This window comes from Mercenaria mercenaria, unplaced genomic scaffold (assembly GCF_021730395.1).
Source record: "Mercenaria mercenaria strain notata unplaced genomic scaffold, MADL_Memer_1 contig_4835, whole genome shotgun sequence".
NCBI lineage: Eukaryota > Metazoa > Mollusca > Bivalvia > Venerida > Veneridae > Mercenaria > Mercenaria mercenaria.
Genome location: NW_026463095.1, coordinates 1 through 63,331, shown reverse-complemented (window position 1 = coordinate 63,331; position 63,331 = coordinate 1). Strand labels below are relative to the sequence as shown.

General features: G+C 36.0%; 1 protein-coding gene across 1 annotated transcript; it reads right to left on the bottom strand.

Annotated features, from left to right (window-relative positions):
• Positions 1 to 7,245: 7,245 nt before the first annotated feature.
• LOC128554211 (kinesin-like protein KIF28P) lies at positions 7,246 to 50,599 on the bottom strand (the record flags this gene model as incomplete). Its single annotated transcript, XM_053535458.1, has 5 exons — positions 7,246 to 7,372; positions 25,461 to 25,589; positions 38,197 to 38,364; positions 42,327 to 42,596; positions 50,306 to 50,599. Coding segments are annotated over 5 exons (975 nt in total), but the record flags the coding sequence as incomplete, so codon positions are not given.
• Positions 50,600 to 63,331: the final 12,732 nt, after the last annotated feature.

Sequence of the window (63,331 nt, the reverse complement as noted above, 5' to 3'; positions counted from 1 at the left end):
TGATTACAATCAGGGGAGGTAATCAGATATAAATAACTCTGGAACCTACGATTGCATCTGACAGATTCGTCATGGAATCGAAGATTTAATGTTGTTGAAGATATTTTGGAAGTTTGTATCAAATCAAACCATAAATGAAGTATCTATATGGCTACAAAAGCCAAAATAGCAAACTTTGGACCTTTAAGGGGCCATAACTCTGGAACCCATGACGGAATTTGGCCAGTTCAAGAAAGGAACTAAGATCTTGTGGTGATACAAGTTGTGTGCAAGTTTGGTTAAAATCAAATCATAAATGAAGCTGCTATTGTGCAGACAAGGTCAAAATAGCTAATTCTGGCCCTTTCAGGGGCCATAACTCTGGAACTCATAATGGGATCTGGCCTGTTCAAGAAAGGAACCGAGATCTTATGGTGATACATGCTGTGTGTAAGTTTGGTTAAAATAAAATCATAAATGAAACCTCTTATCGTGCAGACAAGAAATTGTTGATGGACACATGGACTGACGACGGGTGATCACAAAAGCTCACCTTGTCACTATGTGACAGGTGAGCTAATAGAACATAAATGCATTCATCAGATTTACAGTAAGACTCTTCCTTTGGTGTATTTATGTCTTTATAAAAATGCAAAAATCACCTATCCTCTAAAAACCTAATTCTTACAGAAACAACTGTTCAAAAATTCAGATCTTGGTTGTCTCTTTCCCTCAGCTATTTTTTAAAGCCACAAGACAGTCCTGTGACTTAAATTTTGAATAAACTTTAGATTTTTCACTCTGCTGTAAGCTATACACCTTTTATCTTTGAAAACATTAATTTATTTTAACTGAATATGGTTTTGCTGCTCTTTGTCAAACCTTGTTGTAAATAAAGATCATGTTTCTAAAAGGTTTTCACTAAAAGTATCAAAGTTAGAACTGTAAGAAAGGGTTAGATATTTTTGTGTCCTCACTGTTTTGATAATGAATGACTGCTATTAAAATATATGTAAAGTAATAAAAACAAGAGGGCCATGATGGCCCTATATCGCTCACCTGAGTTTAATTGCTTTCTTGAAAAAAATTCTTTGCTAAAACTAAACAAATAACCCCATGGGGTGGGGTCAATTTGATCCCGGAAGTCATGATTTGAACAAATTTTGTAGAAGTCTACTAGGCAATGCTACATGTCAAATATCTAAGATCTAAGCCTTCTGGTTTATTTTTAGAAAATTTTTGAAGATTTTCCTATGTAAAATAAAGTGACCCCTGGGGTGGGGTCAGTTTTAACCCCGGGGGTCATGATTTGAACAAATTTTGTAGAGATCCACTAGGCAATGCTACATATGAAATATCTAAGCTCTAGGCCTTCTGGTTTATTTTGAAGATTTTTCTATGTACAATCAAGTAATCCCAGGGGGCGGGGTCAATTTGACCCCGGGGGTCATGATTTGAACAAATTTTGTAGAAATCTACTTGGCAATGCTACATGTCAAATATCTAAGATCTAGGCCTTCTGGTTTATTTTTAGAAAAATTTTGAAGATTTTCCTATGTAAAATCAAGTGACCCCTGGGGTGGGGTCAATTTTGACCCCGGGGGTCATGATTTGAACAAATTTTGTAGAGGTCCACTAGGCAATGCTACATGTCAAATATCTAAGCTCTAAGCCTTCTGGTTTATTTTTAGAAATTTTTTGAAGATTTTCCTATGTGAAATCAAGTGACCCCTGGGGCGAGGTCAATTTTGACCCCGGCGTCATGATTTGAACAATTTTAGTAGAGGTCCACTAGGCAATGCTACATGTCAAATATCTAAGCTCTAGGGCTTCTGATTTTTGAGAAGAAGATTTTTTAAGATTTTCCTATGTAAAATCAAGTGACCCCCGGGGCGGGGTCAATTTTGACCCTGGGGTCATGATTTGAACAAATTTGGTAGAGGTCCATTAGGCAATGCTTCACACCAAATATCTAAGCTCTCGGGCTTCTGGTTTTTGAGAAGAAGATTTTTAAAGTTTTTCCTTTTAGTTGCCATGGCAACCAGAATTCTGTATGGAATTCAATTCTTTGAATAATTTTTAAAGAAGACCATCCAAGGAACAACCCTGTGAAGTTTCATCAAAATTGGCCTGTTGGTTTAGGAGGAGATGTTGTTTAAAGGGAAGTGTGGACGGACGGACGGACGCCGGACGGTGAGCGATCACTAGTAAAAAGGTCACTGAAAGGCTCCAAAATAGTGAATTTTTGGTTATTAATAAGAAAGTCAGCCAATCAAAAGACGTCATTTCTCATGAGCCTGAACAAGCATGGATATCTTGACGGTCAGTCAGCAATAATACAAATATTAACATAATTATTTAGCCCACAAAACGGGAATAAAATAAAGAGAGACATGCTATAGTTTATAACAATACTATTCATTTGTATTATTTATCTATAGTATTAATGAAATACATGTTAGACTGCTTAAGGGCATCAAAACTAATGACTCTGGGATAATGGTGACCTTGACCTTGACAGCAGCAGAAGCCCCAAATGCAATCCCAACAGTCAACTCCACCTAAGCTACCAACATACCAAGTTTCACCAATATATCTCATTCCTAATGAAAAATATTGAATGAAAACCATTTTTTTTTCTATTTTAGTAACTGTGACTGATTCTAATTACGTTACCCAACCTTTGTACAGATAAATGCTACCTACACCAACAGATATATAAAGTTAAAGTATTTAGCAAAAAACTTTTTTTTTCCATTTTTAATCACACTGACCATGATCTCAAACCTAGTTGCCAAAAATGTGATCTCAATTGTCACCTTCAATCTATTTAGCTACTTACAAATGAAGTTGCACAAATATATCTGATTCCTACTAAAGTTATTGAGCAGAAACCATTTTTGTATTTTTAGTGAACTTGACATTGATCCATGTGACCCCAAATATACTCCATAAAAGCTAACTACAAACCAACTTTAATGATAACAGATCTATCAATACTGAAGATAATGAGCAGAAATGATCTGTCTGACACCACCAGCTCAAACAGCATACCCTATTGTAACAACTAAGGCTTTTATTTTAAAAACCTGGCCAAAAAAATAAAACAGCCTACATATTCTCTTTACTGCCTAATGAAAGTCCTGCACGTTTGCCATGACTGCTACCAAGTACTTAACTTGTAATACTTACAACAAGGAAAAAAAACATAAAGAAAAACATATCAAATTATAAATTTTATGTATACAGTAAACCTCACTTATAAGGAACTCGGATATAAGGAACACTCGGTTATAAGGAACAGTTTTCAATTCCCCGATCTAATTCCTTCTTTATTTAATGTAAAAATCCTCGGTTATAGGGAACTCGGTTATAAGGAACACGTGGTTATAAGGAAAACTTTTTCCAGTCCCAAAGTACGAAATGCAATGGAAAACTCCTCGGTTATAGCGAACAGACATAAAGAATAAAAATTACTGAATACCGGAAATAAACATGAGAATCGCTGATGACGTCAGAGTAACGTCGGCACTATCACGCGCTTTCATGCGCATGAAAATCGCTTTCATGCACATGAATAAACACAAATTATTTCATTTCTATGATCTTTAGTTTGTTAATTTACGGATACGATAAAAAGAAAATATATAATGTCATCAAATTACCAAATACTAAACGATAGTAGACTATATTTACTCAAGATTATGTTCGACAGCTACATGTATTTGGTATTTCATGTTAACAATAGTGAACGAAAATCCTAAATAAATGTGCTAATTACACGTGATAAACAATGGCAATCAGTCCACCTTACCAAATTTTCAATGAAAAATTATAGCAGGTGCTAAAATGGACAATAGCAAAAGTACAGGTATAATTTACACTTTAATCTGTATGTATGGCGCCGTTGTCTAGTCGTTATACACTGTATGTCATAAACACACTACTTTTTAAATTTTAATGGGTAGCCTAATTTAACATTTTTGTAATGAAAAATTGAACATTTATTTTATATTAGTATTGATGACTATTCATATAACATGCAGTCAAGCAAGGTAAGGGGAGTAACTGCAGCATCATGTAGCACTCTCTAAAATGAAGTTAGAAATGACCGACAAATTATAAATATAAATTACGGTCATTCTTACCGACGAAAATTTTGGCTTGGTTAAGGTTTAACGCCGCGTTTCAACACTATTTCAGTCACATACATGCAGGCAGTTTACCTTACCATCTCTCCAGGAAAGGACCGGTACTAGAAAAGCAACTTCCTCACATAAAGATTCAAGATCGGCCCGGAGTGTGAACACATACCCCTTATGAAACGTCAGTCAAATAGTGTTCGCTATACAAATTGTGTTCGTTATACGAACCTCGGTTACAACGAACTAGTTCGCTATACGGATATAAGGAACCTCGGTTATAAGGAACAATTTCTAGAGGTCCCTAGCTGTTCTTTATAAGCAAGGTTTACTGTAGTAGTATTATTTTCTAAAATGCACCACATTCTGATAAAACTTGGGTCCAAAACAGTCATTTCTGTATCCAAATAGGTATATAAGAAATAAACTGAGAATAATACATGTATTTGTATTTGACATTTCTTGGTAAAACTGACAATAATGCTTGTATTTAACACAAGTTAAACATAAATTTTGTCAGTTTTACAGTGGTCTTCCGCAATTACACAAGGTAAATGTTTTGCAAACAAGAGCTGCCTGATGACAGCGCGCTCGACTTTTCTCAGTCATTGACTCTGAATTAGAGCTTTGCCAGTAAAAACCTCATAAAACTTTAACCAAAAAAATCTGTTAAACTGGGGCATAACTCTGTCAAAACCCAAACAGAGTTATGGGGATTATTTCTCCTGGTGTAGACTTTGACAGGAAATAACTATTTAAAGTTTCGAGTCAAAAGCTTTGATAGTAAAAGAGATATTTGACTTTATTAAAAACTTTAACAAAAAAATTTTAAGTTAAAAAGGGGCATTCAAACCAGAGTTATGGGGATTGTTTCTCCTGGTGTAGACTTCGATAGTAAATAACTTTAGTTTGTTTGTTTGTTTGTTTTGGGTTTAACGCCATTTTTCAACAGTATTTCAGTCATGTAACAGTGGGCAGTTAACCTAACCGGTGTTCCTGAGGATTCTGTACCAGTACAAACCTGTTCTCCACAAGTAACTGCCAACTTCCCCACATGAATCAGAGGTGGAGGACTAATGATGTCAGACACAATGTTGTTTATCAAACAGCCACGGAGAACATACGCCCAGCCCGAGGATCGAACTCATGACCCCGCAGTCCATAGACCAAAGCTCTACCTACTGAGCTAAGCGTGCAGGCTAGTTTAAGTTTCAAGTCAAAAGCTTTGATAGTAACAGAGATATTTGACTTTATCAAAAACTTCAACCAGCACCTACGGGGATGCCGACTCTGGAGCGAGTGCAATAGCTCTACTTTTTCTTTGAAAAGTTGAGCTAAAAGTGCTTTTCTTCTGTTGTTGTGAAATCTAGAGACAGAAACTAGAGGTGTTTTAGAAACTAAATGAGAGACAAACTGACACAGTACAAACCAGTGTTCTCCGAAGCTGATATAAGCTGTGTCTATTCTACAAAACTGGGACAGGTGCGCTTAGCAAAAACATAGCACTGTTGCAAATCAAGGAGAGAACTACTTGACAAAGTGACGAACAACAGGCAAACACAAAAAGCATAGAGGGTTCAAGGACAACCAACCACATGACTGCTTACATCAGTAAACGAATGTGAGCGTAACAATGGTATATCTTTATGATGGTGATGTCGCACTTTATCATACTGAATCACTCCGCCATTTTGTTCTGCTTCAATATGAAGATCACCCTCATCCTCACCAAATACATATAGACTTATCAGGTCTTCTTCTACCTCTCCATTCTTTGTGGCCATTTTTCCATTTTTCTCGTTTTCCTTCTGTAAACAATAAGTTGTCCAAACCAAAAATATTTGCACCAATGATATTCTTAAGACTAAATGTGTTACAGCTTGTGCTGTACACTAGCTGTGTTAGTTCTGCTTGTGCTGTACACCAGCTGTGTTAGTTCTGCTACTTATGAGATGAATAGCCATCTTGACAGTTTTATACCTGTCAGTCATTCCTATGAAAATCCATCAAAGTCATACTTGATTATTAATTAGTATACTGGTCATTGGGAAATAATTCCTTTCAACTTTTGGTACCTACAGAGTTAATAATTGTAAACATGAAAGTAGTAAAATAAAGCAGGCAAGTTTTCATCAATTCTATAGCCAGTCTATATACTCCATACATGTATATGAAGTGCTAGGTATGAGAGCTAACACTTCTACCCCTAACAACATATTAAAAGCTTCTTAACATAAATATTTCACATCCATTATATTGAATCTGCATCTCACCTAAATGGACTTTAATATGCATCAAACTATCATAAAATAGGCATGCACTTTATGTTGCATAGTTGAAGAAAGCGAAAGAAAGTTACAAGAAGTTCTACCCTAATATTTGACACTTTACTTTAGCCAACTATGAGAAACATTTCTACATATTTCTTTGTATCATAGTTTCTAGAAAAAAAAACACCATTCTAAATGTCGCAGCCATTTTCAAATATGCAAGGTAAAGGATTCTGGGTAAAACATTTTATATTGCATATTGTATCCAGGAAGAAGGTTATATGTTAATGATAGAATTATGTAATACAGTAACACCTGCTTTAGCGGTCACCTCTATTATGCTGCCAACCTGCATTAAGCAGCCACCTGTTGTAAGCAGCCACTTTTCCCCATAACCTTGGCTGGCTGCTTAAGACAGGATTTAATGTATATAGTGATTAACAATGGAAGATAAAATATTTAAGACAAAAGTACAAGAGAGCCTGAAAACAGAAGTCTTTGTGGTATACTGAGGTTTCCTGGCTTACAGATTATCAGCATCATGTGGTATTTTTCATATGATGTGGCTGCCACCATTTTGCATGCTTAATACAGCAACCACCTATTTGTTATGGCTTTTATCCCTTTCATCCTTTCATAACTTACAGTATAAAACAGTCCAAGACACCCAGCAAGTGAATACACTATAGGGACGGAAGGGATAGTGATAGTTGATAGTTCAGAAATAAATCTTTGTTATTGTACAACAAGTAAATTATTTATTTAACACAGATTGTGATGTATAATTTATGTTAAAAATGTAATATTACTGTTTTCATGAAAATTGAAACCTTTTGAAGTTTGATTAATTTGTTAAAACAATGACTTCTAAACTATCATTTCACAGCCATATAACAAAACATAAGATGTACATAATGTGAGATGTCTTACTCCATTTTCTTGGTTCTTGCGTTCTTGTAGATATTTCTCTGCTTTCAAAATCTATTGATGATAATAAAAGAGGAGGAGCAATTAGATAAAGAACATTGTCTGGTTAATTGCTAAATATGGTACAGAAAACATACAAACATTAACTTATGTAATGTATAATTATGTAATATCTAAACTGCAGAAAAATGAAAATAATTATTTTGATTCCCCAAAATGTTATGAGATAAAGATAAGTTCGAAACTAGCTTCTCATTTTATCCTTCAGACTGTGTTGGAATAATTGTTTTCACAAAACTGCAGAATCACAAACTTTGATAGGTATTCCAGGAATGATGTAGTAGCCAAGTATTTTAAGTCAGCAAGTTCAAAGTGTTGTTTATAATACAGAATGACAGTGTCCCTTTTGAGGACTGTTCATACTTTGTTCCAACATAATATGTACTTGACTATGAAGTCTTATTTAAGCTGTTGATCAAAATACTTGGCTGAAATCCTGTATCAGCTAAAAGCAGTATTATTAAACCTCTGTGATGTACAAACACATTTTTTCAGACTGTATACTATTTAATTATATGTTTTAATAAAATTGTGCTGCTTGTCATCAGAAGAGGTTGCCAGGACTTATATATCTAAGGGAATAAAACAATAGAAAACTGGGGTATTAACTAACACCATATATATATTTGTCCCTAGATATTACATACCAGTTTACGGCCCTGAAAATCATACACAATAGTTATATATCAGAGTAAAAACGACAGAGTATCCAAGAACAGTCAAATCAATTATGTGCTTTAAAATCTTTTATTGTTTTTCAACAATTTGGAGAGATGGGCAGATGAAAGACAGGCCTTTTCTTCAGTATCAGTTCTAAATTAAATGTTAATTTTAATTTTCAAATCACTTAACAAAAGTACTTGTAAGAATTCAACTGAAAAAGTTTCATTCTGTAAATATTCCTACTGAATGAGTTTTAACTTTGTATATCTTTATGTTGAATACATTCCTTTTATTAAAAATAACTATGAGAGAATTAAGTATGTGTTATGATGTAAAATACATCAGTCTATCAGTCTAACATTTAGCATAAAAACAAACACCTCCTGCCAAACATTTAAAGAACATGCTATATTTTTAATTAATAAATTGGTCCAGTATATATATCACCATTAATCTTAAATCAACTGTGCAGGACCAGGAGTATGGCTTCTATCAAGAACATGATATAGCACCCCTCCCCACCCCATCTGCCATAAAGGTAAGCTAAAATCTAAATATTAAAATGTTTATGATACAGAAGAAGTCTGTTGCCTGTTTCTATGCAAAGAAATAGCTGCAATATTTTCAAGCATAGCGTAGCTGCAAGAGAAAATGTAAAATCTGCTTTTTATTTGGTTTAACATTATTTTGTCCTAGCAACAGCATGTTTATGTTTAAAAAAGACCATTATTTGTATTAACTTATAGGGAAAGTGTGGTGTAATCAAATTATGATAAATATGTATTGAACTCATGTTCTTAATTAATCTTGGCCTTCATTCAAGTCTTTTTCTACACTTTTCTTCAGAATTTGACATAAATAAAAATTTCAAGCGACTTTTGTTTTTGTCTTCATTTACAACAGTTAGGGATTCATCTGAGGTAATTCTCTACAGCTCAATGTTAAACAGAAGTCTGATGACTACTGACTGTATATCCCAGCTATTAAAGCACTTTATTGAGGCATCCCCAGGGCAAATTTACTGGCTGAATATCAGAGATACTCAACACTTGATTGCTGCTTGCCTAGGGCAAATTTACTGGCTGAATATCAGAGATATTCAGCACTTGATTGCTGCATGCCTAGGGCAAATTTACTGGCTGAATATATTCAGCTCTTTATTGCTGCATGCCTAGGGCAAATTTACTGGCTGAATATCAGAGATATTAATATTCAGCACTTGATTGCTGCATGCCTAGGACAAATTTACTGGCTGAATATCAGAGATATTCAGCTCTTTATTGCTGCATACCTTGGGCAAATTTACTGGCTGAATATTAGAGATTAATTCAGCTCTTTATTGCTGCATGCCTAGAGATATTTAGCACTTGATTGCTGCATGCCTAGGACAAATTTACTGGCTGAATATCAGAGATATTCAGCTCTTTATTGCTGCGTACCTTGGGCAAATTTACTGGCTGAATATTAGAGATTAATTCAGCTCTTTATTGCTGCATGCCTAGAGATATTCAACACTTGATTGCTGCATGCCTAGGGCAGATTTACTTATGTCAGCTGTGTCAAATAAGGTAGTTCTATGAAAGTCTAGATTTCTTTAAAAGGACAAATGTCATACTTGTACTCTTATGTTGTACCTCATTTTCAGCAAAAGTATTACCTTCATTTTCTATTGTCATAACTTTAGCAAAATATACTGCCAACACGTCTAGAGTAGCTCTGTAAGAATGTACATGTTTTTAATATAAAAGGACAGAACTAATTAATTAATTTATGAAATTTACAGATCATAATCAGTGTGACCTTGGACATTTACTTGCACGCCCCAAAATCATTAGAGTTCAGCTGCCATTCTATGAAACAAGAGGGCCCTGAACCCCTTTATCGCTCATCTGACCTAGTTCTTAACCCAGATATCCTAGTATCTGATTTGGCATAGATTTCACAGAGACAAACATCCGGACCATGTTTTATGTAAATCAGGTAGATCATTAACCAAGTTGTTCAATGATTTGACCTACTGGCATAGTTATTGACCTCAGGTACCCAAATTTTAAACATGACCTAGATTTCATACAGACAAATGTTCAGACGATTTATTATGATGAATTGGAAAAGTGTCTCTAAAGTTCCATAATTAGAAGTATTGACCTATTTTTTCCCAAGTGACCCAGTTACAAGTTTATCCTAGATTTAAAATGCACAAACATTTCTATCAAGTCTCATAAAGATCAGGATCAAGTCCCATAAAGATCAGGTAGATCTTTTGGGTGTTAACAATGTCTTTCTATGATCTCATCACATGACCTAGTTTTTGACCTAGTCTAGCTGGACCAACATTGCATAAAGACAAACATTCTGACAAAAGTTTTATGAAAATCAAGTAGAAATCAAGTAGAAAATATGGCCCCTTGAGTGTTAACTAGGTTGTTTTATGATTCAACCTAGTGACCTAGTTTCTGACCTCATGTAATTCAGTTTTGAACTTGACTTAGATTTCAAAAAGACAAACATTCTTGAGTTTTATGAAGATCAAGTAGGAAATGTTGCCTCTAGAGTGTGAACAATGTTTTCCTATGGTTTGACCTAATGACCTAGTTAAGACCTTGGGTAACCAAGTTTTAAATCTGACCTAGATTTCATAGAAAATACATTCTGACAATGATTTATGAAGATCTAGTTTAAAATGTGGCCTCTAGAGTGTAAACAAGGTCTTTCCATGTTTTGACCAAGTGACCTAGTTTCTAACCTCATGTAAGCTAGATATGAAACTCAATCTAGATATCATATAGGCAAATATTATGACAAAGGTTTGAAAAAGAAATCTGGAGTGTAAACAAGATTTTTTTCCTTTGATTCGACCTTGTGACCTAGCTTTTTACCTCAGGTAACCCAGTTTTGAACATTACTTATATCTTAGAGAAAAACATTCTGACAAAGTTTCCAGAAGACTAAACAGAAAATGTGGCCTCTGAAGTGTTCACAAGTTATTTCTATGATTTAACCTAGTGTTCTAGTTTTTGGCCTCTGGTAATCAAGTTTTAAACTTTTCCTAGATTTCCTGGAAGCAAAGATTTTGACAAAGTTTCATAAAGGTTAGGTAAAAAATGTAGCCTTTAGAGTGTTAACAAGGTTTTCTATTAACTGACTTAGCTGCCTAGTTTTTGGCCCCTGATGACCCAGTCACAACCTCTTCCAAGATTTTACTGAGGGAAATATTCTGATCAAGTTTCATTAAGCTTGGGCTAAAATTGTTACCTCTAGAGTGTTAACTGTTTTTTTTCTTTTGTGCACTGACACAATTATAGGTCATAATGTCAACTTTCCAGTTTTGATGGTGGAGGAAGACCCCAGGTGACCCTCTGTGCGCTATTTCATCATGAGCGGGCACTAGGGTAGAACCACCAACCTTCCATAAGCCAGCTGGATGGCTTCCTCACATGAAAAATTCAACGCCCCAGAATGAGGCTCTAACCCACATCAGTGAGGGGCAAGGGATTTGAAGTCAGCGACCTTAACCACTCGGCCACAGGGTAATCACAATGGCTCACTTTATGCACTTTGTGCTTAGGTGAGGTAGAAAGAAAACTTTAGTCAAGAGGTTTTCAGATACTGAATGAACTAAATGAATATATAACTGTCATGTACAAAGCAATATTCTAGTCAGGTGTATTACCTGTAATAACTCCTTATAGCTAGATAAGCTTATCAAGTCTCCCAGCAGTTGTAAGAGTTAGGAAAGTTACAAAAGAAGTGAAGTGGGTGAAAATGATCCAAGCACCTTGGGGATATAAAACTGTGATGCTCACAGACAGAGTGCCAAGCACCTAGGGGATCTAGAACTGTGATGCTCACAGACAGAGTGCCAAGCACCTAGGGGATCTAGAACTGTGATGCTCACAGACACAGTAAAAGGTTTTAAGATGATTCTGTTCAGCTAAGTAATATACTCTGATAAGCACTGACACCTCATACATTTTGTATATACAACTGTAGCGAACAAGAATATACAGAGCTCTCAAAGGAAATGAAGACCTATTTATTCAATTATACCTAGCAACATAGACTTTAAAACCAACAAGCCAAGCATAAGAGAGACTTGCAGAAGCTCCATGGTTTGCTGGGACAGACTTATACCTGTTTGACTTTTTCACATAAGCATGATCAACTGAAATATTTATTTTATCCCTTTAGCAATGGAAGAATTTAAAACAAAAGGGTTATGATGGCATCTATCCCTCAACTGGTCTAGTTTTTGACCCCAGATGATCCAATTTCAAACCTGACCTAGATTCATTTAGACAATTCATGTAAATGAGGTAGAAAATGGGTCCTTTTGAGTGTTAAACCCCTGCTCCACGGCTATTCAAATTCTATTGTGTGTGCAACCCATGATTACAATAGGTAACAGTTAACAGCCACGTGCCATACTTCAGCACGCAAAACTGCGAGTATTTTATATAGAATTTTATACAAAATAGACTCTATTTTGACAGGCGTCACTGTTCAAAGTTGGGATTTTCATGCTTTTTCTATGCACTGACTTAGAAATCTAGCTTCCAGTTTCAAACTTAATCTAGATTTCCCTTCACATTTACATTCTGATCAGGCTCTTGTAGATCAAGTAGAACATTTTGCTTTTGGAATATTAACAAGATTTATCTCTTACTGGACCTTGTGACCTACTTTAATAAAATATTACCAAGTTCTGAACTTGACCTAGATGTAATTAAGAAAAACATTCTGACCATAACCAATTTTCTTTTGCTATGACTTGACACTGTGACCTACGTCCTAACACCAAGTAAGTCAGTTTCAATCTTTACCTAGATTTCATACAGACAATTATTCTGACCAGGTTTCATGAATACAAATAGAACTATAATGTGTCTGTAGGACACAGGGTGTGGCCCCCATTGGTTTATTTATTCATTTGGGTTTTATGCAAATTTTGGTTCCACATCTCATTTACAATAATACATCGAAATAAAAACATGAGGTATGGAATCAAAATTTGCATACCTGCTGGAATCACAGAGTTACAGCAAAACCAAGTGTTAAGACCCTATTAGTCACCTCTTATGATCATGCAAGGGTAAGGCAGTGGTTCCAATTCTTTTCATACACAGATCGTCCCAGAACCACATGAGGTGCCCCCCACTGGTACATTTAACAATAATTCAAATGTTTGCAGTCTTAAGCGGGTATCGCCTCAACAAACATTATAGGATTAATTTTGGAAAAGGATTAATTATTCTAGGCCATATGCTTTTTGAGCTATGAGCATTACAAACAAAAAATCCACTATTTTGGCTATTTTAAGGGCCATAACTCTGTAATAAGCACTAAGATTCTCAAAAAAATGCCAAGTGTGCAAGGTCACATTAAGATAAAGACTCAAGCAAGATTTCATGAATTTACATCAAATACTTTTTGAGCTAGGCACATAATTAGGTGAAAATGTGCATTTTTGACTATTTCAGGGGCCATAACTCTAAAAATAGGGGACAGACCCAGATGAAAAATAAGAGGTGCGCTACTTTATATCATGATAAAGACTCATGCAAGTTTTCATCCATTTATATCATATACTTTTTGAGCTAGGTGCGTCACAAGGTGAAAATATGCATTATTGACTATTTCATGGGCAGAAGCAGACAAAAATAGGAGGTGAGCTAGTTCATATCATGACAAGAGTGCCGCCAAGCGGGGCAATATACACCCAAAGGCTTACATCATAGGATTGGAGCAAAATTTTAAGAACTTGACTGTTGTAGCCCCAAAGGATTGGAACAACAAAAGGAAAACTTCAAAAAACAAATCTAAGTCCACCAAAAAAAAAAAATCAAAGTCTACAAAAAAATCCTTATCAGGTATAGGTATGTAAAAATACACCTTAAAATTAGAGGTACCATCCATCTTGTACCACAGAAAAGTGGTCTCGGTTTTTCCCTACGGCCAATAATAAAAAAGTTTCAAAATAAGCTATCTATAGTAACATAAAAGGGAAGTAATTCAAAAAAAAAAATTATTGTAAGTACAAAAAAGAGATCTGCCAAATAAAAACAAGACCACTGCAATGCAGAGCAATATACACAAAGGAAAGTCATATATGACCTTTGACCCTTAAGTGTGACCTTGACCATGAAGCGAGTCATCCGGAACATGCGCTCTGCATATCGTTACAATGTGGTGAACATTTCTGCCAAGTTTCTTTGAAATCCTTCCAGCAGTTCAAGAGTTACAGAGCGGACACGAAACAAACTGATATGACTTTTGACCCCTAAGTGTGACCTTGACCTTGAAGCAAGTCATCCGGAACATGCGCTCTGCACGTCGTCTTGGTGTGGTGAACATTTGTGTCAAATTTCTTTGAAATCCTTCAAGGGGTTCAAGAGTTACAGAGCGGACACGAAACAAACTGATATGACCTTTGACTCCTAAGTGTGACCTTGACCTTGAAGTGAGACATCCAAAACATGCGGTCTGCACATCGTCTCGGTGTGGTGAACATTTGTGTAAAGTTTCCTTGAAATCCTTCAAGGGGTTCAAGAGTTACAGAGCGGACACGAAATTGCTAACGGACAGACGGACGGACAGACAGACACCAGCGTCATAACATAATACATCCCTTCGGGCGTATAATAAAGGCTCATGCAAGGTTTAATCAATTTATATGTAATACTTTTTGAGTTAGTCCGTCACAAGGTGAAAATGTGCATTTTTGACTATTTCAGAGGCCATAACTCTGAAATAGGGGGCAGACCCAGATGAAAAATAGGAGGTACACAAGTTCACATCATGATAAAAACTCATGCAAGGTTTAATAAATCTACATTAAATGCTTTTTGAGCTAGGTGCCTCACAAGGTGAAAATGTGCATTTTTGACTATTTCAGGGGCCATAACTCTAGAAATAGGGGGCAAACTCAGATGAAAAATAGGAGGTGCCCAATTTCATATCATGATTTAGACCCATGCAAGGTTTCATGAATCTATATCAAATACTTTTTAGCTAGGCGTGTCACAAGGCTAAAATGTACATTTTTTACTATTTCAGGGGCCATAACTCTGGAAATAGTGGGCGGAGCCAGACGAAAAATAGGAGGTTCGCAAGTTCATATCACGATAAAGACTCATGCAAGGTTTCATTAATTTATATCAAATACTTTTTGAGCTAAGCAAGTCTTTAACTTCGGATGGATGCACGGACGGATGCACGCACGCATGCACGGACAAGACAAAATCTATTTGCCCCCACCACTCATGGGGGGATGGGGGGTGCACAAAAATGTGGACTCATGGGTGTAAGAGGTGCTTTTTCTTATAACTGACTTAGTTTACCCCCAGATGACCAAGTATCAACACTGCCCAAGATTTTATTTTGGAAAACATAATCAGCAAGTTTTATTAATATAGGTATCACACAGTATTATGGCCTTTTGAAATGTAAAACAAGAGGACCATGATGGTCCTGAATCGCTCACCTATCCCCACATGACCCAGTGTTGAACTGAGTATGACGTCGTTATTTCTATTATTTGACATAGTGACCTAGTTTTTGAGCACATGTGACCTAGATATCATCAAGATAAAAAATTCTGACCAATTTTCATGGAGATCCATTGAAAAATATGACCTCTAGAGAGGTCACAAGGTTTTTCTATTATTTGACCTAATGACCTAGTTTTTGAAGGCATGTGACCCACTTTTAAACTTGACCTAGATATCATCAAGGTGAACATTCTCACCAATTTTCATGAAGATCTCTTGAAAAAAATGGCCTCTAGAGAGGTCATAAGGTTTTTCTATTTTTCGACCTACTGACCTAGTTTTTGACCACACATGACCCAGTTAAGAACTTGACCTAGATATCATCAAGCTGAACATTCTCACCAATTTTCATGAAGATCCATTGAGAATTATGGCCTCTAGAGACATCACAAGGTTTTTCTATTTTTAGACCTACTGACCTAGTTTTTGACCGCACGTGACCCAGTTTCGAACTTGACCTAGATATCATCAAGATGAACATTCTGACCAATTTTCATAAAGATCCCATGAAAAATATGGCCTCTAGAGAGGTCACAAGGTTTTTCTATTTTTAGATCTACTGACCTAGTTATTGACTGCACGTGACCCAGTTTCGAACTTGACCTAGATATCATCAAGGTGAACATTCTGACCAATTTTCATAAAGATCCCATGAAAAATATGGCCTCTAGACAGGTCACAAAGTTTTTCTATTTTCAGACCTACTGACCTAGTTTTTGACCGCACGTGACCCAGTTTCAAAATTATCCTAGATATCATCAAGGTGAACATTCTGACCAATTTTCATGAAGATCCATTGAGAAATATGGCCTCTAGAGAGGTCACAAGGTTTTTCTATTTTTAGACCTACTGACCTAGTTTTTGACCCCACGTGACCCAGTTTCGAACTTGCCCTAGATATCATCAAGGTAAACATTCTGACCAATTTTCATGAAGATCCATTGAGAAATATGGCCTCTAGAGAGGTCACAAGGTTTATCTATTTTTAGACCTACTGACCTAGTTTTTGAACCCACGTGACCCAGTTTCGAACTTGACCTAGATATCATCAAGATGAACATTCTGACCAATCTTCATGAAGATCTCATGAAAAATATGGCCTCTAGAGAGGTCAAAAGGTTTTTCTATTTTTAGATCTACTGACCTAGTTTTTGACCGCACGTGACCCAGTTTCAAACTTGACCTAGATATCATCAAGATGAACATTCTGACCAACTTTCATAAAGATCCCACGAAAAATGTGACCTCTAGAGTGGTCACAAGCAAAAGTTTATGCACGCACGCACGGACGACGGACGCCACGCGATCACAAAAGCTCACCTTGTCACTTTGTGACAGGTGAGCTAAAAACAAAAGGATAACATAAGATTAAGTCAATATACAACGTTTCAGGTATAGAACAGTAATTCCTTGTTGTGGAGCTGTGATTTGCTCCAAGTCATACCTTTTTTGTCGTGGGTTCGATTCCCGGACCTGTATGATTTATATTTAAAAACTGTATCTAATTTCTAATTTTTCAATAGCGTTCAATGATAAGGACTCAAGCTAGATGATTTATGCCTCGGTCACAAAACGGTACGATGCCTGTATGGTTTTAAAAAATCATACAAGTCCACCAATTTTAGAATCCTTACGGTCTCTGTACAACCCTAGCATCTAGTCACAGTACATACAGGCCTCGAACGATCTTGAGAGGATGCAATTGTAGGATATCCATACAGACATCACAGACAACTCCTGCGGAGATCACAAGGAGCCAGGCTGTATCTCATACAGTGCTTCTGGGTTTGTACAGTTCTTGCACGACACTCGTATGGTGTCCAAAGGTAATGTGTTTTGAAACCACATTGAATCACCAAGGAAGATGTACGGAGACAGTACGGCAATTGTAACGCCCTGTGAGCCCTGTGTGTGTCTCCGCAGTGTCCATAATATCGTACGGATATCATACATTGACCATGTGAGTTCCCTGCAATAGTCGTGCGAGCATCGGCAAGCCTTGCAGTTTTCCAAATCCACACGGACATAGTGCGATGCTCGTACAAACTCTTCTGGGACCTGAGTTGTTCCCGTACAGGGCTCTTGCGAGCTGCTCCCGACTTCGAAAATCTCTACGAGCTCAAAGAGAACTTGAAAGCTCAATGAAACATTTTCATTTTCACCGAGTTCCCAGTCCTCTATGGGTTCAAAAAATCCGTACGATGCCTGTACGAGTCAATGATGTCCGTACCAGTTTGCCAAAATTTGACTGAAAACCTACTTGTAAGGAGCTTGTAGCGATTTTGTGATCAGGGTATTAGTTCCCACTTTTTCAGTAACTGAAATATGTTAATATTATTTACATGTATTTATTATATGTTTAAATACACATCACCTTAAGTAAGATGTAATGTTTTTGAAGCTCTCCTGTGATATTTTAAAGAACAATGGTTTAGTTTTACAAATTTTATGACAATCTTATACTTCACTTTCATTTCAGTATTGATTTATTTAAATATACTGCCAATTTTATATGAAAATAAGAGACATGAATTAGAAACCAAGAAAATTAAACTTACAAAAAGTATGTAATACAAAATACAATAAATAGATTTTGGATGGATGAAAGATTTGAACCATCGAAAGTATCACTACAAAATGATCACCTCCCCTGCACCAACAAGCAAACTATTGATCTAACTTTGCATAAATTTTGTTTTAAATGAGAAGCTATTGATTATTTTTTTACATTGTGCTACAAATAATAAGAGCACTGCCTTGTGGCTGCAGACACTCATCTGATTTTTTTGTCTCTGTATAATAGAAATATTGTCCTGCCCGTGTGTTTTTACGATATTTTTGAAGCCCAAATGGGGCCATAATTCTTGCAAAAAGCAGGATGGAGTTATGTTTCTTGCCGAGTCAGCTTTTGATGGTGAACAAGTGTTGCAAGTTTTAAAGCAATTTTAAGCTTTGATAGTTTATGAGAAAAGCTGACCTAAACGCAAAACTTGACCAAGAAACCTGATATTTTCTAAGTCCAAAAGGGGTCATATTTCTTGCAAAAAGCAGGATGGAGTTATGTTTCTTGCTGTACAGAGTCAGCTATTGATGGTGAACAAGTGTTGCATGTTTTAAAGCAATAGCTTTGATAGTTTAGGAGAATAGCTGACCTAAACATTTTAGGAGTCAGCTATTGATGGTAAACAAGCTGATAGTTTAGGAGAAAAGCTGATCTAAACATAAGACTTAACCAGGAAACGCCGACGCTGACACAGACACAGACGCCAATCAAGTGAGGACAATAACTCATCATATTTTTTCAAAAAATCTGATGAGCTAAAAATGCCATAATACTGTGCGGTACTTATATTTGGTTAAAACTGTGACCTGTGGAGAGTAAACAGTAAATCTGTTAGTAAGGAACATTATACGCAACAGACAATGATAGACAAAGCGTAATCACAGAACCTCACACCGAGCACAGAGCTTGTTATATTATACAATAAAGATCACAATACTTTCTTAGTATTAAACTGGCAGTAGAAATATATTAGTAAATAAGAGGTGGTGATAAAACACATATGCTCCCATGCTGGCCTGTCAGAGGCAACTTAGTAACTAATTTTGTATTCCGTCACCTTGATTACTGACCTACTGACCCCTTAAACAATACAGGCCATCTACTGACCACAGAAAATAACCCTATGACAGCTGCTGTATATATCAAGTATCAAGACAACTACAGTCAAACTTCATTTACTTGAACTCGTCCGATCTGACAGAATTTGAGTTATCGGTAATTCGAGCCGACGAAAAATGTACATTACACATGGATTTTGCCCTGACATGACCTGACCATGAGTTCGAGTTAAGTGTGGTGTTTGAATTATCTGAGTATGAGCCAACGAAGTTTGACTGTATATATCAAAGCTTTTTAAAGTTATTGATCAGAAATTGTTTTAAGTCTAAAGGGCATGATCTATATCTTGTCATGCCCTATATCTTCTGGCCCTAACTACTTTAGGAATCATCTGAAGTTTGACAATTGAATATCAAAGCTGTTTAAAGTTCTTGATCCTTATAACCATTTTGGTCTCAAAAGTTGTGACTATGGCCTTTGGCCTTCCAAACAGTAGAGGTCATCTACTGACTAATAGCAATCATCCTATGAAGTTTCAAAGTCCTAGACCAAAGCATTCTGCAGTTATTGATTAGGACTAAAGGTCACTGTGACCTTTAACTTTCTGACCCCCAAAGCAATGTGGTCATCTACATACAACAGACAATCATCCTATTGTTTGGCCCAAGCACTCTCTACCAACCAACAATGGGCAATAAAATTTACCCTTTTCAAAGCAGGGGTCATAATAAAGATCCTCATGTATATACCCAAAGATTTATCTCTTGCAATAGACTATTACCTTCACCTTTCAAAACTTTGAAAAAATGGTACCACTATTAAAATAAAATTACAGTTCCTAACAATGGATTAGATATTTTGTGAGAGAGTAATCCTATAGACGGTTCCTAACACAACCTTACATTTTTGTCCTGAATTTGCTTCTGTGTTTGTAGAACCTGAAACCAGTTGATAATCAGTTATATATCTAGGTTAAACAATGTAAGGCAAGTAGAGATGAGAAAATTTAGCAATTTATTTAAAACTTGTCACTGATGCCCCCACTTCTTGTCACTGCAGGGTCATATATGTCTTATTGACAATGCAAGACTAAGTAATTGTTGTAAACGTTGTGACAAACAAACTAACTAACGAACGGACGGACAGTTGAAAACTAATATGCCTCCTTTTGGGGGCATAAAAACAGAACCTGATAGATTAGAGGAGTTACAGAGACAAAAAGACGAAATAGATAGACAGTTAAGGGAAGAAACATTAGAAAGAGATAGAAAGATATTGAAGGAAAAGACGGAAAGGGAAGAGAAAATACGACAAGTATTAAAGAACTATAAAGAAAAGACAGAACAGGAGAAGAAGAGAGAGAGACAGAAACAAGAAGAAAGAGAAATTATGGCTCCTATTGAAAGACTCAAAATAAGAGAGAAAGATATAGATAGAAAGAAAAAGGAAAGAGAAGAATTACAGAACAAGAGGGTCATGATGACCCTGGATCGCTCACCAGAGTAATATGAGCTACATGTTTCAAATGTCAAACTGATGATTTTTAGAGATTTTTTGGAAGATTTTCTGATGTACAATCAAGTAACCCCTGGGGCGGGGCCAATTTTACACCGGGGGTCATGATTTGAACAAATCTCTAGAAGTCTACTAGGCAATGTAACATATCAAATATCTAAGATCAAGGCCTTCTGGTTTATTTTTAGCAAATTTATGAAGATTCCCTATGTACAATCAAGTAACCCCTGGGGCTGGGTCAATTTGACCCTGGTAGTGGGGGGGGGGGGGGGGGGGGGGGGGGGGGGGGGGGGGGGTCAAGATTTGAACAACTTTTGTAGAGGTCCACTAGGCAATGCTACATGTCAAATATCTAAGCTCTAGGCCTTCTGGTTTATATTTAGAAAATTTTGAAGATTTTTCTATGTACAATCAAGTAACCCAATGGGGCGGGGCCAATTTTAACCCGGGGGTCATGATTTGAACAAATTTTGTAGAAGTCTACTAGGCAATGCTACACGTCAAATATCTAAGATCTAGGCCTTCTGGTTTATTTTTAGTAAATTTTTGAAGATTTTCCTATGTAAAATCAAGTGACCCCTGGGGCGGGGTCATGATTTGAATAAATTTTGTAGAGGTCCACTAGGCAATGCTACATGTCAAATATCTAAGCTCTAGGCCTTCTGGTTTATTTTTAGAAAATTTTGAAGATTTTTCTATGTACAATCAAGTAACCCAATGGGGCTGGGTCAATTTGACCCCAGGAATCATGATTTGAACAATTTTGTAGAGGTCCACTAGGCAATGCAACACGTGAAATATCTAAGCTCTAGGCCTTCTGGTTTATTTTTAGAAATTTTTTGAAGATTTTCCTATGTACAATCAAGTAACCCAATGGGGCGGGGGTCAAACTGACCACGGGGGGTCTTGATTTGAACAAATTTTGTAGAGGTCCATTAGGCAATGCAACACTTAAAATATCTAAGCTCTAGGCCTACTGGTTTATTTTAAGAAAGTTTTTGAAGATTTTCCTATGTAAAATCAAGTGACCCCTGGGGCTGGGTCAATTTTGACCCCTGGGGTCATGATCTGAACAAATTTTGTAGAGGTCCATTAGGCAATGCTACATGTGAAATATCTAAGCTCTAGGCCTTCTAGTTTATTTTTAGAAACATTTTGAAGATTTTCCTATGTAAAATCAAGTGGCCCCTGGAGCGGGGTCAGTTTTGACCCCAGGGTCATGATTTGAACAACTTCAGTAGAGGTCCACTAGGCAATGCTACATGTCAAGTATCTAAGCTCTAGGCCTTCTGGTTTTTGAGAAGAAGATTTTTTTAAGATTTTCCTATGTAAAATCAAGTGACCCCTGGGGTGGGGTCAATTTTGACCCCGGGTTCATGATTTGAAGAAACTTGGTAGAGGTCCACTAGGCAATGCTTCACACCAAATATCTAAGCTCTAGGGCTTCTGGTTTTTGAGAAGAAGATTTTTAAAGTTTTTTCTTTCTGTTGCCATGGCAACCAGAGTTCTGCATGGAATTCAATTTTTTGAACAATTTTTGTAGAGCTTCAACCAAGGAACATTCCTGTGAAGTTTGGATGAAATTGGCCTAACGGTTTATGAGGAGATGTCGTTTAAAGCAAAAGTTTACGGACGCCGGACGGTGACTGATTCTAATAGCTCACCCTGAGCCTTTGGCTCTGGTGAGCTAAAAAGAATTGTGAAGAATTAGAAGACCAGTGGACGAAAGAAAGATTGAGAGCACTGAATAAAGAAGAAGAGGAGATACAAAAGAGAATAAATGAAAAAGAAGAGAATGAGAAAACCTCCAGTGTTGAGAAAGAAAACAAGATTCCAACACAAAAGCTTAACTTGAGCCCTTTTTTTGCATATTTTTTAATAAGTAAAGGGCCATAACGCTGGTCTGGCTGCTTGAGATCTAAATCAAAATTCCTGGAGAACAACTTCCCACACTGAATACCAATCCTGTGAGGTTTGATGACTCTGGGTTTAATGCTTTTTGAGATATGAATGACACAAATTCGGACAGATGGATGGATGGATGGACGAACATTTTAGGTTTATGGGGTATTTCTTTTATTATTTTCTTTTGTTAACTTATGGGCTACTAGCCCCTAAACCTTTTGTTCATGGAATGAACCTACTGTTTTCTTTTGTTCTCTGTAGATAGCTCCTAATACCCAAATGTTGGCTCAGACGGACGGATGGATGGATGGATGGACGGACGTACAGACAGACAGACAGACAAGGGCAACCCTTAAGTGCTCCCTCAAACATTTTGGGGATCATTATAGGTGAAAAAAAAAAAGATTAAAATATGCAAAATCAGAATCTGCTGTGAAAGGAAGTAAATTCTGCTTGTTAGTTAGTTTGTTTAACATCCATCGCACATTTCGAGAAAAGCTCTAGTTCTAGGGTCATTTAAACCTGTTTAAATAAATTTAAGAAAGGTCCATCCAATTATGCTACAGACCAAGTCTGGTGAACATCCATCAAACAGTTCATGATAAGAATCTTTTCAAGTTTTTTTCCCTATTCTCGAAGCTCTGGCAGCAAGCAAAACCATCTGAACAAACCTGAGAGACATACATGCCAGGTGGGTTCAGTGAAATTCCGACCAGTAGTTTCAGGTGCAGGAGAAAGGACCATCCACCAATATAGGCTCAGGTGAGCTAAAAACACATTTGTAAGCACCTGAGCAAAGAGACCGGCATATATATATATTTCTGTGTGTGTACAGGAGTGCATTTTCAGTATACTTTACACTGCAACCATATTGGTGGTTAGACAACAACAGCAGAGCTAGGTCAGTTTGAAAACACAAATACAGACAAAGAAAGTATGAATACAGACACACATTATATATAGAGTCAGTTTATGTGATGGAAGTGCAGAAAGTATCGATTGTAAATTACTTCAAAACATTAATTGTAATTATGTAAAACCAACTGGCACTAGACCAAAAAGAAAATGCCACCAGTGCCCCTAGGTATACAGTAAGAACCATGGTCATGAACAGGAAAATGCACTAACCCATTTCAATTGTAAATTGCTCATCTAAAATGCACAGCTGGATGAAAGGGTACCAAGCACATTGAACAAGCCGTAGTTTATCTTCCATCGTGCTCCAGTCTCAATATTTCATATTGCAGAGTTCCTCAACATTACAGAAAATAACTTGGATGAACTTCTCTAATAAACATCCTGTCTAGATGTCAAAGCAGTGTGCACATGTTAGGTGAAATGTAAACAAACAAAAACAGAATGTAAAATATTCACAATTATACAATAAAACTTGAAATAATGACTGAAATTCATCTTAGAAATGATGCTGAATTGAAGTCATACGTTGTTACACATTTATATTGTTTATTTAATTCACATTGCATGTTTATGCTGCATATACACATTTTAGCGTACACGTATAGTTAAACGATGACTGACATATATTTTCACATCCGCCAATTAGAATAATTTTGTAATCTAGACAGGAACTTCATCCAAGTATTTTTCTGTAACACTGATGAAACTATAAACTATGCATTGTTTCTCCGATATAAGAAACATTAAAGGAATGTGACCAGTACACAATGGAAGATAAATTTCCATTTGTTCAATATCCATAGTACACATAGTACTGAAATGTGCGTTTTAGGGTAAGAAATGTGAGACTGAAATGGGTTAGTATATTTTTCCTTTCATGACCATGATTCTTATAGTTGGCCTATACCTAGGGGTAGGGTATAACATGTACAGTGGTATTTTCTTTCTGATCTGGTGCCAGTGGTAAAACCTTTCACCAACATAAACATTTTAATTTCTCTAGTGAGCTCTACAAGGGCATTTCTTGTAACTAAACCTATGCATAGTACATACAACACCTATTCATATCACACATGTTATATCAAAGTATGCCATTCCCTGTTGTTAAAAGTGATTTTGTTAAACATCAAGCACAGCTGTTTGCAGACAACAATCTCTGCATTATATTTGCTTACAGTGTTTTGTTGTGTTTTGGAATGAACACTATCAATGGGTGGTATTTTAGGCTTAGCTAATGATGGCAACGACTGCTCTGATGCCCTACGCTGCATCTTCAATATCTAAAATACATAATACATGTGAATCTCAATAGTAAAAATACATATACAAAACTAGTAACACTTCAGATTATCTCTCCATCACTTACTGCAACTCAACTTGTTAAATATCAACAGAAAAAGGAAACTGAAAGAGACTATAAGAATTATTTTAAATATTATATGCAACATATTTATAAAATACATGGTGGCCCCTCATTCCCTCATCTGCATTATACAGATGCAAACTATTTCCCAAGTCACAGCATAAATTCTACCAGCATGCATTATTCACAAACAAGATTATCATGATGGCCCTAGATCACTCACCTGAGTGGACAATTTTAGCAGAGGGTCACTCATGGAAAATATATGTGGAATTCTTTTGAAATGCTAACCAAGTTATTTTCAAGACTACACACATACTTTGAAAATCAGTATTTCTAAAGCAACAAGTTCTATATTGTTTGTGACTTTTTCAGTGTTTTAGATAAGTTTTTTTTTTTCATTTTAATCCAGCAGGTTCAAATGGTGAAAAAATGCCAAATCCTAGTTTTGACCTATGTAAATAAACATTTAAACAACTTGACAAGGCTAATGACAATGCCTTGACTAAAACCATGAGAAGCTGCAGAAAACTGAAAGATGTATACCTGGTTTAGGAGATGTACACGTGTCTTTAAGCGTGTTCCAGTACTATGTGCCACAGCTGATACAGCTCGATAAAATGGTTCAAACTGTTTCTCTGACTCTGGTTTCTTGTCCCATTCTTTACAGATGTCCTAAAATCATGTACAAAGCAAACCGTAGAAGTGGGTTTAAGTCAAAGCTATATCCAGGTAATTTAATCTGTGAATCATTATGATAATGAAATCTAGGCAATTTGTGGAATTCCAGGTCCATTATTCTAACAATTCACTGTACTGCCTCTATCAAGTATAATCTTCACAGACAGTTTGAAATCAACCTATGAGTCTGATTTACAAAATTTCATAGTTGATGAACAAAAGGTTCCTAACAGTGTGATATAGGATCGTAAATCAGTGTCCAAAATCAATAAAGAAACAGAGTAATTCTGACTTCAATGTTGTGGCGGACACTGCAGTATATTTAGGTATGCATTCAATGCTTTGTCAGATACTGCAGTATACAAAGCTGCTGTGTCAGACATTACAGTATAGTTAGTTATGCATTCAATGCTTATCAAACACTGTCGTATACTTAGTTGTGCATACAATGCTGTGTCAGACACTGCAGTATACTTAGCTGTGCATCCAATGCCGTGTCAGACACTGGAGTATACTTAGCTGTGCATCAAATGCCGTGTCAGACACTGGAGTATACTTAGCTGTGCATCCAATGCCGTGTCAGACACTGGAGTATACTTAGCTGTGCATCCAATGCCGTGTCAGACACTGGAGTATACTTAGCTGTGCATCCAATGCCGTGTCAGACACTGGAGTATACTTAGCTGTGCATCCAATGCCGTGTCAGACACTGGAGTATACTTAGCTGTGCATCCAATGCCGTATCAGACACTGGAGTATACTTAGCTGTGCATCCAATGCCGTGTCAGACACTGGAGTATACTTAGCTGTGCATCCAATGCCGTGTCAGACACTGGAGTATACTTAGCTGTGCATCCAATGCCGTGTCAGACACTGGAGTATACTTAGCTGTGCATTCAATGCCGTGTCAGACACTGCAGTATACTTAGCTGTGCATTCAATGCCGTGTCAGACACTGCAGTATACTTAGCTGTGCATTCAATGCCGTGTGAGACACTGCAGTATAGTTAGCTGTGCATTCAATGCCGTGTTAGACACTGCAGTATAGTTAGCTAAGCATTCAATGCCGTGTCGGACACTGCAGTATAGTTAGCTATGCATCCAATGCTATGTCAGACACTGAAGCTGCAGTATAGTTAGCTATGCATTCAATGCTGTGCCAGACGCTGCAGTATAGTTAGCTATGCATCCAATGCTGTGTCAGACGCTGGAGTATAGTTAGCTATGCATCCAATGCTGTGTCAGACGCTGCAGTATACTAAGCTATGCATCCAATGCTGTGTCAGACACTGTCGTATACTAAGCTATGCATCCAATGCTGTGTCAGAGGCTGCAGTATACTAAGCTATGCATCCAATGCTGTGTCAGACACTGCAGTATAGTTAGCTATGCATTCCATGCTGTGTCAGACACTGCAGTATAGTTAGCTATACATTCCATGCTGTGTCAGACACTGCAGTATACTTAGCTATACATTCCATGCTGTGTCAGACACTGCAGTATAGTTAGCTATGCATTCAATGCTGTGTCAGATGCTGCAGTATACTTAGATATGCAATCAATGCTGTGTCAGACAATGTAGTATACTATTCAATGCATTCAATGCCCTGCATATACTGGAGTGTACTTAAATATGCATTCAATTTTGTGTCAGACATGGCAGTATACTTAGCTTTTCATTCAATGTTGTGTCAAACACTGGAGTATACTAAGCTATACATTCAATTTTGTGTCAGACATAGCAGTATACTTAGCTTTTCATTCAATGTTGTGTCAAACACTGGAGTATACTAAGCTATACATTCAATTTTGTGTCAGACATAGCAGTATACTTAGCTATGCATTCAATGTTATGTCAAACACTGGAGTATACTAAGCTTATGCATTAAATGTTGTGTCAGACACTGGAGTATACTAAGCTAAGCGTTCAATGTTGTGAGAAACACTCAAGTATACTTTGCTATGCATTCAATGCTTGTCAGACACTGCAGTATATTTAGCTATGCATTCAATTTTTTCTCAGACATAGCAGTATACTTAGCTATGCATTCAATGTTGTGTCAAACACTGCAGTATACTTAGCTATGCATTCAATTTTGTGTCAGACATAGCAGTATACTAAGCTAAGCATTCAGTGCTCTGACAGATACTGGAGTGTACTTAAATATGCATTCCATATTGCTATGCATTCACTACTGTATCAGACACTGCAGTACATTTAGCTATGCATTAACATAAACTGTAGTATACTAAGCTATACAGACACTGCAGCATTCTTAGTCATGCATTCAATGTTGTGACAGACTCTACATTATACTTAGCTATGCATTCGCTATTGTGACAGACACTGCAGTATACGAAGCTATGCATTCCATGTTGTGTCAGACACTGCAGTATAGTTAGATATGCATTCCACAGTGTCAGACACTGCAGTATACATTGCATACAGTAATGTGTCAGACACTCGAGTATACTAAGCTGTGTATTCAATGTTGTGTCAGACACTGCAGTATTGTTAGATATGCATTCCACATTGTGACATACACTGCAGTACACTTAGCTATGCATTCAATGTTGTGACAGACACTGCAGTATTCTTACATATGTATTCATTCAATGCTATGACAGACACTGCAGTATACAGCATTCCCTGTTGTGTCAGAACACCAGTATACTTAGCTATGCATTCTATATTTTGTCAGACACTGCAGTATTCTTAAATATGCATACAGTAATGTGTCATCTCCAAAAACGAAATCTCTGAAATACAGTGTTTTAAGATTTATTTCCTTGTGTCAAGCGATTTACTTTTGCGTAGTTCTAACGGCAGTTCATTCCACAGTTTTGGACTAATAGTGCAAAAACTTCTATCACTGAATGTTTTGCACTTGTTGTATGGAACAATATAACACTCAAATGAGCAGCTATGCACTCAATGCTGTGACAGACACTAGCATAGCTATGTATTCAACACTGTGACAGGCACTGGAATAGTTAGGCATTCAATGTTATGACAAACAGTGGATAGTAGTATTCAACACTGTGACACACTGGAACAGATATGTATCCAATGTGGTGACAGTCAATGGAGTAGCTATGCATTCAACACTGTGACCAACACTGGCATAGCTATGCATTCAAAAGTGTGACAGACACTGGAATAGCTATGTATTCAACACGTGACAGGCATTGGAATAGTTATGCATTCAATATTATGATAGACAGTGGAGTAGCTATGCATTCAACACTGTGACAGACACTGGAATAGTTATGTATTCAATGTTATGACAGACAGTGGAGTAGCTATGCAATTCAACACTGTGACAGGCACTGGAATAGTTATGCATTCAATATTATGACAGACAGTGGAGTAGCTATGCATTCAACACTGTATCAGGCACTGAAATAGTTATGCATCCAATATTATGACAGACAGTGGAGTAGCTATGCATTCAACACTGTAACAGGCACTGGAATAGTTATGTATTCAATGTTGTGACAGTTAATGGAGTAGCTATGCATTCAATATTGTAACTGACAATCGCGTGGCTATGCAATGTTGTGACACACTCATGGACAAACTGACAGTGTGGCAGAGTGAGGCCTACAGTATCTGTTTTAGTCATTATGAATCAACATTATATAAGGGACCACCTTTATTAGATGACACTTTTATAAAACAACTGCTTTAAATCCTGCTCAAACAATTTTACTACATAATGCATTCTATTAACCCTTACAACGCTGTAATAGTTTTCTATTATTATATAACCATATACTGTATTGTTTTATATAAATTACAGTAATTGCACTAACCAATTAAAGATGCTGTTTCTCGTGTGGCAGAATGAAACAAGTGAATGAAGTATTGCCATGCAATACAAAGTCCCCTACTTGAAGGCACCTAATTTTCTCTACTGCAGTATAACATAATAAACTGATATCTGTCAATGATGTATAAACAATATTGTACTATATATACAATATAATATAACAAAGCACTTGGATTAAAATTTGCATATATAAAAACGTACAGTTGTTTTCATTTGGAGTTTTTTTGGCCTATTATATAAAAAGTTATCATAAAAGTTATTTATAGTAACAACAAAGTGAAATTAATCCTAAAAAAAAAAAAAAAAAAAAAAAAATCTATAAAATATAAGTCCACAAGAAAATCTTTACCAGGTAGAGATAGATCAAAATACACCTAAATATTGGATGTAACATGCAGAAAAGTGGTCTCGATTTTTCCCTACGGCCAGTAATTGAAAAGTTACAATGTAATCTATTTATAGTAACAACAAAGGGACGTAATTCTAAAAAAGTGTGCCTCATGGTGGTGAACATTTGTGCCAAGTTACATCAAAATCTCTCCATGCATGAAGAAGAAATGCTCTGGACAAAGTCATTCTTGATGACCTTTGACCTCTAAGTATGACCTTGACCTTAGACCTACCGACCTGGTTCTGGCGCAAGACAATTTGTCTCATGGTGGTGAACATTTGTGCCAAGTTACATTAAAATCCCTCCATGCATAAAGAAGAAATGCTCCAGACAGTCATTCTTGAATTAGACCTTTGACCTCTAAGTATGACCTTGACCTTTGAGCAAGGGCTCCGGGATTTGCGCACGACACGTTGTCTCATCATGGAGAACATCTGTGCCAAGTAATACTGAAATCCCTTAATGAATGACAGAGTTATGGACCGAACACGAAACAGACCCTGTTCATGCCATGTTAACATCTGACTACTAAGTGTGACCTTGACCTCTGAGCTAGGGGTCTGAAAGTTGTGCATGACATATCGTTTTATTATGACGTACAATTTTGCCAATTGATATTAAAATCCCTTCATGGATGAGAGAGTTATGGACTGGACAGGAAAAAAGCCCTGTTGACCTTTGACCTCCCAACTGTGACCTTGACCTCTGAGATAGGGGTGCGGGTTTTGCGCATGACACGTCGTCATATCATGGGGAACATTTGTGTCAAGTAATAATAAAATCCCTTCATGGATGAAAGAGTTATGGACCGGACACGAAACAGACCCTGTTCATGCCATGTTAAAATTTGACTACTAAGTGTGACCTTGACCTTTGAGCTAGGGGTCTGAAACTTGTGCATGGCACATCGTCTTATTACGAGGTACAATTGTGCCAAGTGATATTAAAATCCCTTCATGGATGGGAGAGTAATGGACCGGACAGGAAAAAAGCCCTGTTGACCTTTGACCTCCAATTGTGACCTTGACCTTTAAGCTAGGGGTCCGGGTTTTGCACAGGACACGTCGTCTCATCATGGGGAACATTTGTGCCAAGTAATAATAAAATCCCTTCATTGATAAGAGAGTTATGGACCGGACACGAAATTGTGGACGGACGGAATGACAGAATGACAGAAAAGTGCATTCCTATAGTCCCCAAAACTGGTTTTCAACCAGTAGGGGACTAATAAAGTATATAAAACCTATATGATATTTTTTTTGTAATGGACCATTTATAATACGGTCAATATTCCATAGGTATATTTTTATTGTTTTCACCTGTACAGATGCACACAGTTAAGAAAAGCAAAACAAGAGGACCATGATGGTCCTGAATCGCTCACCTCTTCCCACATGACCCAGTTTTGAGTATGAAGTCATTATTTGACATAGTGACCTAGTTTTTGAGCTCATGTGACCCAGTTTTGAACTTGACCTAGATATTATCAAGATAAAATTCTGACCAATTTTCATAAAGATCCATTGAAAAATATGGTCTCTAGAGAGGTCACAAGGTCTTTCTATTATTTGACCTATTGGCCTAGTTTTCGAAGGTACGTGACCCTGTTTTGAACTTTATCTAGATATCATCAAGGTGAACATTCTCACTAATTTTCATGAAGATCTCATGAAAAATATGGCCTCTAGAGAGGTCACAAGGTTTTTCTATTTTTATACCTACTGGCCTAGTTTTTGATCGCATGTGACCCAGTTTTGAAACTGACCTAGATATCATCAAGGTGAACATTCAGATCAATTTTCATGAAGATCCATTGAAAAATATGGCCTCTAGAGAGGTCAAAAGATTTTAATAATTTTAGACCTACTGACCTAGTTTTTGACCGCAGTTGACCCAGTTTCAAACTTGACCTAGATATACTCAAGATGAACATTCAGACCAACTTTCATACAGATCCCATGAAAAGTATGGACTCTAGAGAGGTCACAAGGTTTTTTTATTATTTGACCTACTGACCTAGTTTTTTAAGGCACGTGACCCAGTTTCAAACTTGACCTAGATATCATCAAGATGAACACTCAGACCAATTTTCATACAGATCCCATGAAAAATATGGCCTTTAGAGAGGTCACAAGGTTTTTCTATGATTTGACCTACTGACCTAGTTTTTGATGGCACGTGATCCACTTTCAAATCTGACCTAGATATCATCAAGATGAACATTCAGACCAACTTTCATACAGATCCCATGAAAAATATGGCCTCTAGAGAGGTCACAAGGTTTTTCTATTATTTGACCTACTGACCTAGTTTTTGAAGACACATGACCCACTTTCGAACTTGACCTAGATATCATCAAGGTGAACATTCTGACCAATTTTCATGAAGATCTCATGAAATATATGGCCTCTAGAGAGGTCACAGGGTTTTTCTATTTTTAGACCTACTGACCTAGTTTTTGACCGCACGTGACCCAGTTTCGAACCTGACCTAGATATCATCTAGATGAACATTCAGACCAACTTTCATACAGATCTCATGAAAAATATGGCCTTTAGAAAGGTCACAAGGTTTTTCTTTTATTTGACCTACTGACCTAGTTTTTGACGGCACGTGACCCAGTTTCGAACTTGACCTAGATATCATCAAGGTGAACGTTCTGACCAATTTTCATGAAGATCTTGTGAAATATATGGCCTCTAGAGAGGTCACAAGGTTTTTCTATTTTTAGACCTACTGACCTAGTTTTTGACCGCACGTGACCCAGTTTCGAAGCTGACCTAGATATCATCAAGATGAACATTCAGACCAACTTTCATACAGATCCCATGAAAAATATGGCCTTTAGAGAGGTCACAAGGTTTTTCTATTATTTGACCTACTGACCTAGTTTTTGATGGCACGTGACCCAGTTTCGAATTTGACCTAGATATCATCAAGGTGAACGTTCTGACCAATTTTCATGAAGATCTTGTGAAATATTTGGCCTCTAGAGAGGTCACAAGGTTTTTCTATTTTTAGACCTACTGACCTAGTTTTTGATGGCACGTGACCCAGTTTCGAACTTGATCTAGATATCATCAAGGTGAACATTCTGACCAATTTTCATGAAGATCTTACGAAATATATGACCTCTAGAGAGGTCACAAGGTTTTTCTATTTTTAGACCTACTGACCTAGTTTTTGAAGGCACGTGACCCAGTTTCGAACTTGACCTAGATATCATCAAGATGAACATTCTGACCAACTTTCATAAAGATCCAATGAAAAATGTGACCTCTAGAGTGGTCACAAGCAAAAGTTTACGGACGCACGCACGCACGCACGCACGGACGGACGACGGACGACGGACACCGCGCGATCACAAAAGCTCACCTTGTCACTTTGTGACAGGTGAGCTAAAAACAGTAATAATTCAAAATCAAAGTGCAATATTTAGATTTTAATCTTAAAAGAACATCATTTAATTGAACAATGTGATGTAAAAATGTGTATACCATTCTATTTTTGGTTAAAAATAGTAAATTAGTCTCTAAAAGTACAGGTACACAAAGGTACATACAGGTAAATTACTTAATTACACTTTTGTCACAATGTCTTTGAAGTTTATCCCCAAAATATAAACGTGTTGAAAATAACGATTAGTTTCATTTGATATTAAATTGTATTCATTTTCACACAAATATATGTTGAGATAATCGAGTGGCGAGAAATTTTAGGCAATGTCAACTTTTAGATCGCTGTCACTAGTAAAGGGTGGGGTAAGTACATCGCTACATTTTCACGGCCATAACAAGTTTCTATTGCATTCCAGGATTCCTATCCCGTTCGTGTTGGTCTGTATCATAATGTGGCAGATCGTTTGCCACCAGAAACTAAACATCATCTGCACCGAAGCTTCAAAATCTGCTTCAGAATCTGAATTGTCAAAATAAACTTCAACGCTGTCAGCCATTTTTGTTGACTGCCTCGCTTCAAATTTTCTTCCGGTTAATTAATATTCAAAAACAACCTATCATATGATCAATTCTAACCAATGAACAACGGAATTACTCCGGAAAACACCCCTTGATGTACACGTATTAAGTTTTGGTGCATGCGCAGTCGTAATGTTACCTTGGTTACGTGGAATTTTCCCACAGTGTAAAACCAAGTATTCTTGGTTCCTGTACGACAATGTAAACATGTGGGGACCGAGTTAAGCCGGTTCCCAAGTTGTAAGGGTTAAACAACTTTTCTAATATGCGACCAGTGACCAGCACATAAAACAAGCAAAATCTGGTACAATTGTCTGCAAAATACACATACCCCTGATCGTGTGCGAAACTTGAATTTTATCATTTTCACACTGGTTTAGTTCGCGAATATGTTTGTACATGTATATAGAATGATCTGATTGTTTTTAAATGCCACAAAAGGGAGAACTGGGAAAACCATTTGGAACTGGACATATTACTTGCTGCACAGCTATGAAAATGGTTGTCAAATGTCAATTTTTCTTATCTTTTATTAGCCTGGAGCTTTATTAGCTTCATGCTTTGTCAGAAGAAATCCCACTTAATTTGTGCTAATTAGTGTTAATTGGCATTCATCGAGTTTCTGATATTATCAACGCCTTGGGAAATCTGAAGGAGTTTCCATGTCACTACTGATTATCGATTTTCTATAAATAGCCTAAATAACATCTGATCATATTTGCGTTTGTTTGAAATGAAAACGAGGCAATACTGCCGAAAATACGGAAATTTTCGTAGAACAGCAGGTCTGCATTAATATCACATCTTACAACTGGATAGCTGTGACACACATTTAAGTTTATTCTGACATATTCAAAAGTTGTTACAACTTGCTGGAAAAGCTATGGGAGGTTCAAACTGCTATTTGTCTGTGGCCCGGAAATGTTTGGAAACCTTCGTAAGTACACGATTCCAATCTGTCCTTTCCGTGAGAATTCTATTTTTAGTCATGGATTATTGCTTTCAGAAGTTATCATTCTTTACCATACACCCGCATATTTCGGGTGTAACATAGGTGGCGCTGTAGTCGGAAAACAGGTTTCCCCAGGCTGTCAATTTGCAGGTAGAAAAACAAGAGGGCCAAGATGGCCCTAGGTCGCTCACCTGATAAACACACCATAACAGTGTAAACATGTTTGACACAGTGATTTCATGGAAACAAATATTCTGACCAATTTTCATTAAGATTGGATCAAAAATGTGGTCTCTTAAGTGTAAACAAGCATTTTCTTCAATTTGACCTAGTGACCTAGTTTTTGAACTAAGATGACCTATATTCGAATTTGACCTAGATTTGATCAAGGCAATCATTCTGACTAAATTTCATCAACCTCGATTAAAAAATACAGCCTCTATCACATACAAAACGTTTTTCTTTGATTTGACCTAGTGACCTAGTTTTCGACCCCAGATGACCCATTTTCAAAACTGGTCTAGATTTCATCAAGGTTATCATTCTGTCAAAATTTCATGAAGATCAGTTGAAAAATACAGCCTCTATCGCATACACAAGGGTTTTCTTTGATTTGACCTAGTGACCTACTTTTTAACCCCAGATAAGGCATTTTCAACCTCGGCCTAGATTTCATCAAGGTAATCATTCTGACCAAAATTCATGAAGATAAAATGAAAAATACAGCCTCTATTGCATACACAAGGTTTTTCCTTGATTTGACCTAGTGACCTAGTTTTTGACCCCAGGTGACCCATTTTCGAACTTGGCCTAGATTTCATCAAGGTTATCATTCTGACAAAATTTCATGAAGATCAGTTGAAAAATACAGCCTCTATCGCATACATAAGGGTTTTCTTTGATTTGACCTGGTGACCTACTTTTTAACCCCAGATAACCCATTTTCAAACTCGGCCTAGATTTCATCAAGGTAATCATTCTGACCAAAACTCATGAAGATAAAATGAACAAGAGGGCCAAGAGGGCCCTAGGCCGCTCACCTGAGAAACACACCATAACACAACATATTAAACAGAGTAAACATGTTTGACCTAGTGATATCATGGAAAAAAATATTCTGACCAATTATCATTAAAATTGGAGCAAAAATCTTGAGTATAAGTAAGTATTTTCTTTGATTTGACCTAGTGACCTAGTTTTTGATCCCAGATGACCCATATTCGAACTTGACCTAGATTTCATCAAGGCTATCATTCAGACCAAATTTCATGAAGATCAATTGAAAAATACAGCCTCTATTGCATACACAAGGTTTTTCTTTGATTTGACCTAGTGACCTACTTTTTGACCCAAGATGACCCTTTTCAAATTCGGCCTAGATTTCATCAAGGTTATCATTTTGACTTAATTTCAGGAAGATCAATTGAAAAATACAGCCTCTATCGCATATACAAGCTTTTCCTTTGATTTGACCTAGTGACCTAGTTTTTGATCCAGATGACTCATATTCGAACTTGACCTAGACTTCATCAAGGCAATCATTCTGACCAAAATTCATGAAGATTAATTGAAAAATACAGCCTCTATCGCATACACAAGGTTTTTCTTTTATTTGACCTAGTGACCTAGTTTTTGACCACAGATGACCCATATTTAAACTTGGCCTAGATTTCATCAATATAATCATTCTGACCAAAATTCATGAAGCTTAATTGAAAAATACAGCCTCTATCGCATACACAAGGTTTTTCTTTGATTTAACCTAGTGACCTAGTTTTTGAACCCAGATGACCCATTTTCAAACTTGGCCTAGATTTCATCAAGTAATCATTCTGACCAAAATTCATGAAGATTAATTGAAAAATACAGCCTCTATCGCATACACAAGGTTTTTCTTTGATTTGACCTAATGACCTAGTTTTTGACCACAGATGATCCATTTTCAAACTCGGCCTAGATTTCATCAAGGTAATCATTCTGACCAAATTTCATGAAGATCGGTCGAAAAATACAGCCTCTATCGCATACACAAGCTAAATGTTGACAGACGACAGACGCCGGACATCGAGAGATCACAAAAACTCACCTGAGCATTGCTCAGGTGAGCTAAAAATACAGCCTCTATCGCATACAGAAGGTTTTTCTTTGATTTGATCCAGTGACCTAGTTTTTGACCCCGGGTGACCCATTTTCGAACTTGGCCTAGATTTCATCAAGGTAATCACTCTGACAAAATTTCATGAAGATCAATTGAAAAATACAGCCTCTATCGCATACACAAGGTTTTTCCTTGATTTGACCTAGTGACCTAGTTTTTGACCCCGGATGACCCATTTTCAAACTTGGCCTAGATTTCATCAAGGTAATTATTCTGACCAAAATTCATGAAGATCAATTGAAAAATACAGCCTCTATCGCAAACACAAGGTTTTTCCTTGATTTGACCTAGTGACCTAGTTTTTGACCCCGGGTGACCCATTTTCAAACTCGGCCTAGATTTCATCAAGGTAATTATTCTGACCAAAATTCATGAAGATAAAATGAAAAATACAGCCTCTATTGCATACACAAGGTTTTTCTTTGATTTGACCTAGTGACCTAGTTTTTTTAACCCAGATGACCCATTTTCAAACTTGGCCTAGATTTCATCAAGGTAATCATTCTGACAAAATTTCATGAAGATCAATTGAAAAACACAGCCTCTATCGCATACACAAGGTTTTTCCTTGATTTGACCTAGTGACGTAGTTTTTGAACCGAGATGACCCATTTTCGAACTCGGCCTAGATTTCATCAAGGTAATCATTCTGACCAAAATTCATGAAGATCAGTTGAAAAATACAGCCTCTATCGCATACACAAGCTAAATGTTGACGGACGACAGACAGACGACAGACGACGGACGCTGGACATCGGCGATCAGAAAAACTCACCTGAGCATTGCTCAGGTGAGCTAAAAAGTTAGAAATTGTCAGACTGAATTCCTAGGGTAATCTTTTATAGATACTGATATATTTCCATTGTAGAACTGATCATTATGAGAGTGTAACTGCTTGTTCTGTGATGATAAATGATTGTCTTTAGTAGAAGTAGGAGAAAATCAGAGATCTTAAAGTCATTTATCACAGATGTCTTTATGTAATTCAGTTAACTGAATGGACATCAAAAGCGACACTGTACCTGGTCTTAATAATCACGTTTGCATTAATTTTAGAGACATTTGATAAATTTCAATGAAATGAATATGTTTAAAATAATTATTTTTGCAACTGAGCACAAAGGGACATTCATAATCTGGTATTTTACCGAATTGAATTAAGAGACCATCCTTTTTAGTGACCACATTTTTTGTAGCCTTTGGGTGGTTGTTTAATAAAATATCTACTACATTTGAAAATAATTTTAGTACTTCAACCTAACAAAACACAAGAATAACATTTCATGATACCTGCATCCTTCTTTCTTTAGCTGCCAGTCTTTCATATTTCCTTTGTAGTAACAAAACTTCTGTCTTCAGGTGTGACTGATCTGAGGCATGATCTAAGGCAAAATGTGTGTTACGTCGTGCCATGCCAACACTTGATGGTGCTTCTCCAAGATCCATTTGTCTTAGTTCCTGAAGATTAATTCAAATCTTTAACATCAAAATAACAAGAGGGCCATGATGGCCCTATATCACTCACCTGAGTCTAGTTGCTTGCTTAAACAGTTAAAAAGTTTCTACTGAATATATACAGGCAGGTGGTGGGTGTTGGGGAGGAGGTGGGGTAGATGTGGGATAAGACATTGGGGGAATGATATGATATGACAATCTGTCTTATGACTAGATGACTATATGACTAGATCCACTGGTTCTTTCTTTATAACAAACAAGAAACTATTTTTGAAAAAAGGTGCATGCCCCTCATACAGCTTCATCTGAATGGAAGTGTTAACTAATATGTAATATTTGGGTAAATGTTTTGTCAAAGTTTTTAAAACTGCATGTGATGGTCACCCTCTGAGTTTGTACTTAATATAATACAAGCAAAACCAACTTTCATTTCAATATCACAAACTTAAGTAACTGTGAAGACAAATGGTTATTAGATGCCATCTGTCTGTCCACCCACCCAAAAACCTGCTCAATGACATAGCAAATCTAACTAGAGCAATCACTGATGGTGATGAATACCCACTGCACGCACTGACAGAGTACATTGCAATTTGACACACACATGATTGCATAATTATGTGGACTCTATGTATATAGTATAGTAACAAAAAAACAAAGTCCCATAACTCTGCAGAATATTTTTCTGAAAAAACCTAACACGCACAAGTAAAGTTGGTACTGATCACTTGTGTGAAGTTTCATTAAATTGTATGCAATGCTTCTGGAGATTAGGTGAGCACAAGATTGCATATGCAGACCCTATGTATTTAGCATATTAACAAACAAGAGAGGTCACAAGAGACAGCGCACTCGACTATTTCGATGCTGGATAGTGAAACTGGGTACATCTGAGAAAGATGAAGCTGTCGCTGGAGAAATAAGATCATTATAACAGGAACATAATTCATGGAAAACTTCTGCAAAAGTAATGCACCATGTGTCATATTAGGTGGCAACTGATTCAGAATAACTATTTTAAGTTTTAATCAAATCTATTTAGTAATACTGGAGATAAAGCAAAAGTGCATCACAACTTGAACCGGAAATTCTATTAGTAAAAAGAGGGCATAACTCAGAACGTACTGGTGCCAGCATTATCGAACTTGTGTTGTATGATGTGAGTGATGATGTGGTACAACCACTTTAAGTTTGAATAAATCCATTTAGTAACAGCAGAGATATAAAAAGCATCAAAATTAAAATAATTCTAAGTAAAAAGGGGATGTAACTCATAAAACATTTGTGCCAGAGTGACTGACCTTGTGCCATATGATGAGGATGATGATCTGGAAAAACTAATTCAAGTTTTAATCAAATTCATTAAGTAATGACAAAGATATAGTGGAAGTGCACCACAATTAACCTGATTTATTTATTTATTTGGGTTTTACGGCGCACCAACACAGTATAGGTTATATGGCGCCAAACAGGACTGCAAATTTTGGTACCACATCTCATATACATCGAAAAAAAAAAACATGAGGTATGGAATCAAAATTTGCATACCTGCTGGAATCACAGAGTTACTGCAAAACCAAGTGTTAAGACTCTATTAGTCACCTCTTACGATCATGCAAGGGTAAGGCAGTGGTTCCAATTTTTTTCATACACAGATCGTCCCAGAACCACATGGGGCAAAATTAACCTGAAATTCTAAGTAAAATGGGGGCATAATTCATGAAATATTTTTGGAAGAGTTATGGCCCTTGTATCATATGATGTGGATGATGATGTAGTACAACTAATCTAAGTTTGAATCAAATCCACAGCGATAAAGTGAAAGTGCATCAAAATTTTAACCTGAAATTTTAAGTACAAAAGGGGATAACTCATAAAATACAGGTATCACAGTTACGACCCTTGTGTCAAATGATGTAGGTGGTGATGATGAACAATTATTTTAAGTTTGAATCAAATCCCTTGTGAAATAACAGAGATATAGTGAAAATACATCAAAATTAACACAAAATTCTAAGTAAAAAAGGGGGCATAATTCATGAAAAATTGGTGCCAGAGTTATGGACCTTGTGTCATATGATGTGGGTGATGATGTGGAACAAACAATAGTTTGAATCAAATCAATTTAGTAATAACTGAGATAAAGTGAAAGTGCACCAAAACTTTAACCTGAAATTCTAAGTAAAAAGGGGGGATAATTCATGAAATATTGGTGCCTGAGTTATGACCCCTGTGCCATATGATGTGGGTGATGATGAGGAACAACTATTTAAAGTTTGAAGCAAATCCATCTAGTAATAACAAAGATAAAGAGAAAGTGCATCAAAACTTTAACCAAAGTGTGGACGCGGAAGGACGCTTACCTGATTGAGTAGGACAAGAACGAAGTCCAATAACTCTGCAGAATATTCATCTAAAAGAACATTACATGCACCATGCACAAGTAGGGTTGGTACTGATTACTTGTGCGAGTATTTTAAGTAGGAGTCTACCCGGCTGTGAAAATTCCAAAGGTTTCCATGGAATGTCTGTGATTTTCCATGGAAGTCCGGACTCAAGAGTATTCAGACAAACTTTCCAGAGCTGGATATGGAATACTGCTGAAAACTGCGGAAAAATGTCAAGGGATTTCCAGAGTACTTTCCACAAACAATTTTCCAGAGTGATTCCACGGACGTCCGTGAACAATTTTCCAGAGTTATTCCACAGTCATCCAAGAAGTTCTGCTGACAGTATTATTCAATAGCAATAAACGTTATCTATTAGACATTTTTGCAGTACCTGTATAGTGAGCAATAACACTTCAGTACAAGCAATATGATTTTATTGCATGTGATCACTTTTGCAATTTCAAACACTATATGATATATATGAACATGGAAAATGAAAGTGACCGATTAGAATATTTTTTAAGCATACATGTGAACAAAGATTAGTTACACTTAAATAATGATGAAATCATTCAAAGAAAGTACCTAATTTAAGTCATCTGTTTTCAATATGCATGTTATTTATAAAATCTTTGTGAAACCTTTGGTTACTTTAGCATTCATTGTTTTATGCTATGTAATGACTGATAAAACAAGATACATGCATGTGTTAATTAGCATAATTACCAATGTATGTATTGTTTCATTGATCAATTATGTAAACAAACTTACTTGAACAATTTACAGAATCCTCAATATTAGCACTGAACTGAATTACCCCACATAATAAAGTTTCACTAATTTCTACACAACTTGTTAATATCAGACTTCCAGTTACACATTTTGAAAATTCCTCTGTAAGATCAGTTGATTTAATTGGCTTAACTTGATCACATGGTATTCCCAGTCTGATGCTTATTATATTTCTGATGTGTTTAAAATCCCTTAGAAAATGACAAGAGTTATTTTCCAGAGTTAAATGACCATGGCAGAATTCTTTCTAAGTGCTACATTTCCGCAGTGTCCGTGAACATTCCATGAACATTTTTAAAGATGTCCAGAGTAATTTCCAGAGATGTCCGTGAAAAATATTTGCAATCAATCCGGACATGTTATGTAACAGGTGACTTTTCCATACTATTCCATGGAAAGTACATGTAGGTAAGTTTTGTATTTGTCTGCAGTTTTTCCACAGTCACTTTGGAATATGTACAGCCGGGTAATCAAGAGATTTAGGCACATACAAGATTGCATATGCAGATTCTATGTATATAGTATAGTGACAAAAATCAAAGTCCCGTAACTCTGCAATTTTTTTTCTGAAAGAATCTAACATGCACCATGCACAACTATGTACTGTTGTTACTGATCATTTGTGTGAAGTTTCATAAAATTGTGTCAAGGGGATGAGGAGAGTTGGTGCGCACAAGATTGTGTCTACAGACAAACCAGTATACACCTCTTATAACTTTGTTGTTTGGGGGTACAATAAGCAGGTTTTCAATATTGAAAAAATATGGTAAATTCAGTACTTACTCGTGTTGAATATTTCAGCAGTTTGGGATCTGGTGTTGCATCTTCTTGAGTACCATACACTAGGAATGTTATACATCCAGATTCAAAAAACTCCAAATGTTCCTTTGTTACTTTACTGAATGTAAATACTTTTGTATGCTTTATATTTGGTTTGAGTGTATTTTTTATTAGTGTTGTCTCCGTTAATTTCTCATCCTTATATACACGATATTTCACTTGTATTCCTTTTGAAAAACGTGTCTTGTAAATTTCAGCACTCTGAACTGTCACCTAAAATGTACAAAAAACATTTATGTCACTTATCTGCTTAACTAACAATGCATCAGATACATTTTCATAGTTTTAGACAAACATTGCTGCCAACATTGAGCATTAGGTGAGCATAACTAGGTAAGTCAACAAGAGTTTTCAGGAAACAGCATGTCAGACTATTTCATTGCTAGATACTGAAATAGTGCACATCTAAGGAAACTTGAGCTATTGCTAGAGTGATTAATGTTGGCAAGTCCATTAAGTAACTTGAACTGTCACAGGAATGACTTATACCCCCACCATACGGTCTTGTCACAGAATGGCAACCATAAGAAATTTTAAAAATACTTAGACTAGTATAAAAACTTATTTAAAAAAAAAATTTACTTGTCTTTCGAGTATTTCATCTTGGGCTTCCGTGGCACATATAAGTCATACTAGTATATGTGCCCAGGATGAGGGATGTGGTAAATATAAAAATCTCTAATATTAGAGATACACTAAAAATGATTACAACAAGAGCTGTCACTAATGGTGACAAATGCCCCCGCATCGCCTTGACCTTCAAACCTGGTGGCCTTTACCTTTGACCTAGAGACCCCAAAGTCAGCAGGGGTTGTGTACTCAATAAGAACTATCATCAGTGATGTCTGAAGGTCCTAGGTGCAGTGGTTCATGAGTAAAGTGCCTTCATGCAAAAAGTTAACCTTGTTATGAATGAACGGACGTTCCTACATATGGATACTTATGTGACTACTCTTTTGTTCTCTCTATTGTTCTTTTAGCCACATAAAAGAAAAATAGCCACATAAAAGCCTTACGGAATGAATGACATCAAAGAAAAAGTAGTTACCTATTGTTCCTATAGCCACCTAAGTATGTAAATGTGAGCTCGAACAAACTAACGGATGGACAGTTCAAAAATAATATGCCTCCTTTTGGGGGCATAAAAAAGTGTCTTACTGACACAGGTTACTGCAGAAAAATGTCTTTACTTTTTACAAAGGACTAATAATAAAAAAGTTAGGAAAATACCTAAAATATTGAAAATCTAAAAATAGAATTTCTAAAAATAGACTAATTCTTGGAATTTAAAGGGAAGTAACTCAGTACAAAAGTTTCCTAAAGATCATCAAGATTAACATTCTGACCAAGTTTCATTAAGATATGGTCATAAACGTTGCCTCTAGTGTTAACAAGCTTTTCCTTTGATTTTTGACTCTGTGACCTAATTTTTGACCCGACATTATCCAGATTCGAGCTTGACCTAAAGATCATAAAGTTTAACATTCTGACTAAGTTTCATGAAGATAAAGTCATAAATATGGCCCCTAGTGTTAACAAGCTTTTCCTTTGATTTGACCTAGTGACCTAGTTTTTGACCCCACTTGACCTAGATTTGAAAATGACCTACAAATCATCAAGATAAACATTCTGACCAAGTTTCATTAAGATATGGTCATAAATGTTGCCTCAAAAGTGTTAACTAGCTTTTCCTTAGATTTGACCCCATGACCTAGTTTTTGACCTGACATGATCCAGATTCGAACTTGACCTAAAGATCATCAAGTTTAACGTTTTGACTAAGTTTCATGAAGATACAGTCATAAATGTGGCCTCTAGAGTGTTAACAAGTTTTTCCTTTGATCTCACCTAGTGACCTAGTTTTTAACTCCATCTGACCCAGATTTGAACTTGACCTATATTTCATCAAGATTAACATTTTGACCTTTATTTATTTTTTTTGTTGTGTTTAAAGTCGCACCGACACAATTTAGGTCATATGGCGACATTCCAGCTTTGATGGTGGAGGAAGACCCCAGGTGCCCCTCCATGCATTATTTCATCATGAGCGGGCACCTGGGTAGAACCACCGACCTTCCGTAAGCCAGCTGGATGGCATCCTCATAACATTTTGACCAAGTTTCATTAAGATAGTGTAAACTAGCTTTTCCTTTGATTTGACCCGGTGACCTAGTTTTTGATCCTACATGACCCAGATTCAAACTGGACCTTGAGATCATCAAGATTAACATTCTGACAAAGTTTCATGAAGATACAGTCATACATGTGGCCTCTACAGTGTTAACAAGCTTTTCATTTGATTTGACCTGGTGACCTAGTTTTTGACCACAGATGACCCAATATCAAACAGGTCCAAGATTTTATTAAGGGTAACATTCTGACCAAGTTTCATTAAGACTGGGCCAAAAATATGACCTCTATAGTGTTAACAAGCTTTTCCTTTGATTTGACCTGGTGACCTAGTTTTTGACCACAGATGACCCAATATCAAATTCATCCAAGATTTTATCGAGGGTAACATTCTGACCAAGTTTCATTAAGATTGGGCCAAAAATGTGACCTCTAGAGTGTTAACAAGCTTTTCCTTTGATTTGACCTGGTGACCTAGTTTTTGAACCCAGATAACCCAATATCAAATTCATCCAAGATTTTATTAAGGGTAACATTCTGACCAAGTTTCATTAAGATTGGGCCAAAATTGTGGCCTCTAGAGCGTTTACAGTCAAATTGTTGACGACAGACGGACGGACGACGGACACAGGGCGATCACAAAAGCTCACCTTTGAGCACTTTGTGCTCAGGTGAGCTAAAAAGGTTACTTAACTTTGGCTCTAAGCCAATCAGAATGATATATAGTGAAAATGCATCAAAATTAACTTTAAACTAGAGCTACTTTTGAGAAAAGCGCATGTCTCCCACAACTGCCTAATCATCTAAACACTAAGTCAGTGTTTTTATACTGTTTAGTCACAACAAATATACCTTTGAAGAGTAAAATGGCTGATTTTCAGTAATTCAAGGGCCATAATTCTGAAGTGCCTATGCCAATTTTGCTAGTTATTGAACCTGGGAGAGGAATTATGGTCATACACATTTTGTTTAAGTTTGGTGAAGATCGGATAAAAAATGTTTGACTTGGAGTGCGGACAAGATGAATGGTTTTTGGTGCATGTTTGAGAATGAAGACTTCAGCATTTTTATGAGTCTAGGTGACTCATTAGTTATTGTCAAGGGTCATAATTCCGAAGTGTCTTAACTGATTTGGCTAGTTATCGAACTTGGCAGAGGTCTTATTTGCAAACACATTTTGTTCGAGTTTGGTGAAGATCAGATACGAAATGTTTGACTTAGAGTGCAGACAAGATGAATGGTTTCTGGTGCATGTTTGAGAATGAAGACTTCAGCATTTTTATGCATCTAGGTGATTCATAAATTATTGTCAAGGGCCATAATTCCTAAGTGTCTTGGCCGATTTAGCTAGTTATCGAACTTGGCTGAGGTCTTATGGTCAAACACATTTTGTTCAAGTTTGGTGAAGATCGGATACGAAATGTTTGACTTAGAGTGCAGACAAGATGAATGGTTTCTGGTGTATGTTAGAGAATGAAGACCAGCATTTTTATGCATCTAGGTGATTCATAAATTATTGTCAAGGGCCATAATTCCGAAGTGTCTTGGCCGATTTAGCTAGTTATCGAACTTGGCTGACGTCTTATGGTCAAACACATTTTGTTTAAGTCTGGTGAAAATCGGATGAGAAATGTTCGACTTAAGAGTGTGGACAAGCTTTGTGACAGACACACACACAGACAGACAGACAGACCGGAGTAAATCAATATGTCTCCCACACCACTGTGTGGTGGGAGACATAATTCTAAGTAAAAGGGGGCATAATTCATGAAAAATTGGTGTAAAAGTAATGCACCTTGTGTCACATGATGTGGGTGATGTCAGGTGGAACATCTATTTTAAGTCAAAATCAATTCCATTTAGTAATAACTGAGATAGAGTGAAAATGCAACAAAATTAACCTTAAATTCTAAGTAAAAGGGGGCATAATTAATGAAAAATTGGTGTCAGAGTTATGCATCTTGTGTCAAATGATGTGGGTGATAAGGTGGAACATCTATTTTAAGTCTGAATCAAATCCATTTAGTAACAAGAGGACCATGATGGTCCTGAATTGCTCACCTGTTCCCATATGACAAGGTTTTTCTATTATTTGACCTATTGACCTAGTTTTCATAGGTAAATAACCCTGTTTTGAATTTGACCTAGATATCATCACAGTAAAAATTCTCACTAATTTTCATGAAGATCTATTGAAAAATATGGCCTCTAGAGATGTCACAAGGTTTTTCTATTTTTATACTTACTGGCCTAGTTCTTGACCGCATGTGACCCAGTTTCGAAACTGACCTAGATATCGTCAAGGTGAACATTCAGACCAATTTTCATGAAGATCCATTGAAAAATATGGCTTCTAGAGAGGTCAAAAGATTTTTCTAATTTTAGACCTACTGAGTTTTTGACCGCAGTTGACCCAATTTCAAACTTGACCTAGATATCATCAAGATGAACATTCAGAACAACTTTGATACAGATCCCGTGAAAAGTATGGCCTCTATAGAGGTCAAAAGGTTTTTTTATTATTTGACCTACTGACCTAGTTTTTGATGACACGTGGCCCAGTTTCAAACCTGACCTAGATATCATCAAGGTGAACATTCTGACCAATTTTCATGAAGATCCATTCAAGGGTATGGCCTCTAGAGAGGTCACAAGGTTTTTCTATTTTAAGATCTACTGACCTAGTTTTTGATTGCAGTTGACCCAGTTTCAAACCTGAACTATATATCAAGATAAACATTCAGACCAACTTTCATACAGATCCCATGAAAAATATGGCCTCTAGAGAGGTCACAAGGTTTTTCTATTATTTGACCTAATGACCTATTTTTGGACCGCACGTGACCCAGTTTCAAGCTTGACTTAGATATCATCAAGGTGAACATTCTGACCAATTTTCATGAAGATCTATTGAAAAATATGGCCTCTAGGGAGGTCACAAGGATTTTCTATTTTTAGACCTACTGACCTAGTTTTGGACCCAGTTGACCCAGTTTCAACTGTATTAGTATCAATTAATTCTTGTAAGCAGTATTGATGCTAGACGAAACGGTCCCATTTGGTTAACCAAGAGATGGCCCATATAGAGCAACTAAAGTCCAAAATGAGGTCAAGGTCAAGGTCAAACTGAGGTCAGGTGATGTCTGAAGATGAGGAATGGTCACAGGTTGCATCTGCATTAGTATCAAGTAATTCTAGTAAGAGGTATTGATGCTAGACAAAATGGTCCTATTTGGTTAACCTCGTACAGACGGACAAATGAACGGATGGACAGACAAGACAATCACTATATGCCTCCCGCATCAGTAGATGCCGGGGGTATAAAAATCTATACAATATAAGTCCACATAAAACTCTTTACCAGATACAGATAGGTCAAAATACACCTAAACATTGGATGTAACATGCATGTGGTACCACAGAAAAGTGGTCTCGATTTTTCTCTACAGCCAGTAATAAAGAAGTTACAATATAAGTTATTTATAGTAAAAATAACAGGAAATAATTCTAAAAACAAGGGTGCCTCATGGTGGTGAACATTTGTGCCAAGTTACATCAAAATCCCTCCATGCATGAAGAAGAAATGCTCCGGACAAGGTAAAGTCTTGAATTTGACCTCTAAGTGTGACCTTGACATTAGAACTAGGAACCTGGTTCTTGTGCATTACAATCCGTCTCATAGTGGTTAACATGTGTGCAAAGTCACATCAAAATCCCTCCATGCATTAAAAGAAATGCTCCAGACAAAGTCATTCTTGTATCTGACCTTTGGCCTCCAAGTGTGACCTTGACCTTATACCTAGGGACCTGGTTCTTGTGCATGACACTCAAGTGCCCAGTAATATTAAAAACCCTTTAAGGATTGTTGAGTTGCAGACTGGACAGGAAAAAAACCCTTTTGGCCTTTGACTTTCAAGTGCGACCTTGACATTTCAGCTATAGGCCCGTGTTTTGCAAAAGACACGTTGTCTCATCCAGGGGACTATTTTTGCCAACTGACATTTATATCATGGTTTGCATGACAAAGTCCGGACAGGAAAAAATCCTATTTCTGGATGTTGTCCATGACACATCGTCTCCTCATGGGGAACATTTGTGTCAAGTAATATTGTAATCTCTTGATGGATAACAGAGTTCTGGACCAGACAGGAAAAAACCCTGTTGACCTTTGACTCCCAATTGTGACCATGACTTTTAAGCTAGGGGTGCGGGTTTTGCGCATGACACATTGTCTCATCATGGGGAACATTTGTATCAAGTAACACTGTAATCCCTTGATGGACAACAGAGTTCTGGACGGGACAGGAAAAAAAAAACCTGTTGACCTTTGACCTCCAATTATGACCTTGACCTTTGAGCTAGGGGTCCAGGTTTTGTGCATGACACATTGCCTCATCATGGGGAACATTTGTGCCAAGTAAAATTAAAATCCCTTCATGAATGACAGAGTTATGGACCGGACACGAAACAGACCCTGTTCATGCCATGTTAACATTTGACTGCCAAGTGTGACCTTAACCTTTGAGCGAGGGGTCTGAAAATTTTACATGACACATTGTCTTATTATGAAGTACATTTGTGCAAAGTAATATTAAAATCCCTTCATGGAGGGCAGTTATGGACCAGACAGGGAAAAAGCCCTGTTGACCTTTGATCTCCAACTGTGACCTTGACTTTTAACCCAGGGGTCTGGGTTTTGCGCATGACACGTCGTCTCATCATGGGGGACATTTGTGCCAAGTAATATTAAAATCCCTTAATGAATGACAGAGTTATGGACCAGACACGAAATTGCTGACGGACGGAAAAGCGCATTCCTATAGTCCCCGAAACTGGTTTTCAACCAGTAAAGGACTAATAAAACTAGTTATTACATGATAACAATAAATATGCCAGTCAGAATCATTTCTGCCTGTACATGGTTATAACAGCATGCACATTATTTGACTTGTTTGGAATCATTGGGTAATACAGCTTATCTTCTAATTCTTGGTCAAATACTTAACAGGTTATTATACAGGGCTGACCTTGACTATTGGCAAATGAAGCGAGGTATTGACCTGACAGTTTCAGCCCAAAGGCCAGTACCAGTCTATGCAAATATTGCCTTAAGGCAACCCAGCCCTTTTTTATAACCTTTTAATTGCGTATGTTCCACTATACTGAATTAATTGAAAACAAAACTGAAATATTTTTATGCTGTTCAGCATTACCAGATGTTCCTGTAGTGCTTGAGAAAGTCAATGTTGTCTGATGATGCTAACATTTATTATAAATTCATGCATTCTAGGGCAGTAGTTTCTTATGGCAGCCTCATCTAACTATGCTAGAATAGGAAGCTAGCAGAATTATGTTAACTGACCTTATTTTCTTTTGTAAAATAACAGTTTGTAGATACCTTTCAGCCTGTAAATGTGAAATATTGACAATTGACACACCATGGCAGCTAACATGGAAAATAATACAATTAAGCCCCATGCTGCTCACAGTGAACCTTTGTTACTATATTTAGTAACACAAGAGTAACATAATTATGCAATAAGGTATCTTATTTCCCAAGAAGTGCAAATTTATGCTACCATATTTTTCTGGCAAGAGAGATTATATCTCAAACTATTATATCTCAAACTATCATATCAATAAACATGACTTCATTTTGTGTTATCATGTCCAATAATATAACATGTATGTCATCAGTTTGGACCTAATAAAGGTCCATTATGAAATCAGACTGATGTTTATTAACATTTAATTACTGTATATGTACACATTTTAATCAAGCTGGAAACTACCTTAAAGTGATATGGTTTATCCAACAGTTCATGTGGATCATCAACAAATGCATCTTCCTCCAACTGTTTGCCATCTTTTTGGCACGGGGTCACATGCACCTTAATAAATCCCTCCTCCTGGCCTTTGTAATCTGTGATTGTTATTTTGTCATCAAAGTCGAGTGCGTAAGAGAGTGATTGCAAGAAAACATTGGCTGAACCAATCAAAACATCTTCTGTCGGCTCCCAAAATGGATCCTCTTCTTTTGGTATTTTTGAAATGTCTTCACCATCCAAAAACTTTTGGTATAAGTCCTTAATAGCAAAAGAATATTTTCATATTAATCAAGGAAAGTTACTCTACTGTAATTAACTGTACTGTTTTACCTTTTTTGATTTATTTAAAGTATTTTACACAATGAGAAAGTGATATAATATAAGAAGCAAATAAAACAGATGTTTTTTGCCATGTACAGTACTTTAACTACATGCAAGTGTAAGACGCTTTCTGTGAGACTGAAATTAGAAAATGGCATCCAAATTATAGATATAATAGTATCAATCTTACTTCTTATTCTTTAAAACAAATTTAATGTCTGTTTTGAAGCTGTATATTCCATATCTCTACAATGTAAAGGAATGTTTTGAAGAGTTTTTAAATGAAAACAGAAATTTAGAAAGAACTTTTTTTACAGGTGCAAAAACTGAAGACAAAATAAACTGGACCTAATTTATCAATGTAAGCATACAAACTAGTAAAAAATAATCAGACAATTTAGGAAATAACACTGCAACAAATGCAAATGTTTAGCACAGCTTACTTCTGGTATCTATATGGATTCATAAGGAATGGAGAAACATTCCCTGGCATTGTAGAGATAAAAATATCAAGTAAATTTTATAAATATTTAAAATTGTTTAGAATGTTTTATTTCTTAGTTTTGCTGCATTCCCACTGTTTCAGCTTATGACAGCTAATAGAGTCAACCTTAATTATTTGTCTAACAGAAATGGATCCAGTGTATGTCATAACCCAATATGTACGATATGTCTTAACAACTACTTAAAGCATAAACTAGTAAGAATTGTCTGTGTGTGCAGACAAGCCATCTATGAATAGTTTATGTGTTATATGTCCTTAATTTACAACTTCTTGGCAGCTCAGAAATAATCGCAATTTTACAAACTCTGTACATATCTACTAAAGCTGGTTTAGATATTTAGCCTCACTGATGAAATCAAAGCCTTGAAATGTCTGATGATTGCAGGTTTTTGGTAGATTTATTTTCTGTTTAAATGCCAGTCTATAAATATACATGAATGAGAAACAAATACAAATTTAATGTGCCTCATATCTAAGATGAACTCTGCCTGACCTAGCTTGTGAGGTAACCATGGGCCGGAATACCTTATCATTGAGAGAACTTATATAATCTAAATGGTCAGTGTGAGTGGATACAGATTGAATAAGAACTGCTTGTTCATTAATAATTCATCCGCATTGTTCATGGATGGGACTATTTTGTGTAGCACATGAACATCCTTTGGATGTGATTCCGAATAAAAATAAAGATGCTATATGATTGTCAGAAATACACTTGTAACTTTGGTAGCGGGATAAACCTGCAACCAAAAAACTGAAATGACTGAGTGCCAAGCAAAGGACCTTTAGCCCTGTTCAATAAAGGTTGTTATCTCCCCTGATTTATTACTCCCCTTGTGAACTCTTCAGTGCCAAAAGATAAGATCAGCATACATCCAAAATATTGGGAAGCGAGCATGATTTAGGCCTAACTAAACTAAAGGAACCAGCGTGGGATCCATCTGGTCTAGTTGCGTAATGGCTGCCAGGTATCTGAACACTAATTTTTCACTTGGCATGGCAACAGAGGTCTAAACTGAGGCTAGTTTTTGTTTAAATTTGATTGTGGATGTATTGTTGACATTTTGGTAGGAAAAATGGGAGAGCAGGTTGTATTTGGTGAAGTCAAGCTCAATTTTAGTATGAGTAGTACTTCCAGGTCACAGCAGTGTGATTTTGATGTCAGTTTACAGTAAGTAAATGTGACCAGAGAAATCTCTCTTAGAAGATACATGACCCCTACTTTTCTCTTCATTTTATATCAGTTTTATCATAACTCTTTAAAATGAGGTAAGGATTTGTTCTCTGAAATGGGTCTAGCTATGTTTGGTAGCTCTTTGAAAAAGGTCAGTTTTATATAGAATATATAGGGAAAACTATTTAGGCTATTGTGACCTATAAGAAAATGTGGGCAAAAAATTGAGATTTGTCCAGATACTGATATAAATGAACTAGTTTGGTCAGATTTTGGTAAAAAATGAGCATTTTATTGAAATTTTGCTGCAAAAATTGATAAAAACCCAAAAAATCACATTTTCACTGTTTTGGGGGTATTTTTTCTAAAAAATGCAAATTTGCGCTCTAAATTATGCCCATCTATACATTTCAGTGGGGACATTTGGTATATTTCAAAGTGTTAATGTGTAATTTGCTTGCAAATTATGGTGAAAATTTATGAAATAGGGCAAAAACCAGCTCTGGCTAGAAGAACTGGTTAAAAATTATGTTGCGACATCAGTTTTGAAGGAAAACTGGCGTAGGGACCCGCGTTACTGAAAATGCCATAAAACCTGGAAAACTGATTTAATCAAGCTGAAACTTGGTATTTTTCATGCAGATGTGTTACTGGTACTATACAAATGAAATTGAGACTATTACAGAAAAACAGTTTTTCTTATAGGCCTAACTAAACTAAAGGAACCAGCGTGGGATCCATCTGGTCTAGTTGCGTAATGGCTGCCAGGTATTTGAACACTAATTTTTCACTTGGCATGGCAACAGAGGTCTAAACTGAGGCTAGTTTTTGTTTAAATTTCATTGTGGATGTATTGTTGACATTTTGGTAGGAAAAATGGGAGAGTAGGTTGTATTTGGTGAAGTCAAGCTCAATTTTAGTATGAGTAGTACTTCCAGGTCACAGCAGTGTGATTTTGATGTCAGTTTACAGTAAGTAAATGTGACCAGAGAAATCTCTCTTAGAAGATACATGACCCCTACTTTTCTCTTCATTTTATATCAGTTTTATCATAACTCTTTAAAATGAGGTAAGGATTTGTTCTCTGAAATGGGTCTAGCTATGTTTGGTAGCTCTTTGAAAAAGGTCAGTTTTATATAGAATATATAGGGAAAACTATTTAGGCTATTGTGACCTTAACTGAATTTGCATATGTTACAAATTGCTGATTACAATCTGTTGATAGAAATTGAATATTTATCATGTTTATATAATAACTGATAAAAATGTAAACAGCATGTCATATGGTCTGATCTTGCATTATCAATTAATTGAGAAATTCTGTTACTTTGATTAAATTATTAAATAACTGAAATCATGAGTGTCCTGATATCCTAGTTTATGCAGGATCTGAAAGGAAATTCTAATCCTTATTGATTTTAGTCTTTTTGAACTTTTTTTAAAAAATATACAGACACTGCTGCTTGATCTAAAAGAATAATTTAATACAAATAGTAAAGTTACAGGTCACAGAATGACAACAAAATTTCATTAAATACATGTATAGCTGATCAGGGTTTCCACTGGCCCTAATTTTTTTTTGCCACAAAATATCGATGTCAGCGACACATTTAAGGGGGAGGGGAGGGATGTGTATTCTCCAACGTACTGCGCATGATGCAACAATTTGTCACTTCTATAGTGTTTTTCATTAATTAATTGTTAAAACTTTTATTGGGAGTGGGGGGTCAGGGGGCTCTCCCCGTGGAAATGTTTGAAATATAGGCATGAAATCATGACCTCTGGTGCATTTTTAGGTCCAAAATTTTAGTACCCTCTTGATGAGAGGGAGAGGGGGTCAGGGAGAAAATCATGAAATATAGGTATGGAATGGTGACCTCTGGTGCATTTCTGGCTCTAAATTTTGGGGAAAAAAAACATCAAAAATTTATTATTATTATTCCTTTGCCAAAACAGTATGGTGCATCCTAACTAGGGGGGAGTGGGGGATTGGGGTTGGTTGGTTGGTTGTGGGGGGTGAGACCCTGAAGCTGGACCTTGAATTATATTTCCATAAAAGGACTTTATAAATCAAACAAGATACACATATAATTGTATTTTGCATCTGGCAATTTGGTTTAAAATCAACAATAACCCATTTGCATTAATCGGAAATTGTGGCCTCGAAAATGTGTGACAAACGAAAAATAAGGCAATCAAGACTAGCATTACTTATAAAATAAAAAAATGTAACTTATTTTCTATGACCAGAGTTAATTTTCACTATTGATTTCTGCTTGTTTATCACAGTTTTTCATTGGAATTTGCCAAAATCAATCCACGATCATGATTTAAAAATTATTGGAATTTATCGCGGATGTCCCGTCAGTCGTTCATTCCAAAGTTTTGCTACAAAATATGACTTAGAAATGGCTACTTTGACACTACTTACGTGATTCCACTTGTTAAAACTTGTATAAATCAGCTGTCAGAGCTTTTAATTCAGTCCGCGAAACATGATTTTCATTTGTTTTGCTATAACAGTAAACTACCTCGCCAAATTACTTCAATCAACAACGACGTATGTAAAGGCGGAGCTTAATGATTTTGCCGATAAAATACCTCACGCGTTCTACATCCAAAACTGTCACTGGTTTATCTCATGTTTAAACTGAGGTCAAAGATCGAGTGGCACGTGGCAGCATTGTGTAATTGATGCCGAATCGCTAATCCATCGGTTTGTGATACGCTGTGTATTGTGTATCATGAATGGAAACGCCCGTGGGTAATATTGATTTTTTAAGCAAGACAGAGAGTACTTAAGACAGAGAAATACACATTATAGAAAATACATTTACGGCAAAAACTTTTTTCGCCAATTTTTTATTTTATTCGCCATTGGCCACTTTGGTGAATTGCAGCGGAAACCCTGCTGATATTGAGAAAGACCATTTTTAAAGAAGTTGAAACAAATGCCAAACATTGTTAAAAAGTGAAGCGAGTGTTGATTCCTCTTAAATATTTTAAAACTACTGCAGACTTACAGAGAGGATACTTGACTGTTTTAGTTTAAGATTGAAATATATTTCACATATTGGAACACCATATGTAATATTTCTACGAGTGGGCAGCCACAAGAGAGCATGTAAATTATGGTGTCCACAAGTGAAATATTTTCACATCTTCTACTGAAACAAACAAGTTTTCTTTTTATTGTATATAATGTCAGTGGTCTTAATTAAATTATATATCTGTTTACCCGTGCAATGTTATGTGCATTGTGTCAGGACATCACAATGTTGTGACATCGCGATTACTTTGTCAAACGATGTTATAAAGTTTCCATGTTTCTGTTACATTTGATTATGAGGGTGTGTATATATCTTTATGTTCATGTTTGTATTTGTATATTGAAGTATTTTTACATAGAATTTCCTATCGCTTATAATTCGTATTCTCTGGAACAACTGATATGTGTATTTAGACTTTCCTGGTATTCTTTAGTGTACCATTGAAAAATTAAAACATTTTCAGTACTTTGTAACAGTGAAAATATTGATTTTATTTCATTGATGTACTTCATTGAAAAGCATTAAATAACAACTGTTTACTCCCTTCAGCAAAGAAATTGTCGAAAATGATTAAAGAATTATTAATATGCAGAAAGACTTTTGTTCCCGAACTTGAGTGAACCTGGTTAAAGCAGTCATTTACCAGTGTTCAATTCATGATAGTTTGAACCTCATTTAAACAGCCAAATTTATCACTTTGACCTAAAGACGTACTGTCCTTAAGTTACTTATACACAGTTTTATTTCATAGTGAAATGTTAATTTCTGCGATTTTTTTTCTTTCTTTATATGCCGCGATTAGTTTCAGTCGGTACCGGACCTTTTCCCAAAGTGACAAAAAAATCACTGATTATACTCCTTTTCATGCCATTATTTGACATCGGAGCGGGAAAGCTTATATACTGATCATGAGCTAATTCCCTTCAGTCATTATGCTATCTCAATGATATTGAAATTACTCCCATCTGACAGTTGTTGGGTTTTGTTTTTAAAAAGTTAAACATTATTTCAAGAATTCCCTCAAATTCAGGACAAAATTCAGCTAGATGTAAAAAATATATGGAAAATAATGTCATATTTTGTTCAGCGAAATATTTCAACTATTTAAGAGGCGGAATAGCTCTTCTTGATCAGTATTTAGGAAAGTTCCATTTTAGGATGAGGAAGCTGCTAAAATACGTTTTCTTCTTTGAATCATTTGGCAGCGATGGCATAACATTTGCTTTGACATAGTAGTGGAAAGAATTATTTGTGATTTTGTGATATCTGACTGTGTGTAGATGATCATCTTCGTAGAATACTTTCGCTTTCAACTGCCTTTTAGCATTCATGTTTTCAGAGTCAACATTTTCAGATAATTATACAAATCGTGCGTTCTGAAAAATGGTAAACGAGACAAATTGTTGCCACACACACCTTTTAAAGTCTTGGGCTTCAGTATTTTCTCACTAAGAGGAGTACAAAAATTTTTTGATTGTCGTTGATTGTAGCGCTGAATGTCCTCGGTTTGCATTTCACGAAGTGGCCTCGAGCCTAATTTAACAAGTCCTTTAGCACGTTTTATTAATTCCGGCCTATTTCCTGACACGTGCACCTCTTTCTCTTAAATAAACCCTCAATTCACACACTGATTGTTTGTCAAAGTCACACGGTTCATCAATTCCATTGATCGTCGCCATTTTCTGATTTTTTTTTTGCTCACCGTAAGTAGTTTTTATCAGTAACGACAACTACTCACGCAAGGGAAGTAACAACCTTATTGAACAGGACTATTGATACTATCATGTAAAGTCTTTGGTATGACGTTGCCAGTAAGAGAACCCAATACTTCTGGCATAAAAACATGATGCTCTACCATTAATGTTTCAAAGCGTTACATAATGTCACATCACATTCGAACTTGTGAATCTCATAATTCATTGTACAAAAGTTTAGTTGTTTAATGAAACGATTTTGTTGTTCCTGTGTCGGGTGAATAGCTGTAGCACCTATAAATAGCTGACCCCATGTGCTTTCTTTCAAGGGCACTTTAACACTTCAATATAAAATATTGTTGCAAGAGTTAAGGTCTTTGTGCTTCAAAACTTAACATGAAATTTTAGTTAAAAAGGGAATTAACTCATAACCTAAGGAGTCAGAGACGTCTTGTGTCAAATGATGTAAGTCATGATGCTGAACAATTATTTTAAGTCTGAATCAAATCCCTTTTGTCATAAAAGAGATACAGTGAAAATGCATCAAAATAAACATAAAATTCTAAGTAAAAAGGGGGCATTATTCATGAAAAATTGGTGCCAGAGTTATGGACCTTGTGTCATATGATGTGGGTAATGATGTCAAACAACTACTGAGATAGAGTGAAAGTGCACCAAAACTTTAACCTGAAATGTAAGTAAAAAGGGGGGATAATTCATGAAATATTGGTGTGAGAGTTAGGGCTTTGTGACATATGATGTGGGTGATGATGAGGAATAACAATTTAAAGCTTAAAGCAAATGCATCATGTCATAACAGAGATAAACAGAAAGTGCACGAAAACTTCAACCAAGGTGTGGAAGCGGAAGTAAGCTGACACTAGGGCGAGTAGGATAGCTACTTCGTATAGGCGAGCTAAAAATGTAAAGAGATCTGAGTGAACTCGATGGTTAAGCAGTTGCTGTTCACAAGCTTTTCTACTTTGGGTCCCAACCTTAATCCACTCATTTTATTAACAAGTAAAAATGATGCTACCTTACAGTGCTAACAATACAGTGAGAAAATTTCTTTTACACCAAAACTGTTATATAGATCTACATAAATATATATTATTAGTTATAAAGGTTTTTGATGGGATATACGGTGGGCATATAGCCTGACTGTGATTCATATAACCCGAGGCGATAGCCGAGGGTTATATGAATCTCAGCAGGCTATATGCCCACCGTATATCCCGTCAGAAACCTTTGTAACGAATTTATAATACTGCAAATTTGCGTATTTGGTCTCAATAGTAATGATTTTCCTTAGTTTGACAAATATTACTATTTTTTTCAATTCCCCATTTGGTGCCTCAATCCGCACCTTGTTTTTCGTGCGTTTCTGTAAAAGACGCGGAAACATACGAAGATAACGGTAGGTTTGCGTCTTTTTGGTTGCGGAAGAAATTGGATTTACAAATGGAATTATAAATGTTTTAAAGGTGGTCAATCACATTTAAACAACATTTAATGACATTTTTTACTTTTTGCATATTCTGATAGAGGATTATTTAAGGAACAAAAAGACCGATTACATAGAGTTAGATTCCTATTTAAAATGTATATTTTATTATTTTTATAAAATTTTGTAATTACTCCCCTTTAATATGAAAGTATATAAAAAGCTGGGTATTTCTTTTTATTTCGATACAATGTCTAGTTTTACATTTTGCATTTGATAGACATATCAACTATTGAACAATCTGAACCAAAATGCAAGTTTAAAAGCTGTGTGTAGCTTCTGAATTCATTTATTTCCAATCCATCTTGGTTGCGCAACCAAGATAGGCAAAGGGAGGTAATAATAATTTTTCAAACTTGCGTTTCTAATGAATTCTATCTAAATACGTAATTTTTAATGCAAATATTTTACAAATATATTACAATATGTCTAATATTTATACATTTCCTTAGGCAAAGTATGTTTATCAAATTTATACTTATGATAAAATAACTCTATCTTGGTTGGGCAACCAGGATAGGAAAATGAAATTTTAAAAATACCTCCAGTGAAAATCTAATTTGTATTAAGTGTTAAGTGAACATAAATGAGTGTAAATGATCAGATGCTCAAGCTTCGAACAAATCCGTTACATGGCCAAAATCTGATTATCCACCTTTAAGGAAATTTACAGCTAGTTTCGAGTTTCTCGAGTAAGAACTTGGATTGTAGTAAAGGAGAACTGAAGTAAAACTTGCTTATCAGTTTAATCTTCTATCTAAGCTGTTCAGTCTCGGGTCGCGTGTACTTTTAGCCTGAACACGGAAGTAGAGTGAATATGTCATGATGTGCCAAAGAAGTACCAGTACTCACAGTAGCTCTTTGGATGTTCATATAACGTGGAAATCTAGGAAAAATCAAATGTTAGATGTCAGGTCATCTAAGTGCAATCAGATGATGTTATTCAACATGCTGTGGCTGCATTGAACTAGAAGTCATTTCAGGAAAAGAATCCAGGGATCATAAGAGAAATGTAGGTATTTCAGAATATGGCAGATGCTTTAAAATATTCCTTTTCAAAGAGTGGTTCAACTGCTATTCACAGCTAATATTTAAATGATTACACCCGAATATAAACTTAGCTATTCATAGCTAACACCCAAATATAAACTTAGCTATTCATAGCTAATATTTAAATGAGAACACCCAACTATAAATAATGAGCAGTGTCAGTGTCCAGCCATCCGTTAACTGGAAGTTTAACCTGTGTCTTAGATGTCCAGTAACCGGACACATAGCCTGACCTATAGGGTTTTTTTAACCGACTGATAACAAATTTATTGATGACTTGTATTGTTCTGTTAAGATATTTTACTATAATTAAAATTAATTTAGATAATAATGTGATACGTTCATCTAACCAATATTTGTGTAAAAATGGTGCTGCTCATAAATTTCTGTCATTGATTAAAAGCGTTCCATTTGTGCTGTTGTTGTTTTAATGTTATGTCGAGAAAATTTGACAAATACACGGTTCAGAATAATGTAAAGTTTCATGCCAATCCCTCTGAAATTTGATTAATTTTATAGAATATCTACGCACTTCAGTTGCATTTAAAAGTAATTTTGGAAAAATATACTTTGTGTGGTCTTTGGAATAAAAAATTCTTTTTATATTTAATTGCAGGTATGAACAGAACAGAACAGAAGTTTATTTTTGCTCTAAGGCCACCGGCCCATGCAAACATATTTACAAAACAACAAAATACAAGGCATATGCACATTCATGTACAAGGTAAAAGAAAATGACATATACAAAGTAACGGAAACTGACAAATATCATACACAAAGTAACAGAAACTGACATATATCATGTATAAATAATATATTAAAGTTTTAGTAACTAAACATTAGACTTCCGTTTCTCAAAAGCATGATATAAGAAAGTAGCAATGGACCTTATCAAAGTTTCATTTTTTGTTGACATCAGAATATTAAATTTGTTATGCGTTGGACTACAGTAGTATTTTTTAGGTAAATACATCATTCTTAATTCCGAGTAAAATTCACAACAAAGTAAAAAATGGAACTCATCTTCTATAATATTCTTATAACATTTTCTACACAATCTATTTTCTATTTCTATTTTTCTATGTCGACCAGTTTCAATCTCAAGATCGTGAGAACCTATTCTAAAATTTGTGTACATAAACCTAAATTTTTTTATGTCTAATATATCTAAATACTTTTCATATGAGAAATCTTCTTTGAACATCATATAAAACGACAATTTTTTATTTGAACTAACTGATACATGCCATTCTTGTAGGTAAATATCTTTTAATCTATTTATAAATGTTAATAAAAAGTGTTTTTCTGAATCAAATAATTGGTTTTCCCAAACATATCCAAAACCATGTTTTTGCAGATCATCTCTTACGGCAGATACCCAGTTTCTGTGGCCACTTATATCATCATTATACATCATTAGATAACACATCTTAACTAATCTACTGTTTGGCATTTTTTAAATTTTTAACCAATATTTTATACATCGTTTACATGATTCTATATACAAAGGATATCTGCCACAATCACCAAGTACCGCAGCATTAGATGAATTTTGCCTAGAACACATAAAACGTTTGCAGGCATAATACTGGACACGCTCAAGTTCTTCAATTTTATTTATACCCCAAATTTCGGCTCCATAAAGTAACTGAGGGCATATTTTAGTGTCAAACAGTTTAAAAAATACTGTTTTCTTTAACTGGCCGCAATCATATAAAGACTTTAAAATTGATACAAGAACTCTCTTTCCTTTAATACATAAGTCATGCACCATACTGCTCATAGAAAGTTGTCTTGTAAAAGTTAAGCCAACATAACTAAAAGCATTTACAACCTCAAGAACTTTGTTTTTATACATCCATTTTTCATTTTTAGCAAGTGCACCACCATTTTTAAAAACAACAATTTTTGTTTTATTTTCATTCACTTTAAGTTTGTATGTGTCACAGAAATTAGATAAAATATTTAATTGCTTTTGCAAACCAGTAACAGTATCAGATAATAGGGCAATATCATCCGGTATGTGTAGCCAATGATGATGATACCTGCTGGCCAATCACTACCAAAGAATAACCTATTCACAGAAATATGGCATCTTTCACACATATGGAATGGAACATTTTTGCCAAGATGCTACATAAACTCTGACACCGAGAATATGACACCTTTCATACAGTCATATGGAATGGAACATTTTTGCAAAGACGCAACATAAACTCTGACACCGAACGTACATTACGACTAGTAGGACAATAATGGTAACATAAATTACACCATGTTAAAAACTCTTGTCTTCGGTATTGCTGCAGCCGGTCAGATTTTGGATTTAATAAATGTATTTCATGAAGTCACTTACAGGACAGTACCTACTGTCAAATTAACTGTGTCATATGACATAAGCCCTGCTAAGTCATTACTAACACTAAGTCTTGTCAACAAATATATTTATTGCTTAGACGTTATGATTTGATTTTTGTCGAAAAATATGCATAATTTCTGCAGCAGATCCTAGACTAGCGCAATATTATTCTGAGAAAGAACAAATTCATATTTCTGGATGCAAAGCTAATTTTCATTATATACACAGAGTTAGATCTAATCTTAGAATTATTCTGGTAGATGAAATAATAAGTTCTTTAACCAAAGTAAAATTGAAAATTCTGATATTAAAAGATCGAAACAGTGATGTTACAAATGACGTCACGTACCCGATAAGAAAACTGCATGCCAGTACTGTAAAACCTGCTTAAGTGGTCACCTCTATTTAGCAGCCAACCTGTCTTAAGCAGCCTGTGTCCCGATCATTTCCCAAAATGGTCATTTATTCTATAAATTCCCTGCATTAAGCAGCCACCTGCTGTAAACAGCCACTTTTCCCAACACCCTTGGCTGGCTGTTTAAGACAGGTTTTACTGTATGGAAAAATGTTGATGTATGTAATTCGCATTCACTGTGCCACTTGGAAGAGTATAAATATGAGTATGTAATTCAGGTATTGATGTTTTCAAGCTTCTGTTTGATTTGTTGGTTTGTAATTTCTTTACTTTTCAAATATTACACATCATTCTAAAATTCTTGAGTTGAGGTAGTAGGAACTTTTATTCTGGAATTCACTTTTAGACTGGTGTATCCAGTGCCTGGCTTATTTTCATGTTGAATGATTCTATACAGATATTTATGTCGGAACAATGCTGAATTACCCGACGATATTAGTCGACAAGCATCGACAGCGATGAAAATTTCATCGGAAATTGCTTCAACTATTTTGGTCCTTCGAGTGTTTGACGCGAGTGGGGATATTGCCCATATGAAAAAATTATCTCAATATTTCCTAGGATGGCGTCAAATCAGTTGGACTACTGACTATATATATATAATCACATGGAAATGGCAGTCATTCCGTGTGTACTACATTATGACACAGTTGTAAATGATGATGATTATTGTTGTTTGAACTTGCTGTAAAATTGGAGCACTTGCACTTTAGCGGTCCCTATAATAATAGTAGTTTAATAATGTCTTAAATATTAAAAGTTAAAAGAGGTAACTTTATTTTGAGATGAATATGTTTGGGGGCTGCCGCCCCCACATCCCTGCTTTGCCCCACATCCCCAACTTGCTGCGCATGCACATTGTAAACTTCCAGGGACCACTAAAGTGCATTCTACCCGTAAAATTAATTAATCTAACAC